The sequence below is a fragment of the Cryptomeria japonica genome, chromosome 6 (genome assembly GCF_030272615.1).
Source record: "Cryptomeria japonica chromosome 6, Sugi_1.0, whole genome shotgun sequence".
NCBI lineage: Eukaryota > Viridiplantae > Streptophyta > Pinopsida > Cupressales > Cupressaceae > Cryptomeria > Cryptomeria japonica.
In genome coordinates this window covers 575,363,504-575,435,592 of record NC_081410.1, presented here as the reverse complement: position 1 = coordinate 575,435,592, position 72,089 = coordinate 575,363,504, and the positions used below count along the sequence as shown (strand labels likewise).

General features: G+C 34.2%; 1 protein-coding gene and 2 pseudogenes across 1 annotated transcript; all 3 read left to right on the top strand.

The window, feature by feature from the left end:
• Window positions 1-5,415: 5,415 nt before the first annotated feature.
• Window positions 5,416-6,681, top strand: LOC131062917 (G-type lectin S-receptor-like serine/threonine-protein kinase At2g19130; annotated as a pseudogene).
• Window positions 6,682-38,974: 32,293 nt separating this feature from the next.
• LOC131062918 (G-type lectin S-receptor-like serine/threonine-protein kinase At2g19130) lies at window positions 38,975-43,340 on the top strand (annotated as a pseudogene).
• Window positions 43,341-58,686: 15,346 nt separating this feature from the next.
• Window positions 58,687-63,843, top strand: LOC131876713 (G-type lectin S-receptor-like serine/threonine-protein kinase At2g19130). Its single transcript, XM_059222175.1, has 4 exons — window positions 58,687-58,781; window positions 59,014-59,140; window positions 63,139-63,513; window positions 63,583-63,843. The coding sequence occupies exons 1-4, from the start codon at window positions 58,687-58,689 to the stop codon at window positions 63,841-63,843; spliced, it is 858 nt and encodes a 285-aa protein (XP_059078158.1).
• Window positions 63,844-72,089: the final 8,246 nt, after the last annotated feature.

The window sequence follows — 72,089 nt, the reverse complement described above, 5'->3', positions numbered from 1 at the left end:
CTTAGCATAAATAGTGAACAAAATAAGCAACACCAAATCTTTTAATTTTAGATTTATATAAATTAATTTACTACATATAGATTGGAAAAAACGTACCTAACACATTTAAAGAAATAATATCTTATTATAAACCAAAATAAAAAGATAGATTAAATATTAACTCAATTTTTATTAATTCAAATTATATTTATCACTAAGAAAAATTAAATAAGACAAGTAATTATTGATGTCAAGAGGCATTCTGCAATTGCAACAAAGGATGGAGTGATGGCATGAGTATGATAATGTGAGTATGTTAACAAAAACACTTACATTTAAAACTTAATTGACAACCATTTACATGTTAAGATAATAATGTTAATTGTAAACATGATATTTTTAAAATAAACATCGTTTAAATAGAACATGTATAAATCAACAAACACTCATCACTCATCACTCATCGTTTAAAACAAAAATAAAGATATATATTAAAATATTTTTGGAATCAACAAACACTCATCACTCATCTTCTCAAAATTGTTTTTAGTTCAAACTATTCTTGGATAGGTAAATTGTGACTAAGATATATATACAAACAACCATAACTTTATTTTGACACCTCTCAAATTGAGTTTTAGTTTAGATGAGTAGACTAAAGAGGTTTTCATTAGAATCCAATTTTAGTATTAGTATAATTATCTTGAAATCAAATATATTTACTTATGTGAAAACATCTTTTAACCAATTTGACTATTCACTACTTTGCAAGATGGAGTAAAATAAATCGACCCTAGATAATAATCTGGTTGTGATTTTAATATTGCTACAATAACTATTCCTGTTCTTGACCAAATCTTGATATTCTTATCTCTCTACAAATCGTTTCCTTTTTTCTGAGTCGTAAAATATCCTTTTTTCTTCTTGTCAAACTGAAGAGCATTTTCATTCTTAGATTTTCTATTTTAGATTGTTCATTTCATTTAAGAAAACATTTTCGACCTAAAAAAATAGAAATGGGAAACAATTCTTCTTTGGTAAGAAAATTAATTCACAAGTCTCCTTGAATTTTACTATGTTGCTTTGGAAATGCACAAATTATTGCTTTTATCTCCCAATGGACCATTATCACCCTAATCTCCATGACATTTTTTTCCCATCAAATGGAGCACCACAAATTTGATGGTATTTTCCTCTATGATGGGGCTTATTGAAAGATAAGTGTCCAATTTTTGTCCAGACCCATGAATAGGCTATGAATTTTATAAAAACTAGTTGAGAGTTTCAATGAAAGATCTTGTATATATAGATATGTAGTTGTATGAGTTAAGTAACATTGGATGTTTGTGAATTGATGTGAAGTGGATGTGAATGATGAACACGCAAATTTGGTGTAGAAAAAGTGTGAAAGTCAGTTTGTGAAGAGCTTTGAGACAATGATTGATGTCAAATGTGTTTTCCTTGATATTGGTTGCCGGATACAGTGGTTCAAGCAAAATTTTATGATCAAGAGATCTTGGTCATTTCAATTTATTGATCCTTTAAACCTATCAGAAGAAGGTGTATTCCTTTTGGCAGTTTGTGTAGTCCTTTGTATCTTGTCCTAGGTTTGTGTGCCTTAGTCTTGCAAGTCCTATCAGGGACAATGAGCTCCTTGTCCTTGAGCCTAAAACATTGTAATGACTGATTGATATTATGAGTGTGATTCTCACCATGGTTTTTCCCTATTTAGGGTTTTCCACATAAATATGGTGTTCATGTGTTTATTGTGTTTTGTGCTTTCATGTTTCATAATTGCAGTAATAAGTTAATTGTGGTTTACAGTTTAAAAGATAAAAAGTAGAATATTTTGAGGTTTGGACTAATTCAACTCCCCCCCCCTCCTCAATCTTGTGGTTCTTGAGGAGGATATGAAGGATCATGACAAGGAGATGAAGGGATAATTTGATCTTGACATGGAGAAGAATTGGATGGATTGGAAAGGGTAATTTGCTTTTGATTTTGACTAGGATCATTAGAAAGGAAGGAGGGGACATTGTGATCTTGCTTAGGAAGTGGATTATGAATGGGACTTGGAAGCATACTCTCTTTCTCAGATACAGGGGGATCATCATGGATGGAATGAAAATGTATGGTGGGATCATCATGAGATTCTAGGGAGATGGGGTCTTGGTCAACAATTGGATGCAATAGGAAAGCTTTAGGATCTTGATCTTGATTCATTTTAGGACTTGTCTCTTCGTACTTTGAATTATCCTCTAGATATGGGGTATGAGTTTGGATATGTATTGGGGATTCTTGGAAGGATTCAATGTTTTCACATAATGGGGATGGATTTTGAATGGGACTCTCTAAAGTGGCTTTGATTGGAAGTGGAGCATATGGTAGAATTGATTCTAGGATTTTTTACTCATGGGAGGAATTGGTATAAAAAAGTGGATTAGCCTGGATTTCTATAGTGGATAGCCCTTGGGGGAAAAACTGAAAGGTATCATCATTAGATTGATTGTTTTATAGAGATGGTGGGGATTCTTGTTCTAAAACTTTAGGGGATGAGATAATGGTGGGATAGATGGAGGATTTGTTTTGGGATGAGCTATTGCTAGATATAGGTAGATGATTTTGATCATGATTGGAAAAATTATCTTGACACATGCCTAATTTCTCATTAGGTGAATTATTAATATGTTCTTCAATAATAATGTCACCTTGATTAATAAGGTCCTAAATGAGGTTTTAAAATCCTGAGCAATTAGAAGTTTTCTCATGTTCTTCGTTCCTATGATATTCACAAAAATCATTATCATTCCACCATGAGGGTTTGACTATAGGTTCAAATGCTCTAACCTCGATAAGTGTAATAAGATTGGAGAAAACAATTTTCTTCAAGACTGATTTTATAAGTTCTCCAAGATTTGTGTATTTTTATCCTTGTCTCTTGTCAATGTTTGCTAGAAAGGTTTTATGAATTTATTATTTGGAGAAATATGTGAGTGGGCTTGAGGAGTTGTCATGGGGATGGATGTGGGGGTAAGGTTAGTTAATGTGTTTTTGTCGAAAAGGTGTTTTTTGTGAGATGGGAGGTCGTATGTTGGGTTGTTGGTAGAAAGAATCTATGAATTGTAAGTTTATTGGTGATGTGGAGGTTTTGGTTGTGTATTTTTTATGTTTTCAAGTTGTTGTTCCAATATTTGTAATTTTAGATCTAATATCTCTATTTGTGTTTGTGGAATAGGGATGGTGTTCTTTTGTGAATAATAGGTTCGATGATATTTTTGGGACAAGTTTAGGCAAAATATTTTTTTGATATATTTAAATTTTTTGGGGTTTTTTTAATTTTTTATTAAATATGAAAACTCACAAGAAATAAATGTAAAAGATGAGATCCTATGGCTCCATTTGTTTTTTTGTTTTTTTTATTAAATATGAAAACTCACAAGAAAGAAATGTAAAAGACGAGATCCTATGACTCCATTTGGAAGATGTGCCCCCTTTTGGTTTCAAGTGGGGAAGGTGATCACATAAAACACACCAACAAGCCTAGTCAAGTGGGAGAATCAATTCTTGAATACATAAGAAATAATGGGCAAAAGTTTCAACTATAGGCATTACAAGTTTAACTAGGGGTATCCTCTATACACCACATGGGTATGTTGAGGCCTAAATCCATGAAATGAAAGAGAATAATGCCAAACAACTAGGAGGAGAGGGTAACCCACTCTCCACCTTCACATCTCTAAGGTATAAAGTTCTTAGAGGATTAGCCCAAAATAATAAGATTCTACTTCTAAGAGGTGTGTCTTTTGATTCACCCTCACTATTTACACTCCAAAACATAGGAGTTGAGGTAATCCCCTAGAGTGATCACTTCTCTAGGAAGCCCCCCTAAAAAGAAAAAGCAAGATCCCTTATTTTTGTTGTACTCAAGTTCACTACTACAATGCAAGAGAGTATACGTAAGGAAATATTGGGGATTAAAAGACACTTTTTCATTTTAAGTCCACATCCAAATGTGAAAGATTCATTTTAAGCCCATTTTCAATATGTGGAAGATACACCAAGTAATTTGATCTAAAGAAAGAAATGATTCTATGATAAATGAAAAATATTATGATCACTTTTAGAATGTAAATGAGATATTTTAAAACAAGTGCAACTTGATTTAACACTTTACAATTATGTTTGAAACCCCTTGATCCAATATGATGAGCTCCAAGCTAGCATCTATTGTAAAAGCAATTGTAAACACGAAAAATTCAACAATGCCCTGTAGAAACATGACAAGATCTAACAAACACGTAGGTATAAGATTCATAATCATAGAAATAGAAATCCCTGAAACCTACAAAATCCAAAAAAAATGTAAAATAAAAACACAACAAGACTACCAAAAACACAGCAATACTCTACAATAACATGACAAAAATCTGCAAAACCTAGAAACCCTACAAATAAACAATGCAATAATACCATACAAAAATGTCACAAGATCTAACAAAAATGTAGGTATAAGATACAAAAAAGCAAAAATAGAAAGCCCTAAAACCTACAAAAGCCAAAAAAATTGGAGAACAAAAAATATGACATGGCTCTATCGAAAATGCAGCAATACTCTACAAAAACATGACAAAAATCTACAAAACCTAAAAAAATATACAAACACTAAAACACAACAATACCCTACTAAAATCTACGAAGATTTAACAAAAGCGTAGTTATAAAATAAGGAAACACAAAAATAAAAAGCTTTGAAGCCTACAAAACTCAAAAAACTTACAAGACGAAAACAAGAAAAGACTTTGCCAAAAACGCAAAAAACTCTGCCAAAATGCAACAGATAAACACAATTGAATATACACAACACAAACAACAAGAACACACAGATTTATCGTGGTTCGGCAATTGCCTACATCCACACTTGAAGCAGAGGAATCACTATATTATTCACCAATCTGGTTTATATCTACACAGCTGCAATCAGCTCTAGCAATCAACTTTAGAAAATGAATTACAATCAGCTCTTAAAGAGCTACCAGGAAGAATATGAATAGCCAAGAGTTTTGGCGACAAACAGGGAGGGAGTCCGTTGGACTTCAACTTCCAACACTTTCACCCGAAGCTACTTTGACGATGATGGTGAGGGAACTTATCACCTCAGATGGTCAGCTATCATTGTACCTATGGGTTAATAATAATAGTTGGACCCTTCATAAAAATTCACCCTAGACAAATTGTGAGGTGTATGGTGTATGTGGAGCTTATGGAGTCTGCTTCACCCAAGAAAGCATTAGGTCATGCAGCTATGTGCAAGGCTTCCACCCAAGAAATGCTACTACTTGGAGTTCTCAGAAATGGTGGTCAAGTAGTTGTGTTCGTCGTACTTCATTAAACTGCAGTGCAAGTGGTAGGACAGATGATTTCCTCCAAATCAGTAATATGGCCTTGTCAGATAACGAAGCGGCTCTTCAAAATACCAGAGAGTTAACTGTACAAGGATGTAAAACTGCTTGTCTCAATAATTGTTCCTGCATGGCCTTTGCTTTCATTAATTCTAATTGTAAATTGTGGTTTGGGGATCTGTTAAGCATGCAGGCTGATTCAAATGACGGTAAGACCTTGTTCATTCGATTGGCTGCTTCTGACGTCTCACAGCTGCCAGCCCATGCAGGTAGAAGCAGCAGCAGAGTGGTTGCACTCTCCATTTCAATTCCTTTGGGGGTTGCTGTTTTGAGCACCCTGTTCATTGTTGCATGGTTTATTCAGCATACGCGTGCGAGACTGCTTCATAAAGTCGACGACTACGACACACCAACATCGCTCACAACATTCACTTACAAAGAACTCAAAATCGCAAGTAAGAATTTCACACATAAGTTGGGAAAGGGAGCGTTCGGCTCTGTCTTCAAAGGAACTCTGCCAGACAATACATTTGTGGCCGTGAAAAGATTAGAGGGTTCCACACAAGCAGAAAAGCAATTCCGTGCGGAAATAAGCACTATTGGAAACATACAACATGTAAATTTGGTGAGGCTTCGAGGATTCTGTGTAGAAGGATCTCATAGAATGCTTGTTTATGAAAGCATGCCAAACGGGTTTCTCAATTCTTTTTTGTCTGGCAAATCTAAAGAAGATGACTAGGTGCTAGACTGGAATACCAGATTTGGAATCGCTATAGGCACTGCAAGAGGGCTACTCTATCTCCATGAAGAATGCAGAGATTTCATCATCCATTGCGATATCAAGCCAGAAAATATTCTTCTAGATGCTAATTTCTCTCCAAAAGTGGCTGATTTTGGGCTGGCAAAGCTTGTTGGTAGATATTTCAGCACAATGTTGACAACAACAAGAGGAACCAGAGGATATTTGGCTCCTGAGTGGCTGACCGGCATGCCAATAACAGCGAAGGTTGATGTATACAACTTCGGAATGACCCTGTTGGAAATAATCTCAGGCCGACGAAATAGTGACTTGAGTGTGCAGGAATCTCGGTACTACTTCCCCACCTGGGCAGCAACTCAAATTCAAAAAGGAAACACAATGGGTATTGTGGATGAAAGGATTGCAGACAAAGCAGATATTGAAGAGGTTAGAGGAGCAGTCATGGTAAACATTCTGTGCATTCAACAGGATGAAAATGGGAGGCCAAGCATGGCCCAAGTTGTGAGGATGTTGGAAGGCATATTAGAGGGTGACGTGGAATGATATGAGAGGTCCTTGCAAGTGCTCGTCGATTATCACTGAGAAGAATAAAATTGAATCAGTAGTTGTTTAATTGCTGAATTTTCTACGGTTCTTTTTATAGTGTGTTGGTTAAGTGGTGTTGTTGATGTTATGATCACTTTTGGTTAAGTAATGTTGTTGATGTTATGACCATCAAGGTTCAAACTTCCATCGTGTCATTGTGATTGCAAGCTTGTGTCTTCGCTGATCCAATGTGCCCACGAGTTTGAGCCTCAACATTGTTGCCTGGAAATGAGGTCCCTCGTTTGTGACTTCACCAAGACATGTCGTGCTGAATTTTCCAACCATATGCATATATGTCTAAGGGATTTAGAGTAATAGTTTAAAAGTGTTTAGAAGAAATTTGTAAGTTGTAATCTAAATCTTATATTAATATTAGCTAGAATTTCTAAATTGATATCTAAATGTCAATGTTATTTAAAGTTTAAGTAATATATTATTTATAAGAAGTTAAATAGTAATATCAATTATAAGTATTTGATGGCTATTTTTTTATATAAATGATTGTATTTTGATTGTCAATAATAAATTTATATTATTTCAAAAATATGGTAAGAAAGTTCAATGTAATCATTTAAGTGAGTGTTTGATCACATTTCTTTATTGTCTATGATTGCTTGTTGAAGATTAATTTGTTCTAATCTATTGTTAGTTCTTGCCAAGGGAGGAATACTTTTGCATTTAATGCATTCAATTTCTTTCAATAATTTAACCAATCATAACATAGAATCAAAAATTTTGAACAAAATTCTTATAGTTATATTTAATTTTCTATATTAATTGACTGTAAAAATGTCATTTAGTTTCTTATGATGAACTTCTCTCTCATTTTCTTACTATTTGTTTTGATGTTCTACTCGATATGGATTTGGTTCGCCTCTTGGTATCCATGTTTGTCTTTCCGACAGTGTGCAATTGGGAGATGGTCTCTCCTGCATTGGCTAGTTATCGTTTTGATATGGGCTCTTTTTATTACGGGGGTTTTCTTCCTCGCCATGAGCTTTTGGCTAATGGTTGGTCTGGTCATTTGCTTAATCAATTACGTATGGGATTGATATGTGATTCCTTGGAAAACACTAGAGCCTCTATGGATTTTTTGTTGTATTTGGCTCCTGATCAATATGTGGATAAAGCATGGGTTGTTTCTCAGGCTTTACATTCATTAATCTCTTTGGGTTTTCTCTCCTGCTTGCGTGGCGTTCCCTCTAAGGGTGATTCCACCTCCGTTCTCATCTCATGAGCCACTGGAAGAGAGTTCTAGTTCTTGGTTCTTGGATAACTAACATATTTTCTCTTTTGTAGCTGGTGGTATGGTTTTGCAGGAATGAAGGCTACATGGCTTCTTTTTTGCTTGAAATGGTTAGCTATGGTTCTGATAGAGAATTTTCTCTCATTCATCTGCCTTGTGGTTCTTCATGTCCATCTCTTCTCTGGTTGGGGTTATTCTGGTTTGAAGTTATCCTATGGGACTTTTGTAAAAATAGTAGAAATAGGAGGGTGGGGGGTTCGTCAACATATATGTTGTAAGGGTACTATATATTTCTATTAAGTTTTAAAATGGCTACAACCGGAGGTTTTCTTGCGGCTTCTTTCCTGCCGGTATGCCATGTATGAACCTGATGTAAACTCTTTTTTTTCATTAATACATATGTTCAGTGGATATTCCACTTTTATTATAAAAAAAAAATGTCATTTAGTTGTCTTTCTATTGGTTTATATTAAAAATAGTAAAAATCATTTTTTTAAATTTTTTTTAAAAATAATGTCTTAAAGCATTTAATCATCAATCAAATCTCAATCATATTTATGACTTGAATGAAATATCACTATTGTATATGTCATATCTTGACTTTATTTTATATTTTTTATTAGTTGCTTTTAGAAATGGTCATTTCAAAATTAATTTGTCATTCAACTTATATAAAAGAAGTTGTAATAATTTAAATTTTATGCTTGGATTCTTAACCCTATTAATTGTTTGAATGACACTGAATTGTGTTATAGATATGAAATGGTGGCAAAATAATTTAATTTAAAATTTATTTCTACCTACAATTTAATAATTTGTAATTAGTTTGTTAATTTCAATTCATGCACTATCTACATACGAATTTTTTGATTATTTTTTTAATATATTAAATTATTTTGGTTATATTTGTACTCTAATTTTTTTCATATTTGTATACTTTTATTGGTGTATCATCTTTTGGGATTTTGATTCTCAAATTTTAAAAACTTTTAAAAATATATATTTCGTAGTCATTACACTATTCGAAAAAAGTAGTGATTTCTAACAAATTACTAAACAACTATATGAGCATCAACATGAGAATAACGATGGAGCGCGCAGGAGGAAGAGCAGGGACGGCTAGGGTTGTGGGAGTAGACACAGGAGAGGAAGATGGTGAAGACCCATATGGAAAGCTGAATGTGGTGGGTGGCGTTTGGCTTTTGCCTGTGGATGCAGTGATTTCTGATGAAGGAGCCTTTGTTGGTGGGTTGTTTGGTCAGAGATTTGGCATTGTTCTTTTAAAATCTACTTTTCCCTCTGTGCATGGAGTTTGCAGGGTGTGGGTTTATGTCGGTGGTATCTTTGTTGTAGACGTGTCGTTCTCCTTTTGTGTGCATCCCTGTGGGTCGTGGCTTTGGCTATCCTCCTTGCTTGCACCTGCGACTGGTGTTTTTGTGTTTGGGGGGAGAGTTTGCAATGACTTTTTTGTGGATGTTGCTTTAGGGTTTGTCGTTTGCCTTGCGATTGTGGAGATCGTCCTTGCCATAGATGGGGCTTGGATTGGGATTTGTCCCCTCCGAGTTGGTGGACCTGTTCGGTGCCCTTCTGGGGAGTGGTGCTTCATTGGCTTCATGGGAGAGCTCTTTTCTTCCATTTCTGTCTCATTGGGTGGAGGGATTGACTATTGTGCTCCTCCCTTGAGCCTACCTTGACTTGGATGGGCTGTTTGGGACCCAGGTGGCTGCAAATTTATTGATATCATGGTTGTCGGGTGGTTTTTGAAGCTGCAGGGGACCTCTATTTTGGAGGTTTGCATGTCTTTGTTTTGTTATTTCTTCGGGTTCCTTCTTGTTGTGTTTGTATATACCTCTATTTCTACCCTTTGCAAGAGGATCCTAGGTGTTTTGCAGGATGTCTTATTTCATCTGTCTTCAGTCCATCCTATTGAGGGGGACCATTCCTCTGTTACGGGGAAGTGTTGGCTGAGCTTGATGGGATGGTTCCTGTTGGGGGTTTTGATAGCCCTTTTTCTTGAGGCTGGTGTGCATTTTTTTCTTTCCTTGTTGTTGGATCACTTCCCTATTTCTCCTATAGAGGTGGAGAGTTTGTGATAACTTTAAGAAACCCCCTCTCATAAAATTATATAAAATCTTGGCGAATATTTTTATTTTTTTAAAATAATAATAATTTTATTGCTAATTATTTCTTTTTTTAAAAGAAAAATATTAATTTTATTGGCAATTTTTTTATATCAACTTTTTTTGGTAGGAAATATTGGTGAATCTTGGAAAATAATAAGAGTATGCATTAGTTACTATTGCAAATGCTTTCATTTAAAAAAATAGTTTTCTATAGTAAAGTAGAGGCCTAAAGGTAGAAATCATTAATGAGTTTAAGGGGTAGACTCTACTTTATTTAGTTTCTACCATTAATTTAAAATAATCTAATATCCCTCTTTTTATTTTGTGAGAAAACATTTACCAACAATTTGGAATACTCATGGGGCCAAAAATTGCTTTTAGACAATTGATTTTCATTGAGGTCAACAATTCAAAAATAATTTCAACCCCCAACAACATTACAACTTGTAGGTACAATTTACCTTATGAAATACAATGAAGGTCATTAGATTATATTTTAAATCAATGGTGGCAACTAAAGCTTTTTGATATAACCTTAAAGTAATTAATAATTATGATATATTAAAGGTGAATTAATTTAGATTTCTATAAAAAATTATAAAATGCTGGTGACTTTGATCCAATCATGTATCGAATATTGTGGCAAATCTTTGAATTAAAAAATTAATAAAATAAATTCTTTGGCAATTTAAATCACATTAAAACAAAAAATTGTAAAAATGTGGCGATTTGGGTCACCTTAAAAGTTGAGCTTATTAGCCAAATTTTGATTCCCAAATTTCAAAAATAGCCAATTTGTGAATATTAGCCACTAAAAAAATCATTGGTGGAGCATGCCTGCAGGGATTCTGATTGGTTCATGCATCTTCTTTTTTGTAAGGTTGTGGGTGTCTTTCCAAAACCCAGTTGTCTAGCAAAGCTTCACTGTGCCTTCTCTTGGTCGCTGGATTTTGGTTTGTGGTCAGCTGATTGGGTATCTTTGCGGCTGATCTCTCTATTTTCAGCCCCTATGGAGGTGGGTCACTATCCTGTTGAAGTGGATGGGTGTTTTGTTGTTAAAGGCATGATCAGATTCTATGGGATTGTTGGTTGTTTCTTGGTGGTTTTGGGAGCCATTTTAAAACCCAAAATCGAAGGTTAGGGGAGCCTTTCAAAAACCCATTGCTTTTGTTTGGTTGGATGTTGATAGTTTTGAAGGGCCCAACTAAGATCATGATAGTTTTTGGTTAAGGGTTGGGCTAGCTTTTTGTTGCCTGATTTTTCTACATATGGGTAGGGGAACCCGAAAATTCCTTGATGTTTGAATGGGGGAGTCTATCGATTTCATCTATAGGCTCAAGCTGTGTTACTAGCAGGTTTTGCAATAATTTTCTCTTAGTTTGGCTAGCTTATTTCTACATGTGGTGGTGCTAGCTTTTGGCTGGCACTAGCTAGATTTGTTGAGGTGGTCTACTAATTTTATTTGCCCCTCTTTTTTGGCAGAAGTTTCATTGTAGGTTTCAGATCCTAGTAAAATATGTGGGTTTCGGGTCCTTTCAAAACCTATTGTATGGGGTTTCGGGTCCCCCTCAAAACCTGTTTTTCCCTTAATCAAAAAAAAATTAGTAAACAAATCCTACTTTGAGCCTTAAATCATTTTTTTAGTAGAACTAATTAAATCTTTAGACTAACACAAACAATCACACTATTGGCAGGAATTTCATGCAATGTGTCTCTTATTATTCTTATTATCATCACCAATTGTGCTTATAAATATTCTATATTTCTACCTTGTAGTTATATCCAATAAGTTTTGTTACAACTTAAGTATTGTTGTTTTTGAGCTCTACAAATAATCCTCCAAAATATAGTAGCAACAACGGTAGTGGGAGGCTTAGACCTACTTTGTTAACATTGTTCTTACTTCATTACATTACCTGAAAAATTTAACAAATCCCCCAATAACTCGTCTAAAAACACATTATATTTTCCTTTGAAAATATGAGTTCATACCACATCATGTCATTTTTAAGCACAACTTATTAGAGAAAGAAAGGTTTTGGTTTGAACTTATCTAGAATATGTTTCTAGATCTATGATATTATCACATTATAGAAGAGAAAATTTTATATTTTTTCTTTTTTCATTTATTTTATAAATTTATTTTGAACCTTTTCTTAAAACATGTTAATTTATGACTTAACTTTATTTTATTTTTCACATAAGTTAACAACATTAGAACATTAATTAGCTCATAATCTTGTTAGAGATAGGAAATTGAATTCATCATAATTCATATTATTTTTTCAATCTTGGATTAAATGGTAGGTATAATTCTTTCCCTAAACATAATCACATCTATGATAATGCCTATCAAATTTAGATTTTTTTTCACCTATCCTAAGGCCTTGTACTAAATTGTATTAATGCTTATTAGTTTGCATGTCAATCAACACCTAGTAAATGTCATATATAAAGACAAGTCCTAAGGCACTAGTTGAACATCGAGGAAAAGATAACATAGAGCTTGGTACTCATTATAAATTATAAGAAATGTTATTAAATCACGTAGCATTGCATTTGAAAATCATCAACAAATACAAAACTTCAATCATTCTAGACATCTAGGTGTCTTCAAATATTGTAAAACTGTTTAGGGGTCTAATGTATAGTTAAAAAAGTTTCATATCTCCACCAAATCAGGTCATTTTTCAATATCTTGCATGCCATAATATTTAACTTTAATATCTTGAAGATGTCATATTATTTTAAGACGAGTTTTATTATATGAATTGATCATCAAACAAAAGATAGAGGGAAATCAAAAATCATTTTGGATAAAAAATAGTAGTAAAATAAATAATAACATCTCAACATTCTATAAACAAGTATTATAGTTTAGGATAAATCTACATCTATACATCTTTTTTGAATTTTCAAATACTATGAAATTGACAAATGAATCTAACTTGGAGTTAAGGAAGTTTCATACTTCAACCCTCTTACAAAAAAACTCTTTGTTGTTTAGGATTATAACACACAACCCTAATTCTTGTCAAATTGGGGACCCTTATTTTTTCCAATATTACAATAAGAAATTAGATATATGAATATGCATTGTAAGTCATTATACCTTAAAAAAAAATTAACAATATACTATTCATATTGTACCATTTCATTTTGTAACTTAAAGTTTTGATGACAATTGAACTCTATATATAGGAAAATAAACTATAAATAAAACTAATTAATATATGTAATTTAAATGTTATATAAATCATATTTATTCTTTGATTTCAAAATTAAATACACTTAATTTTTTTTACTGTCAACATTTATTATATACAAAATACTTACCCTTATATATTTATTATGAATTAATTTGATTTAATTATGTATATTATGTAAATATTAGATTGAACTACTCAATATGTTGTGAAAAAACATAAAACTTTATTTTGTAACTTTTTATGAGTTTCATAAACTTTAAATTTTAATTTGTTAAACACCACAGAGATCTATTCTAACCCTCGCAAAAATCTCACACTTTAAACAAAAGGAGTTGGGCTTTCTATGCCAAATTTATTTTGCCCTATCGCATTCACTGTGGCCTAGTAATCTTCACACTAGTCCTTTTCAATTTAATCATTTCAGAAAAAGCAACGAAAGAAGATGGAAAAAAACCTCTGCATAAGCCACACAATATTAATCATTTCAGAAAGATTTTTCAACCAAATTTTATTTGATTCAATTTGATTAATATATGAATGTCTACCAGAGCTAGAACTCCGCAGCAAATCCATTTTCTGCATATCCTGCAATTAAATCGTTTGTTAACTACACTTCATGAGCAGCAACTAATATCAGGAAAATACATATTCACATTCAACACAAATCCAAATTTTTAATCACTAAGTTTGAACTTATCAGGAAAACACACGAGTACTAATCTCCCCTATCTTTTTGCTTCTAAAGATACAAAGTCATAAAACAAGTCGCGATTATTATGCTTGCCATAAAGAGTTGTGCAATGACAACAACAATCAGACCTACACATATTGTTTGCATCATTGATGTAATTTTAACTCCTCCAATAATGCATTTTTCATATTAGATTATATTCATCTGAAATACATATTTCATCAAATATAATTGCATTCTTTCTTCTCATGGTAAATGCCAATGTACAAAAATAAATAAATGTTTACATTAGGGTATGTCTTTTAGTTCTCACAATTGTAGTAATCTAGCCTATTATTTTTCATTATAGATGACGGACCCTAGCATGAAAATCTCTAACCAAACTCCATCAAATAGAACTTCAAAGACTACAAAATCATAAAAGAAGTCAATATCAATCCACATGTCAAAACTACAATCGACTCTGCTATACAAATCATAGAAGTAAAACAATGCAACATGGCTCACAAAATCCAACATCATGAAACAACAAAATTAATTTCATGACAACATCCAACAAACTTCAACATAGAATAGATGCACTTTCAAATTTACAAACATGCACTATATACAAAGAATGCTACCATAGCATATTTGTCCACTCATCAAATAATAATCCTATTTGTAGAATATGTTTCAATGAGAAAGGCATACGTCAATTTTCATCATGTAATAATATGGATACTAAACCATAAACCCTAATCTCTCTCTCTCTCTCTCTCTCTCTCTCTCTCTCTCTCTCTCTCTCTCTCTCTCTCTCTCTCTCTCTCTCTCTCTCTCTCTCTCTCTCTATATATATATATATATATATATATATATATATACCTCTTTCTCTCACCCCCTCTCTCCCCATCTCTCCCTCGCTATTCTCCTATCTATTTTTATCCTTCCTCTCTCACTCTATCTTCATGTATACCTCTATCTCTCTTCACAAAATTGTATAAATCTAATCTACAAATATATATAAAGCACCTACTAAAAATATTAAGCTTTGTTGTTGGTTTCTTTGCTATCTTGTACAACCCACATGAGCTAGAAATCGTTCATTCCCATTCCCTATAAGTATAGCTCTAAAGGGGACATGTAACTATTGCATCTTGAATATAATTTTATAAGTAATCAACCAAAGATTGTTACATCCCACTTGTGCCCTAGATATTTCCATGTGTTTGTTTATGCAATATTATTGTTCTTAGTACAAATATATGATGAGTCGCGTTATATATGTTGATGATTTAGTATTAATGATGATGGAATGTGAGATGTTTTATTTTTGTTATTAAATAATGCAATGACAGAGATATGACATGATTTCAAACTAATGATTTGAATTTGCCCAAGTGTGTGCAGAAGATCATTGTCCTCCCAGAAGAGAGGGAAAGTATCATCGGGTCAAGAACTAATGAAAGAGAACTCATGCCATCTATAACATAACCAAGAGTTAAGTTGAGTTGTTAACTTAACTTTGGTTTGAAGGAGGGTAGATAGGGTAGAGTAGCTCTACCACACTCATAAATTATGCAAATTGGTTTATTAAATTTAATAAGTACATTTAGATATTGTTGTAACAACAAGTTTATTTAAAAGTATGTATAATATATAAACCTAGAGAGTAAATGAGAGCTAGCAGCTCTATATAGGTTGTCTTACCTTTTTCAAACCAAGGTAGAAATTCAATTTCAATTCCTAAAATAATGGAACTAGAGAGGAACAATTGATGGTTTTGTTTATTCATAATGTGAAAAAAGTCATCATATGCTATGCCTTAATGGTAATATGTATTTAGGACTTCCAAATATGTGAACCTACGTCCTGAAAAACCCAAGTTGCAGCCGAGTAGGGTGGAACATTGACTTCATGTTATAGCATGATTACAACTAATTAAAACCTTTGGCCAAGGTGATGCTCAATTCAAGAGCGTCAATCAATTCAATAATCTAATTATACAACATAATCAGATGTCATACTAGTTAGGGTTAGCCTATAGTGTATGACCGACTAGAGAGATGTGTAGGATTATACACTAGCCTCAGATGCCATGAGTTCAACTTCTTATCACCTCCCCATGAAACATCAAGCCAATCCAGTTGGATACGACACGGGGGACTAGTAAGTCTGTGGTTGGACGAAACAACACCTCAATAATACTTTCCCTCCAAATCATTGGTAAAGTTATGTAAAAGATCAAAATGTGCATCTGAAAAAAAATGTAATATCTGAACCTCTCTACTCTCTAAAATTGAAAAGATAGAATTCTCATTTGTACCAAAATATATGTTCGTAGAATAGATCATTGTTTTTATTTCAAGTTTTTGTTTCAGTTCAATGTTGTAAACAAAAACAGATTTGCAAGTTTTATTTTCCCTATTTTGTTTTTAAAGTTGTAATTGTAAATTGCATAGTTAGAGTATGTAATACATGGTATTAGAGCATTGGGTTCAACACTGAACCTAGGGCTCGCCACTCAAACTTAGGATAGGTAACTAAAATGAAATATTTTGGTATTTGTCAGGATGTGGATTCGTACTACAAAACAAAAATGAGCACGTGATCCGATCTACTCTCAGCTATGGAGAGTAAAGAATCTTAGGCATGAGTATTCAAGCTACTCAATTTCATCTGATGATGAAACACTAGCAGATGCCTTAAGGAGATTAAAAAGAGAAAGAGAACCCTGGACTGCTACTAGAACGGTGCCAGTAGTAAGAACTAAAATCTTTCCTGACAAGGCACCCAAACCTGACAACAAAACACCTAACGTTGTTGTAATCAAACCTGAGCTCGTAAACCCAAAAGAAACTCAGGTACCCACTGACACTCCCAACTTTTGATTTGTACCTTTCTCTGATTTTGAAGGGCAGGAAGATCCCATGATTGCTTTTGATAGTAGTTCTTAGATTGAGATTTGCATTGTACATATTGTAAAAACAAATTTTGATGTGCTCAGTATCAATAAAATATCAATTTTGGATGTGTAAAATTTATGTTTCAATTTCATGCTTTTAAATGATGAGCTTGTATAGAAACTAAAATTAAATATTACTTGACAAAACAAGCTTATCAGGAATCATTAAGATATCTCAAAACCAAGAAGGCGGAGGAGAATCTGAAGCCCCAAAGAATCCATCCGCCAAGTAGGCTTATCCACATCGTGCAAGACACACAAAATATGCTCTGAGTGTTGAAGCAGAGGGGAGGTGGTCACACAAAAACCCACAATAAATAATATGAGTCCACACCTAGAGACAAGCATATCGAATAGGAACACACTCGTCAAAGTGGGTTCCAGGAAACTCAATCCCAAAACCTGAACCAAAAACATAAACAAGTAGTGGGAGCCATATCTAACAACATGAAAAAATTAAAGCCCCCTCAATATGATGGGTTAGAGGGAGGAGATTTCATCGAGGCATGGCTTATTAGTATGGAGAAATACTTTGAAATCCAAGGCTGCATAGAAAACATGAAGGCTATATGGGGGGCTTACCAGTTGACCAGAGAGGCTGTCAAATGGTGGGAAAACAAGAAAGTTGAACTCGGTTTAAGATTGGCCAGCATAACCTAGGATAGGTTTGCATAATTTTTTAGGCAAAGTTGGTTTCCTTAGTTGTTCTTTGAATAGAATTTGATAGATTTCCTGGATTTGAGACAAGAGGAACTCTCACTACATGCTTATTGGGAGAAGCTCACCCACCTACTAAAGTATGTACCTCAATTTCAAGCAAACAAGAAATATAAAATCAGGAAATTTATCATGGGCCTGAATAACCACATAGGGGGTTTGATGGATGTCTTATCTCCTTCAACCATGGATGAAGCCTATGAGAAGGTTTTCAAACAAGAACAAAAACTCCATAAGGATGACTCAATAAGAGACAGGAATAGAAAGAAGGGCAACTAGACTAGTGCAGGAGCACCTAGGCCTCATTTTTCATCCAAGTTTGATAGCAAGTTGGTTTTTATTAGTTTTAAATTGGAAAGTTGTCTAATATGTTTTTGAAGTTTTTCTAGGTTCTTTGGATGAGTTTTGAACTCATTGTGTGGTCATGTTTCCTGTTTTCATCTTTTTGCTCAAAGTTGCAAGTTTGGAGTTGCCTAGCAAAATATTGTCAAAAGTGAGTTTTTAGTGTGTTTTTGTTGTGAAAAGTTCTTAGACAATTTTTGGTGTTTGGATTTTAGGTGTGAATAATGTTTTTAGTTGATTTGTAGTTTTTGAGATCAACCTTGCATCATCTAGGCACCAATAGTTGTCATTTTAGACATGAAAGTGTCAACTTTGTGTGTTCTTGGACATGTACCTGTCCATACAGGAGGATAACTAATATGTGGAGGTATTTATTCTCTTGTTTGTACCATTTTAAGGGTTTATCATTCGAAGTTATGAAGCATTTTGCAAACTTGCACTAGTTTTTACCTTGTTTTCCCTATGATTTGACTCCATTTGAGCAGTAGTCTATACACCTGTTGTACATGGCCATACTATTTTTGCATTTTTCAGTACTCTCATTTTTCCTGAAGCTTTGCCCTTTGGTGGCATTTAATTTCATCAAGTTTTGAGTTTTGTGCAAAAATATTTGGTTTTGACAGTTTCACTGCCTTGTCTAGGAAATTGGCAAGGATGCTTGACCAACTTGGCTTCTTGAGGCCCTAAATTCTCATGGCTTCCCAAGAACCAGTTGGTCAACTTTTAGGATATGTACATACTTTTTTTGATTTCAAAATTGTAGGTGTAAGGAGTTTTATGGCCATGAAGCCATAGGCAAGTGTGCCATTTGGCTAGGGTCTTTGAAGAAGTTTGATGCTTTGCTCTTCTATAGCAAATGCATTCATCAGGTGGACAGACTTGTCTTGTTGTCCAAGATTGTAGACGAAAGCTAAGAGACTTTATAAGCCAAGAGAAGGAAGGTTGTATTTTCAGTTTGTGTAAATTGTAACAAAAATAGTGAGTCACTGTTTTGGAGTTTGTATCCACTCAATTGCTTGCTCTCCACCATATATTGGTGTGTGTAAAGCCTGGTTTCTTCTCAATTTGTTTTTAAACAAGGACAAGGAGTGGTGTTAGATCCTTCCCATGGGTTTTGTGTTTTCCAAGATCAAGCAATGATCTCTTTAGGAAAAGTTGTAACGCCCAGCAAGCTGTCACAGTCATTTATGACTGATTTTAGCATTTTAAATGAAGTTGTTATTGCATTCTTCCTCTTCCAAATAGCAAGTATGAAGGACTACAAACAACCAAGGATAGAGCAGTGATAGAAAGGCACCAATCAGACCTTTGCAAAGGTGTTTTGATAGTGGCAAAGTGCAGGTCAAAGTGTGAAAAAATAGTGAAAGGGCAAAGTGCAATGATATTTAGATTTGACAGTGAATGAAACAATGTTTGTAAATGGCCTAATGCTTTTGTGCAGGGCTAATGATGGTTCTCTTTTGTCTCTAATGACAGACATGTTTACATGATTGAATGTAATTTTTATTTAAGCAAAGATGTGTTTGTAGAAAGCAAGAATGGAAAAGTTGTCAATTGTTGCACTCTCCTTATGTGCATTTTGTGAAATCTTGTTCTTTAGCCTTTGAAGGTGTCAATCTACTTTATTATGGCCTAGTTGGTATGTGACATGGTAGGACTAAGGTTTCCTGACTCACCTTTGAAGGTTTCTTGCCTATAGTTGATTTTGCCATTAAAACCCTTGCAAACCCTCCTTTTGCACCCATTTTTTTGGGATAGTCACGGAGAAGGCCTAAGGGACCCTGAGACTTAGAAAATATTCAAGAAATTCGAAAAGGGTGTCCGAATATCAACTTCTTTTTGTCTGAAAGTCCATCGCTGGAGCAAGGTGAGCACAAAACCCCAAAAGGAGGGCTAATTCCTAGTAGCCCGTTTTAGGTCTAAAACTTGGATTTTGTCAAATCGGGTATGACAAAGAAGGTTGTAAAGAAAAAAAACCCAACAAATAAAGTTGAAATAAGTGAACCTTGCATGAATCCAACACATTTGGTGAGTTTGACTCAATAAGTCAGTTTTGTAGCATTTGTGAAGGAATACTAAAACAATGGAGTTGAAGCCCTTGAGCAACCAGGAAGTGTTTGACTTAGGGAGGTGGAACAAGGAGAGTTGCTAGGTTTCCTACTAGCTTGTTGTACTCTAATTTTGGTGTCTACAACATGAAACAACAAGAACCTTTCATTTAGTAAACATTCTAGCCACTTGGCAACCACCTTGCCTTGCCTCCCTATCATAGACACAACCTTCTCAAACCTTTAAGAGGAAAGGGGACAAATATGGGTCAAGCAATAAAAATAGTAAGGGTTACAAAGAAGGCCGACAAGATAACCTAGGAGATAAAAAGGGGTTTGATAAACCCAAAAGAGATAGTAAGGGAATCAGCAATAAAGCAAAAAAGAAAGGACCGACGGGGGGATGTTATACTTACAATGGTGAGCACTACGCCAACCAGTGCCCAATGAAACAACAAGAAGGGCAACAACAGAGAAATCTCCTACCACCTTAACAGACAACTTTTTAGCAAAGATTTCATGCAGCGATAGAGAACCGACAAGCTAAGTACCAATTTACTCTAGTGGAAACCTCGGGTACACTTTATGGCATTCCCATTACTATACTCATAGACACAGGAGCCACTAAAAACATTTTTCACCCAATTTGCTTAGTAAGTTTCCAAAGAGAGTTGGAAAAGTATGGCTAACTCTTGGTTTGTTGAGTATACAAACCAGTCGAGAGCTTGGGTAGAGAAGTGCCTATTTGGGGCAAGGTTTGATTTTCCTAATTTCACCACTAAAGTTGACCTCTTTATGGCACCCTTAGGCACCTATGACATCTTACTAGGTATAAAATGGTTGGGTCAACACAAGGCTAGGGTCAACTGCTTTGACAAGATAGTTGAATGTCTAGATGATTTTGGTAATAAATTGTTCTTGAGAGGAATCACTAGTACATTTGGTCTAAAATTCCTATGGAGAAGGTATATTGTGACCAAATTTGATTTTTTTTTTAAATGCCCAAATTGAATTCTGATGATAATTTCACATTTGGTTTCAACGGAGAAGGCATTAGTAATGAAATTTATTTTTTTTGAAAAAAAGTGCCCGCATTCGTCAAAATTCCGATGACCATGGGCATTACTTAAAATAAAAAAAGAGTGCAAGTCATTTGCTCAATCAATCCCATGCAAGCTTCGTTGACCTCTGGCAACCCTGCGTGCAAGCTTCATCAACCTTGGCAACCCTGCATGCGATCTCCTAAAAGGTTAGGCTATTTTTGCAATGAATTTTCATTTTAAATTAAATCTTCTTATGCCTTAAGCTTTCTATCTTGAATATACAAACCCTGGTGCCCAATTTGCTCAATCTAGCTACATCCACCTGCCATGGCTTCATCTGATACACCCACCTTAATAGATACCTCCACCAATATAGTAGATTGAAATCAATGAAAGAGGGGAAGAGTGGATAGAGATATTGTTGGAGGAGATTGGGTTGTGCATGATCATTTAATGAAAGAGGGAAGAGGAGAAGAGGCCACACTTTATGGAGGAGCTCAGCAAGTGTCCCAACTAAGTTTTGACCATGGAGGCCAATATCCTTTCTAATATCCTTTCTGCCAGTGTCAAAATGTGAGGTTTGTAACAAGATGCGACATCCATCAAAGCATGATAGAGTGGTCATTCTAACATGATGGCAGATCAAACAATGTAGGAAAGTAGCGATTAAAAATAAATACAAGATTGCAGTTTATAATGGTAAAATTAAAAGGGGAAATGAACAAACATAACACTACTTTGGAAGGTTGCAGAGATGGTGCGTGGCACAATATAGAGATAGGATATGCAAGAAACAAGAATAGAAAAGATGCAAGGTTGAGCCATAGAGTAGGGTATGATATCCATCAAAGTGTAAAGGATTTTGAAACTCTACCATAAATATAATTGCCAAGTGTTTGATCAAATCAATAACTATCTAAAAAATTGAAATGCTAGGAAGAGACATTAAATGTGAAGACAAAAAGAAATTGAAAAGGCATCGAATGTGAAATGAACTACTAGAGGAATTATTTTAATTCAAAACATGAAAGGGTATCAAATTGGAGAAGATACAATATAAGAAGTATTGACCAAGGATGTGGAGGTGTGTGGGCATCGGCCAAGATTGTCCAAGAGAGATAGAGGTATTGTAGAGAGGATTGATGTGCATGGAGATTGTTAATTGCATATTTTAATAGATATTTTATTGTAATCTTTATGTCAATTCAATTTGTGTGAAAAGTATATATATATTTGTGCTAACTATTATTTAGTTTCTAAGTTAGATAGAGGAATATTTATGTGCTTGCATCAAATGGTATAAGAGATTAGAAAGTACTATCTATAATTCAAATGAAAATGTATACTATCTATAATTCATAAGATGGCATACTTTAGTACTTATAAAATAGTCTTATCAGTTAGAAAGTATCATGGTTTTAGAGTAAAAATTTGCAGTAGCTAGAGTATAAAATTCTATCAAGCCAACTAAAAGAGTCATTAAAATAGGCTCATAAAACTGGTCATGTGTTTCTCTATATGATTATCATTGAAATATGGTGTTATATTGTAGATTCAATATGTCAAACAATGGTATGCTTGGGATGGACACACTAACTAAATTTGTTTGGCTAGATGTACTAAGATATATCAGATTTTGTTCCTTGTGGATAAGGAGAGTAAAACTAGAGGTAACTTGTCACCCTTGGTAAGTAGAGACTGAAGATAATAATTAGGATTTGAATCAAGGCCCATTTTAATTACTTGCATCCCTTCAGTAAATTGTAAAAATTCATATGTGTATTCCACTATAGAAACTTGATGAAGATCTTTTATTAGAGCCTTTGAAGATGAAAACAAAATATTTTGAGAGTTCTCTAGAGATAGTAAATGTGAAGGCATTCCAAATTTAAATTCCTCTTAACTGACCTCCAAGTTTGTCTTATGTTTTAATTGTGTGGTAGTCAACTATAAATTTAAAGTTTTCAAGTTTGAAGTTTGTTTCCAAGTGTCGTTTCAAATCTAGTTTGTCCAAAAGTTTCCTATTTTATAGGTGTGAAGTCATGATTGTGTGTCTGATTTGGAAGATTTCTAAAAAAGAATGGTATTGAACAAAAGTACAACTAGATTATACAAAAGTGTAGAAAAATAGTTCAAAAGAATCATTCAAGGTTACAAATGCATAAAATAATTGGACAAAGGAGCAATTCTAGGTTACATATGTGCTCCTTCCCTTGAGACATTGAGCTTAAAATGCAATTAACAACCCTCTTAGATGTGTCATCAAACGTTAAAATTAAATTATCCATTGGAGAAGGAATTCACTTGACCCTATTCTCGCTTTTGGACCACTAATGTCTTATTCACTAAGCTCAAGAGATTCAATCAATTGCTAAGAATATCCATATTCCTATGGAGAGGTTCCCTACTTATCGTAGGATTCACCAAGGCATTTGTCTCAGCTAGAGATCTATTGATCATTTTATAGACATTATCTATTGGTTTCATGCTAATTTGGATTTATTTTTAATTCTTTCTAGCCAAAACGATCCACAATCATTAGTAAAATTATTCTAGAGATAGCTTAAATTGGAAGTGGTGTTGCAATGTAGAAAACATCTCAAGTCATCTTAATGGCATTTATAGACAAGAGTTATGGCCTTGACAAATGGGGGTATCAAATAAATAATTCTCCAACAAACAGTTTCAGTTTTCCATTAGGTTTGTCCTTATTTGAATGCTCATTTCAACTTCCAAGGACACTAGTTAGTACTAGGTGTGATGATTCTTTGGTTACACCAAGATCCCTAATATACTACTTTTAATAGGTTTTCCTTTTTTTGAAAGCTATATAGTGGTTGAATTTGAATCATGTAACAAGAATAGAAGGCATTCATCTCTACTACAAATTTTACCCATTTTGTAAACACATTAGATTAAAATAAAGATCATTTTGTTCAGCTATATTGTAATTATCAATTTTGTGTTTTATTTTGTTTAATTTTTACTTTTGGTACAATAAATTTCTCAACTAGTGTATTGTTCCCCAAGTCACTAGCCTAATTTAGATAAGTTCTATCACAACCTAGCTTCTCTTGCATGTACCATCAAATGCAGACAGATATTGGATATTTGAATTAAAGATGAGATTCAATGATATTGAAGAACTAACTACTAACTCCTTGAATTCCTTCAAGTTGTTGATCTAGGTGGCTTGAGGAAAACAAAGATCAAGGATGATGAACTGATTTGTGTTGATGCTCCGAAGTAACCAAAATAAGTAGTGAGCCTTATTGGAAAGGTCATTTGGCAATTGGACTCCCTTTAGAGCCTAGGTAAGTTGTGACATCCATAAGTTTGACGGGAAAATTGATGTAGATGTTGTTAATGATTATATTTCTAAATTGGAGATGTATTTCTTTGTAATTTCTTAGATTAGAGAAAATTAGTAGAGCCCTACTTAAATTAGAATTCTAGTTCAACAATGTTGGATTGCTAGCTTGCTAGCCAAGGAGGAGTTGAAGGAACTCCACTTGATTTAGTGATGGAGGTGAATTTCAGTTTGGGTGGTTTTGTGGAGGTGAATTTCAGTTTCGGTGAATTATTAGACCTGAAGTAGAATGGAAAGTTGCAATAGATACATGTGCTCAAACACAAACAATAACTACACAATAGAAGAAGATGGAGCATATGCTCTCAAGGCACAAAGGGGTGTTGATTTTGTTGAGGGGTGCACCTTTGCATTGTTAGGTAAATCTTTCAATTGATAATGTCCTTGACACACCACTACTAAATTGGCCACCATATAAATGACCATTTTTGGACAATGATGATTTCTAACATAGTGTATAGGCACCTAAATATGACAAATATTTATGTTATTGTTTAGGTCTGCATACAATGAAATGACTACATATTGGAAGGAGACAATCATCCTTACTTATCACAAGCTTCTATAGCTCATGTAGACTCAAGGTGAGTTACAAAATGACCATCAAAGGTGCTCCATGTACCTACAATGGTGAGCCATTTCTAACATAGTGTCACCTAAGACTTTTTCTATTTACCATAAAAAGATGTTTTATAACATAGTGGGTAAGTACCTAAAATATAACAAACAGATATATGCTATCATTTAGCTTTGCATGCAATGGAAGGATTACATTTTGGGTAAGGAGATAGTCATGCATACTTATTACAAGCCTCTGCAGTTCATGTAGACTTGAGGTGAGTTTTAAAATTACCATCATCAAAGGTGCTCCATGTACCTACAACATTTTTTTTCAATTGAACATTTGACACAAGAATGAGAGTATTGATAAGGTTGTTGACTGCTTGACTTATCTTTCATTTGCAGCTTTGAAAACAACACTTGGTTATTGCAAGCATTAAACATTAGAATGACCTTAACTTAACATTAAAGATCTTGAATTCTTTGATATATACCAAAAATTCACAGTTAGGTGGTAGATTCTTGATTTTCACATAGAAAATGAGCTCCTATGCTACATGAGACACATTTGTATTCCCACTAAGGAACCACCAAAGATGAATTGGTACTTTCACTATAGTTGGGTGATAATATAGTACTACTGCTAATTTTACAAAATTATTCCTATTGTCTGCAATAGGGTCATAGAAGTGTAGTTTCATGTGACATATGCAAAACAAGCAATTGTAGATAAAGAGAAAAACAAATGACTAGGGCTAACCTCCTCCTCTTACTTGTATTGTTATAATTATTTTTTGTTTTAAGCTATTGTCTTGTTTGGACTTTGGGATGTGACTCTTTCCACTTACCTTTCTTTTTGTGAATATGCATAACACTATTTTGGAAATGATAATATAGATCCTCATCCATTAAAAAATAATTATAATGGCAAAATTCATAGACCTTGTGTAGGGTCCTACAAGCCTAGTGTAAGGAGTTTGAAGCCTAGATACATTGATTTGGCCTTGTGGCCATCAATGAGTGTTGACCTAATAGGAGAAGTCTTGAGACTGACAATTTTGGAAGTGTGGCATTGTTGAGAGCCAACACTTAGGTCTGAACCCTATCTTCACAAATTATGATCGGTTGCCATGATACTTGACCCTATCCTCATGGTGTTGGCTCAATTCATATTAGTTTTCCCAAGCCTAGAAGCCAAGTAATGTATCCAAGGGTGTCTATAAGAATGGAGTGTATGATCATTGACTTTGTATGTTCAAACCATTATACATGCCCCTCCATTGAGGGTATTGAGGAAGATTGGGAATAGTGTGTTTTGGTGAAGATACATGATGTGAGAAGTTTGATGTAGAGGAAAGGGTAGAACTCAGTATTTCATATTAGGGCAGCAACCACATTAATTAGGCAAGTCAAATAAGGTCTCTCCAATGTTTAGGATACACAAGGGCAGCATTAGTCATGTAAGTATGCATGAGCATGGGAATGGATAGTTACTTTCCTTTTAGACTATCTTGGGTCTATGAATCTCAATGGTTTTCATCCCAAAAGTGTATGTAATATCATTCACTTGCACCCAAGGTGTGACTGAGAATTTTGTCTTACTTGTCACTGATTTGGACAGTATTGAGAGGATCCTAGAAGGATGACTATCACCATACTCTCGATGACTTCACAACATTGATAATGAATTCACATTAGACACTCATGGATTACCCCAATTAGACCTTAGTCAACTTAAGATATGATAAAAGGATTGCATATCACAAAGCCATTAGCATGTCACCTGCTCTAAATCACCACAAAGTCATTAGATATGTTTTGAGATGAAAAAGAAGAGTTAAATGCTTTTGGTTCAATTTGCATTATTTCTATGTTCAAGTAATTAAATCTGGTATATTATACTGAAACGTGATTTCATAACTAACATTTCAACTTATCTATAACTAGTTCTATAGCCCTTTTTTTTGCATGTGAAGGAAGACTGTGTTAGACAATATCAACGAACAACAAAATAAGGAGACAATTGCTAGATTGTGGTCTAACTTGAAAAGAAAAGGTGATGGAAAATGTTATTGTCCCTGCAAAATTTGTAAGGGGCTAAAGACTAGACTTGACTTCTAATCAAAACAACTAAGAAACATTGTAGGTTGCATGGTCACATTGAAGGGGGACATTATTATCATCCACTGGTAAGTTTTTCATTATATCGTTTTAACAATTTGTATACATAAGAAATCACTTGATGATGAGATCATGATCATGGTTTATTTATGTTTATCATTTTTATATAGGTTCAGCACCCCAAAGCACATGATATGGATCAACACAACTCGGAGACTATGGTTTTCAAAGTGGAGGAACATGGAGGTGTGAATATCGAAGCTGAAGATAATGATCCCATGGAAGATGACGATCATGAGCCACAAAACACAATTGAAGATGATGGTACAAATACATTGATTCATGACACATTTACTAATTGTGGTTGATCATGATGATGAAGATGATCTTGATGTTGATCATGATTTACCTCTACTTGAGAAGGCATATGAGGCCCTTTACAAAGGCTCCCAGATAACTCTTCTGTTCGTTGTATTGTTGTTGGTGAACTTGAAGGTTATGAATGGTTTATCCAACATAACAATCTCACGTATGGTAAGGTATGTCATATATGTCATTATAGTTAATAAATGGTGAATCACGTACCATTAATAGTCTTTATATTAATAAATTATATTTTTTTGTTGTAGATTGATAGGTGAGTTTTTGTTACCACCATCAAATATTCTACCTCACTCATACCGATAATTATCTATCATTATGAAAGATATCGGAATGGAGTATCAAGCAATAGATACTTGTCCCAATGATCATATTATATATCACAAACAACATGAATTTTGAACTGAATGCCCTGAATGTCATATCAGTAGATATCGAACAAATAAAATAACAAAAAAGGTGCCTCACAAGGTACTTCGTTATATTCCCATTATTCCACGTATGCAATGATTATTCAAGTGCACTAGCTTGGCATAATTTATGGATTACCATGCACGCAATAGAAGTCGAGATGATATTATTAGAATCCCTACGGGTGGTTCAGCATTTATGGACATAGAGGAAAAGTGGCCACACTTTAAAGAAGAACCTCATAATCTCAGGCTTTCATTGGCAGCGGACGGTGTCAATCCATTTGGGGAGCTGAGATTTGTTTACTTAGTGTGGCCTATTTTTGTTATCAACAATAACATTCCTCCATGGATGTCAATAAAGAGGGAGCACATAATGTTGGCAATGATTGTTCCAGGTATTTTATCATTTGATAGTCGTCTACATTCAATTATAAATATTGCAGTAAAATGGTCATAATAATTATATAATGTTTTTGTTCATTCAATTAGGTAAGTACCAAGTTAAAGATATGAATGTATATATTGAGCCTCTTATCAATGAGTTGTTGGAGTTATGGAATGGTGTCACTATGTATGATGTCTCTAGACCAATAGGACAAAGACAATTTCAATTCCATGTGATGCTTGTATCGACGATACATGATGCCCTAGGGATAACACATTTTTTCTGGTATGTTATAGTGTTCAAGTTGCGCATGATAATTATAATTAAAAAAATTAACATATTTAATCCAATTATACATTATATTGTAGGTCTTCAAACAAAGGGAAAAATTGCATGTCCAGTTTGTGGTCCAAAGATGAAATCTCGTAATAAGCAAAATAAGATAGACAAGATGAAGGAAACTAATGCAGAGCCCTGGTATAGATATAGGATAGGTTCACCTAATCCAAGAGCACACCAAGGACCCTAGAAATCACACAAAATTACAAGGGGTTAAGGAAAATTAGTTTGACAAGTCCCACATCTCTTTCTTCCAAAAAGACTTCCTCACAAGGTCTCTTTCATTGAGCATCTCATAAGGTCTTCAAGAGGCTCCTAAGGATCCTATGGCCAACAATGGTTTGGCCTCTTCCCCAATGCAAAAATGGCTATTTAAGGTTTGGTTTGAATTCCCTTAGATCAGAGAGACCACCTTCAATCATTAAATTTGTGTTCCCTCTACCAGTTTGGGGTAACTATTGCAACAAGGCCTGTTAATCCTAGTAGCCCTACCAGACCGGTTTTCCACACTTAAGTCCTTATTTCCCCAAAAATAATTAGGAAAAAAATTCTAGATTTGGATACTCTTTTGGGAGATACAAAACATATCCTAAGGGTTCTGATCGGTTGGGAATACAAAAATCCAAACCCTATTTTGGTTAGGAGACCTAATAGCCTCAATTAGGCCTATTTTACAAAGGAGTGTGTAGACACTGACCTTAACTTACCAAACCAACTTTAAGAACACTCTTAGGACATGTAAAATACACCAATTCCTAAGTCTTAGTCCATGATCATACCTCTAACCCCTGATGTTATACTTGTTTGCTTACAGATACACAGTGGCCACATGGAGTTGCCCACCTTAATGCATCAAACCTTCACCTCCAACTGGTCCTAACCTGAAAAAGGCCTTCATAATCCTAAAATAAATTGGCCTTACTTTCAGCCCCTCCAAATTCGTGAACCACCAATGAAGGAACAACAAGATGAGGTCATTTCTTTCCAAAACCCTAGGCAAAACTGTCAAATCTAGACCACTTCCAGAAAATTGCAGGGTTCTTTGTTATCTTGGCCAATTAATACCTTAGAATTGATACATATGAAAGGTTATTGGCCACTCTAACACATCCTAGTGTTTTCCTAACTCCAAAATGTTTGTATGGTGCCTTACACCGTGTAGAATAACAGGATTGCAGGAAATTCTCATAATTGTATTACTTCAATGATGTCAAATGTTTACAAAGTCATCCTCTCCTCCCAAGGAAGATTGGGAATTAAATTTTATACCTTTCTTAATTATTATCAACCATATTTTGAACCTAGGTGACCGTTGGAAAGAAGTTTCTATTTGCAACCAAAAGTTGTCATTAAAAGTTGTCAAGTTTGAGAAACTTTTGACATATGTTAAATCTGCCTACCTAGAGATGTTTCAACATGTCCTAAACCTTTCTAAGACATCTCCACCACATAAACACCTATAATACACAACCAAATACCCCTAGGCCCATATGCACATGGTGTCTTATCAATTTTCCAAATCCATGTCATTGGGTGACAAGGTGGGGTTTATTACAAAAATCAAACAAACAAGACTACCTTATTACATAGATGGAAAGTTCACATTCCCATGTGTGACCTTTACCATTTATTTCTCTTATCATCTTAGTAATGAGGTTCTCCTACGCCAGAAACTTACAACCGGTCCACGATCGAAGCCTCTTACTAAATGGGTTTCTTTCCTTGATCAATAACCTGCACACAAGAAACAAAGAAAAATTTTGGGGGTTGTGTTTAGAGGTTTACCTTGGTAAGACCTCTATTTTTGTGTTTCCACCTCCACAGACAACTCAGACAGTAGCAACGATGAAAAGATAAAATGATAAAGATGGAAGGAAAATAGATAAGTGATTGATAAACTAGATAAAAGAAATAAATATTGGAGTAAAGAAGGAAATCTAGAGAAAATCCCCTTCAACACTCAAAGAACCTTCACTCAAATGAATGGATTTCAATTCCAAGAGTTCTCCAAAAACTATGGTACTGGTATATATTGAATAGAAAACTTGTAAATAGAGATATATAATTATTCCTAGAGCTTGGAAATTTGTCAAATGATCAAGGTCCTTGTAAAATCCCAAAATGCATGAGATATATCCTTCAAAGAGGAATCCCAACTTCGGTGGCAATAGAAAAAGGCATTCCGAACTCTTTCAAGTGCATGCATAATTCTCAAATGGCCACTTGTGGATAGACATATTCACGGGACGCTAGCACAACGCATAGATTTCTCTACGGTGTGCTATAGTCGATTGGTTAAATGGTCAGCATGTTTGATGAGAAGCCAAATTCTAAGTTGACAAGCCAATCCATGTGGCAAAAGGATAAGCAAGTAACAGATGATCCCAATCACCCTAAAGTGAAGGTGCTTATGTGACTTGGAATTGCATGGGAAGCAATTTTTGACATTACAATCCTCAACCAATTAGCCTTTATTTATATTATCCTCGCATATACAAAATCTACCAAGGTCAACTGAGCAACTAACTGAGCTTGATTCAAATTAAGTTGGCACTAAACATTTTTTGTGGAAAAGAAGAATATAAAGTGGACCACAACACATCTAAATCAGGACCAAAATTATTATCAAACGCATTATAAATTAGTCCATAATCATCGAAGCAATAATATGGAGTGTAAACACCCAAGGTTGGCCAAACCAGGAGTAAAACACTATCAAACTTGAAAATCATGCTTTCGAAGACCAAGAACACTTGCCAACTAATTAGGATGCAGCTAAGGATATTAATAACATAATTCCAAAAATGCAATGCTAGAAACCATAACACGGAGAAAAGCATTCATTTTGCACAAAAAACATTGTCAAACACTGTCATTCATACCGGTAAACACAACTTCCTCATCACAACCATCTGGAGCACCAAATCCGGAATATAACATCTTCAAACATAGCTTAACAACATGTTCTAATCACAAGATTAGATATGCAACATAGAAGATATGCAGAGCAACACATTCAGCACAAATGCACACAAAACTCAATAATGACAACAAAAGCATGTTGACATCAATGAAAACACATAAATAGATCATTCTGATCAACCTTGCAACAAGCAGTGCAATTTCATTTCATCGACAAATACAAAACTTTAAGCATTCTAGACATCTAGATGTCTTCAAATATTATAAAACTAATTCAGGGATCTATTGTAGAGTTTTAAAAGTTTCATATTTCCACCAAAATCGGGTCATTTCTCATCATCTTGCATGCCATAATATTTAACTTCCATACCTTTAAGATGTCAAATTATTTCAGGACAAGTTTAAAGACATTAATTGATCATCAAACGAAAGATATAGAGAAATCAAAAATCATTTTGGATAAAAAATAGTAGTAAACTATATGATAACACATTAATGTTCCATCAACAAGTATTATAGTTTAGGATTTCTACCTCTATATGTCTTTTTTTGAATTTTCAAATAAGATGAAATTGACAGATGGGTCTAACTTGGAGTTAAGGAAGTTTCATACTTCAACCCTCTTACAACAAACTCTTTGTTGTTTTGGATTGTAACACATCCCTAATTCTTGTCAAATTGGGGACCCTTATTGTTTCTAATATTATAATAAGGGATTAAATATATTAATATGCATTATAAGCCATCATACCTTGAAGGGCACATGGTTTTCTACCTTGCACACTAAGATTTTAAGCATAACCAAGAAGGTTTTAAATTATTATATTTGCAATATATTGTTCATATTATATCATTTCATGTTATAACCTAGAGTTTTGATGATAATTGAGCTCCATGATACATATATTTCTAGTATACATATGATTTTTAGAAACAAGCTATAAATAAAGCTAAATAATATACATAATTTTAATGTTATATAAATCATATTTATTCTTTGATTGCAAAATTAAAAATACTTATTGATTTACTATCAACATTTATTATGTACAAAATATGCTTACCCTTAAATATTTATTATTAATAAATTTAATTTAATTAAATATTATATAAATATTAGATTGAATTACACAAAATGCAGTGAAAAATCATAAAACTTTTTATGATAGACTACATTTGTAAGTGTTTTAATAAAATGATGCTTTTAAGGAGTTTTTTATTCGAAAGGGTTTTCCACATGTATATCTTGTGTAATGTATTAATTTATGGTTGAATGATTCTTAATGCATTTATTCTATATCTTATTTATAATTATTAGTATCCTAAGATCATAATTTCTAACAATTATATTATCAAGTACAAGGTTATATTAGATGCATTTTCTATTCAAAAGCCTTCTTGAATGGTGTTAATGGCAACTCCTACAGTAACAATAAAGTGTAAGAATACATAGGTCAATTTTTATTAAGAGCTAACAATGTAAGATGAATCATCAAAGGAACTATTAAAAAACTATTTTATTCGAATTCTAAAGGCCTTAAATTAAACCACTACTGTATTTCTCTTTGCAAGATTGAATGATCTAAAAAATTTAATAATACATCATAATAATTTGGAAATAGGTACTTTATCATGGCTTTCACCGCACTTCCTCACCCTACTCTATATTTTCCTTTGGCCCTAGGATTTTAGGACTCCAAATACTCATATACTTCTTAATACATAAGACTAATCCATGAACCTCAACTATTCTCCACTTACTCTTTCCATGCTTCCTCTCCTTTAGTATTGACTATTCACCATCCCAAATATTTTCCTTTAGGGTATTAAATCTTAGGCTTTTAGCATTTCCCTATTGATTTCAATCACCCCAATTCCCACCTCCATCCCTCCTTATGGGCCTGTACTATTAGGATTACTTATAATAGCATACTCAAAAGGTAGAAGGTCTGTGGTAAAATCAATCTCTTAACCTTGAAATTCTTCAACCTTATTTCTCTTGTCTTTTTTCTTTTAGCAATAGATACACTATATTAATGATCCCTAACACATTTCTCATGGGTCATATACTTTTCAAATCCTATATTTTTCTTTACAAAAAAATGAACAAGATTCTCTACATCCTTGATCCCTTTCCTTTACCTTTTTGTCCATAATATTCAGTAGTATTAGATTTGACCTCATCTTGATTACATTTCTTCTTCCATCAGTATTGGGTATCCCTTTCATTGATCCTCACTCATCTTTGTTGAAATGTGGCGACTAATGAGCAAAGTATTATACACTCAGCACGTATCCTTAGCGGGGTCTGGGGCCGAACTGGGCCTCGAGCGGGGGTTTGGGGATGGCAACCCCTAAAGCGAGTGAAGCCCGCTACGGGTGTTCGGGGGCGATAGCCCCCGAGAAAATTTTTTTTGCTATTTTTGTTGATGAAAACTAACATTGTAATAAAACCCTAAAAAGGCCGACTTTGTTTGTTTCCCTAAAAATGCATGTTATAAACGGCTAGGATGCTTAAGGCATCGTAAGGTTGATGTACTATTTTTGCTCGATAATAAGAAAGATTGGACGACTGTGTATGGTGGACGTAACCCATTCTGGGTGAACCACATTAAATCTCTGTGTTATCTGTGTCCTATTTTATTCCTTTATCTTTTGTATTTAAATCTACATATAATTGTTAGTTCATATTTGCTTCGGATCTGCTTGAAACCCTAACAATCTTTACATCTTTTCTTTTCAAACTCCTAAGATTGTTTATAAAACCTTCCTTAATAGTAACTCAACATGTGGTAATCCTAAACCCTAATTTCCAACTACTCATTGCAACTTATACTTGTATAACCAATAATTTAATAAGCAAGCAGATGCCACATTGATAGTGATATTTTCCTATGTCACCTAATAACATTTTTTTACTAATCACAATATGGCATGTCTTACACTTAACTAACTGTAGACACCTAAAATTGTCCTACTTAATTAAATAATATTTTTATTTATTTAATTATTTTATCCCAAGTCTTCTATTAATTAAATAAATCTTTATTTATTTAATTGATTCTTTTAGCTTCTTCTAGCTTTTTTATAATTTAAATGAATACTTTTATTTATTTAAATTGTCCTTTTCATAAACTAAATAAAATATTTATTTAATTGACCCCACCTCCTCTATTACTTAAATAAATCTGTATTTATTTAATTAGTTCATTAGCTTTTTTCCTCTATGACATATGTCACTTATCTCTTAATTCCTTTCTTACCTACCCCCTTCATCATTTTATTATTTCTTCTACCTACCTTTTAATCTTAGCCGACCATTTATCCTCTTCACCTTTTAATCTTATCTCTCCATTTCTTAAAGTGTCTTCTATATAAGAGGATGCTTCCTTCATTATCAACCCTAATCACATAATCAGTAAATAAATCTTATGCAATCAATCTTTCTTGCGATCAAGTGTCTTCAACCACAATCTCTTCTTTGTTGATCTCTTGTGCACACATAAAATCAGAGAGCAAATATATCAAACAAGATCAATGGAGATTAAAACCCTACTTGACATGTGAATGGTAATATTGTTTATTTTGTGAATTTGCATTTAGGTATCTTCATTGGTGTATGGTAAATGTATGGTTGTAGAACTAGGGTTTTATTTGTGGTTGAATATTTATGGTTTTACAATAGGTTTTCATCATCATTTTTCACCGTATACAATAACCACCCAAAGGAACTAGGAAGGTACATTTTGATGTGATTAATTTTGACAACCTCTCCATCCAACTGATAATTAATGTGAAAACCTTCCTAAAAATTAAAAGAGTGACCAATGAAAATGATTCCATATCAAAGTAACATCCATGCATATCCAAGAAATATCTATCTCTTTGCAATACCCCCCACAACACAAATAGACTTAGAGTTAGCCTTACATAGAGAGTATATCCTCAATTCTTAGACATTGTCTTGTAGGAACCACCATCAATAACAATCTAGATTGTTTCTAATAGTATTTATCATGTCCATAGTCCTATGCAAGACACTAACCCTTGAAAAGTGATTTTTTACTAAGCCATGATGTCCTTGTGAATACCTTTCAAAAAATTATAAAGGGTAGTTGGATCCAATTCAATTAAGTTAAAAAATAAAAGGAGAAATCTAATGGACACTAATGCTAAAAACCCATAAGTGCACTAGAACTGTAAGTCTTGAAAAGTTGCCTTACTAGAATACAAAATAAGATACTAATCATTGTAGGTATTAATCAAGTTGTGGTAGTATTAGGTTTCTTATACTACCCCCTAATAAATTAAGGCACTTAGAAGAAAATAATTAAGGATGGGTAAATTAAATCAATTAAATATTTATGGAAAACTTTAATAATAAGAGACTACGTACAAAATTTAGTGGTGAGACCAAGATAGGTTTTGAAGAGAATTCAATGATTATTATAGAAAAAGAGGAATAAGAAAGAATGTTAAAACAATTCTAGGACTAAGAGGAAAGATAAAGGAAAAGGTTAGAAAAATGTCAGAAATGTCAAGAAAGTATATCGAGAGGGGTGAAACTAATAAAAACCCTAGTATTGATATATGTAGATCCTCAATGGACATGGAATTTATGAATATTAAAGAGATAGAGTGGTTATTAACCTAAATTACAACTATAGAGAAAAGTCTAACTAAAATGGTAAGGAAGCTAAAAGAATATAAGTAAACAATGAACTTAGAGAAGTTTGACCTTATTTGTAGGGATATTATATATGTGGTTGTTAGGAGAAAGTAAAGAAACTGTTAGTTAATGAAGAAAATATATTATTTAGTAAAAAAATAAAATAAGTCATCTAAAATTTAGAGTTTTCCATCTAAAAACTTTGTAGATGATAGATGAGAGAAATTACTAAGCGAGGGAAGAAAAAAATCAAAGAAAATTAAAGATGAATCAATTTCTAATGATGTGTCATCGACCAACACATTCCACAAGCTAAAGAGACATTATGAGGAGATAAACCTATGGAATCAGAGTCGCCTCGCATATCAAAATCAAGAAGAGATTGTAAAGAGTCTGTGTAAGTAGTGAATCTTTAATTGGGTTAGAGAAAGTGAGACATTTAGAAGAATTTGTGTTTAAGATTTGTAAATATTACGAAGTGAGTTCTTAGATGTTAGATTGCTAAGTGATAATGGTAGAGAAAGGACTTTGGTCAAGTAGAGAAAGGAGTGAAACTAGACAAAGAATCCATGATAAAGAGAGAAAAAGAGATCAAAGAATAGAGAATAGTTTAGTACAAATGGTAATCCCTAACCATACAAAATAAATAAAGAACACCTTTACCTCCTATTATGGATGCACATACAGATAAGATCCCTATTTTAGGTAAATACATCAAGAAAGCTAGCAAACACCTCTTTACCTTAGATTTTAATTGGAGTGGTGTTGGTGTTAATGATGATTAGATCCAACTAAAATTTTGTGGAGACACTCAATGTTAAGGCACTAAGCCGATGCATTAAAGAATGCCCTACACATGCTAAAACGTGAAAACAATTAGTGGTTTTTTTGACACATTTCAACTCACATAATTTATGAACATAAACATCAAAAAAATATGGAAGATAACAAAAACTAGGGATGAAGTATTAAAAATACAATGAACAATAATTTAAAAGTGTGGTCAGAAAACTATACAAAACCTTAACATAAAATAATGAGTTACCATGATATACGAATTCATGGTATATATTCTCTTGCCTGTTAATATGGAAATGCTATTTCACATATTTGTATTGCTTATAAGATAACTTGTTTTTCAATATTTTAAAATTATTAAATAAAATAGATATGAAATTGTTTTTTATTAAATGTCAATATTGGTTTTGAAGATTTGATATTTGTTTTTCTTGATGTGTGATGATGTGTATTCATTCATTGATATTCAAGTAAAAAAGGAGTAGATCATTATTTTTTTAATTACCATGGAGTTGAAAGTATAGTTGATGGTAACGAGTTAAAATATTAACAAATGTGAATTGCTTCATTGCATTAGCATAGTATATAACTTGAAAAAATTGTGGCAAGATTGTATGGTACTCTTTGTGCAAAAATGGACCTGAGTAGTTTGAAAACAAATGAAACTTTAATGTACAAATTCAAGATGCAAGATACTCCATGAGTTACCATAATAACTATTGAGAAGGAAGTGGTAAGGGAGACTACCACAATAATGATAGAAGTATTAAAGAAAGAGGATGGACCAAAGAGCCAAAATGTTATAACTATAGTAAACGAGAATATTATGCTAATGTGTGCAATAGTAAAAAGGAGAAAAGTATACGTGCAATTTTTTGTGGTAATAAAACACATGATATTTTTAGTTGTCCCAAATCTAATAGTTCTATAAGAATGTGTTGGCACCATGTTTAGAAAGTAAATATTTGTCTTCTCTAAATGTAGCCTATGATGCTAAAGTATAATGAATAACTAAAGTAGAGGAGCAAATGTTAGACAATATAAGAAATCAAATATGTAAAACAAATGTTAAAAAGAAGAATCATCATCGACAAAAGAGAAAATGGAAAATTTATACAAATGAAAAAAGAGAAAACTCAAGAAAAAAGCCATGAAGAAATATAAGAAAAAAAGAAAAGAACTTAGTAATTACTTAAGGTATGTTTAAAAAATTATTTATTTAAATGTCTATGTTATCATAAAATAAGCGTTTCACAAATTCCCCATAACAATGTGTATACACTCTACGAAGCGAACATCATTGTCTAGATTGCCAAATATTCAAAACCATTGTTTTTCATTCTAGAAAGTAGAAAATTAAACCTTTTCTTTGTAAACTTCATACAATTCAGTCTCATTTACTGTGAACACGTAACCGTTTAATATTTTATATGGGGAGTCACTATTGTGCACACGTAGTCTAAACTAAAATCTTAAAATACAATCAAACCTGAAAATAAACTATAGTGAAGCAATAGATTCTGTATAAGTCAAACCTAGAATGAGCATCTTAAGCCTGCGTATACAGACACCTTCCCGGGCATATTAAATTGGGAGACGACAAAATTAGCATTATTGATCTCCAACTCTACAAAACAGTCTTCGAAGTCATCTATTATCTAGTGTCATGTCTGAAATGCGAAGCTCCAGATCCTCAAACCTTTTCCTATATAAGGACCTCCAACCTTTTCTTTGTAAAATTCATACAATTCAGACTCATATAAGGATCGTGCACACGTAGTCAAACCTGGAATGAGCATCTTAAGCCTGCGTATACAACATTAATTAATCAGACACATTCCAGCATGTGCGACAGATTCCCGGTGGTCTTAAATAGATCTATGTGGTGTTTAATAAATTATAATTGAAATTCATAATTGAAGTAGATCTATGGGTCTGAAAAAGATTCCAGGTCGCAGTACGTTCTTGTGCACTCGACTCTTTTCTGGTTTCAAAGTCGCGGCACGTTTACAAGCGTATTCGGTGATCTATCTAATATCACCCTCATTTAAAACAAGCAAGGATCACAGCTTTGGATACCAGATATATTTCTTCCATTTCAGGGCATACTTAATTAAGAGAAAGAAAGAAAATGGATCATTTTTTCATTTTAGCTCTTGCTGTGCTTGTTCTCCAGCGCAGTTGCAATTTGTTAGTTGCTGGTGTAGACACCCTCTCTTTGGGGGCTTCTCTGAGGGAAAATCAGACCATCATTTCAAAGAACGGCACTTTTGAATTGGGATTTTTCTGTCCCAATGGAACCACCAACTGGTATGTTGGCATCTGGTATGCCCACATCCCTGACAAGACCATCATTTGGGTGGCTAACAGAGAAACTCCCATCAGAAGCTTGCCCGGTGTTTTCTCTCTCTCTACATCTGGTTACCTTACTGTATCTGATTTGCAAGGAGTTGTCATTTGGTCGAGTAATGATACTCAGCAAGCGATGGCATCAAGGGCTTCTATACTGGACACTGGTAATTTTGTTCTTTTAGACGCCCAAAACAGTTCTCAGACTGTGTTGGAGAGCTTCGAAAATCCCACCGATCATTTCATGCCTACAATAAAGCTTTCGAAATGCTTGAAATTGTACTCTTGGAAGAGTTCGGTGGATCCAGCGCCTGGGCCTTTCTTTTTCACGTTGAGTCCATCTCCAGGAAGGACAGACATTGTGATACAGTATAAAAATGGTGTTTCATATCACAGCTCGGGAGACTGGACTGGTAGATATTTTACCAGCACGCCGGGGGCAACATCTGATACCATATTTAAGCAGAAATTCGTAGCGGTTTCTCCGACAAAAATGTACTACACATATTGGCTTTCACCCGAAGCTAGTTTGACGATGATGGTGAGGGAAGTTCTCAGCTCGAACGGTCAGCTATCATTCTACCTATGGATTAATAATAAAAGCTGGAACCTGGTTCATAATTCACCCCATACAGATTGCGAGGTGTATGGTGTGTGTGGGGCTTATGGATTGTGCTTCACCCAAGAAAACATTCAGTCATGCAGCTGTGTGCAAGGCTTCCAGCCAAGTAACGCCACTGCTTGGAGTTCTCAGGAATGGTGGTCAAGCGGTTGTGTTCGTCGTACTCCATTAAACTGCAGTGTAAGTGGCAGCACAGATGGTTTCCTTCAAGTCAGTAATATGTCCTTGTCAGATAACGAAGCGGCTCTTCAAAACACCCGAGAGTCAACTCTACCAGGATGTAAAACTGCTTGTCTCAACAATTGTTCCTGCTCGGCCTTTGCTTTCATTAATTCTAATTGTAAATTGTGGTTTGGTGATCTGTTAAGCATGCAGACTAATTCAAATGGCAGACAGACCTTGTTCATTCGATTGGCTGCTTCTGACGTGCCACAGTTGCCATCCCATGCAAGAAGAAGCAGCAGCAGGGTAGTTGCACTCTCCATTTCAATTCCTTTGGGGGTTGCTGTTTTGGGTACTCTGTTCATTGTCGTATGGTTTATTCAACGTAGGCGCGGGAGACTGCTCCATATAGTCGACGACTACGACATACCAACATCGCTCACAACAATCACCTACAGAGAGCTTAAAATTGCAAGTAATAATTTTGCCCATAAGTTAGGAAAGGGAGCTTTTGGCTCTGTCTTCAAAGGAACTCTGCCAGACAATACACTTGTGGCCGTGAAAACATTAGAGGGTTCCGCACAAACAGAAAAGCAATTCCGTGCAGAAATAAGCACCATTGGAAGCATTCAACTGTTGCTCATTGATACTTTTGTCCTCGATGACAAGAAAATAAAAAAGGGGAAGTTGTGTTGTTTAAGTTTCATATTTTGAGGCAAGTGTATTAAGCATGTGGTTATATACTTAAAAAGCCTTTCTCACGGGGCCAAACTAGTGACACGGATACATTGAAATTTGCTGACATGTTATATGTTTAAAACACCTTTCTCTCGAGCCAGGCTGGTGACATGGATACAGTGAATAACACTGACTTGGCATTTATTGAACGGCATCTTTGGTTTATATTATGTTTAATTTGTCTACGGACTAATAGCATATTCTTCGGAATACACTTTGTGACCGACAGATTAAAAGTTTTTTTTGGAAGCATCGTTTTTGTGTTTCATTTTGTTTTTGAACAAGTTTGAAGTCCGTCTCAAACCCTAGACGCCATGAGAGATGCAGCCGCCGCTGTAGCTAAGGAGCTCGAGTTAGTTTGTTCGGTTGAAAAGAATGATGCAAAAGTGGACTTAACAGTGAGCTTAATGGATTTCTGGTTAGTTTCTTTTCAGTTATCAATGAGGTTGTGTTTCACAGGTATTATTCTTGTTCATATGTTTAAAAAGATTCAGGTATTTCGAATCTGTTTTTTCAGTCATGAAAAATGGAAATAAGGAAATAGACTTTGCTTTATTTTTGGTTTTCATTCGGGAAATTTAAGCATCTTTAGTTTATCTCTCAGTTTCTCTTTCCGTTGCACAGTTAATCAGTTATTTGGTTTCAGTTTGCAAATTCCCGTAAGATTTTGGTAACCCTATACGAGGGTTATTCTAGAAGACGTTTTGTTTTTGGGGAATAAAACAGTTTATATTCAAAACAGTAGATACTGAAAAGGTGTGAGGAGTGTGAATAAGGGGAAAGACAACGAGTTTGTTGAAAAAGAAAAGAAAAGTGTTGTGTATAACAAAAGACTATCAGAGATTTTAGATAGTCGAGGGTTTGAGAGTATTACTCTGTTTTGTTGCAGAGTACATGAGGCTATAATGGTTGAAATTATTTTGTTCAGAGATTGAGTTTTTGTTTTTCTCTCTCTGATAGTGTTTAATTCCTTTAAAAGAATGTTATTATTTTTCAAAGCCTTGAAGAATATTGTTGCAAAAATCTTTTAGAGAGAAACATTTGTACAGATTGGTAAAATATACTCCCTCCAATCACTGATGGTTTTGTGACTGCAGAATTAAGTGCATTCATAAAATTACCAGTGGCTGTAGCTTGAGTTGGAATGGTTTTATTGGATAAGAAAGAGGGGTTGGTGCTCCTTGAGGCCTTGTGGTTTCTAAATCTTGTATACTGAGTTGGTGCTCGTTGGAATAATAAAAGGGATCTTACCGAGTGGTTTTTCTACCCTAGGAGGGTTTTCCACTCATGAAAACTATGGTGTTATGTTCATTGTCTTGTCTCAGTTTGTCTTACTGGTTTATGCTCTGATACTTCATGTCCTTAGCTCTTTTCATTTCATACTCTGTTTTGTTGAATTTATGTGATGCAACCTTTGAAATACTCGTTTAGATGTTTCATGTTTTTGTAAAAGACTCAATAACATTTTATTTTCTGAAAAGCATGAATCAAGTTTTTCAGTTGGTTCTATTGTATAATTCATGCTTCGTTAAAAGTATTATATCAAGATGTTAAGTCTCATTTGTTCAGTCTTTTCAACTTTCATTCATCTGTGCTTATTGTGAATCAAAATTGTCAAGTTTATAAGGAGTGCTTGTTAAAATTATTACACTCTGATTCACCCCCCCTCTCAGAGTGTCTCCACTTCCAACATCAACATGTAAATTTGGTGAGGCTTCGGGGGTTCTGCGTAGAAGGATCACATAGAATGCTTGTTTATGAATACATGCAAAATGGGTCTCTCAACTCTTTCTTGTCCAGCAAATCCAAAGAAGATGACAAGGTGCTAGACTGGAATACCAGATTTGGAATCGCTTTAGGCGTTGCAAGAGGGCTACTTTATCTCCACGAAGAATGTAGAGATTGCATCATCCATTGTGATATCAAGCCAGAAAATATTCTTCTGGATGTAGATTTCTCTCCAAAGTGGCTGATTTTGGGCTGGCAAAACTTGTTGGTAGAGATTTCAGCACAGTGCTCACGACAACAAGAGGAACGAGAGGATATTTGGCTCCTGAGTGGCTAACCAGCATGCCAATAACAGCGAAGGTAGATGTATACAGCTTCGGCATGACCCTGTTGGAAATAATCTCAGGCCGACGAAATAATGACTTGAGTGTGCAAGAATCTCAGCACTACTTTCCCACCTGGGCAGCAACTCAAATTCAAAAGGGAAACACAATGGGTATTGTGGATGAAAGGATTGTAGATAAGGCAGATATTGAAGAGGTGAGAAGGGCAGCCGTGGTAAGCATTCTGTGCATTCAAAAGGATGAGAATGGGAGGCCGAACATGGCCCAAGTTGTGAGGATGTTGGAAGGCATATTAGAGGGTGACGTGGAACGATATGAGGGGTCCCTACAAGCACTTGTCGATGATCACTGAGAAGAATAATCCCAAGTGCCCTCTACTGTCTTGGCAGATCATTATATCCTCCGTATCTCCATTTTCTAGTCATATTTCAGCTAGCATTAAAGACAATAATCTTTCTTGTATTTGTTTCGATCTCCTCCAACCGGCCTGGCCAACATACCATCTGCAGGATTCACACATTTTGTAGGTAGTGTGGAAATTATTATTCTATGTTATCTTCTCCTCGGTAGTAGTTGTTGTGTTTTTTTCTATATAGTGTTTGAGTATTTATTTTATAGTCTCTCCTGGCTCTGGTCCAGCTCTGTAAAGCTGTAAAAGACTATAAAAAATAGCAAATGAAAATGTAATTGTGTTACAAAGTTATACAGCGTTAGTTCAATCTGAAGATGTAATGTTTCTGGTGTTTGATGTTAATAACTATGTTTGCTTTGTTTTTTCATCTCCCCCTGTTTCTTTTAGAGAGTATTAGTTAAAACTGTTTAGTAGAAATTTGTATGTTGTAATCTAACTATTAATATCTTTTAGAAATTAGATATTATATTAATTTTAATAAGATTTTTTTGCAGTGTTGTATAAATGTTAATGTATTATATTGTTTATAAGAAGTTAAATAGCAATATCAATTAGTTTAAATATTTGATGATTATTTTCTTGTCTAAATGATTGTATTTAATGTTTTTTTTTTTTTTTTTAATTCTTAATAATAAATTTATATTGCATTTGAAAGATGGTAAGAAAGAAGTGAATTTATGTAATATCTATGTCTAAGGAAATGTGCTTTCAAAAGGAATGATTTAATAATTAAGAAATAAATCAAAGCAATAATTCATATTAGGCTAAAAAGAGGTCAAACAAGCATATAATTTAACAAAATGAAACTATATCAAAGCTCTTGTTGAGTAGACTTGTTCATGATGTTCGATTTTAGATGTCTGCCGACTCAAGACTTTGGTAGCACAACAATGCTCCAATTAAAAATGGGCGAGAGATAAAAATGGCTAAAAATTGGATTATATAGGACATTGGATGAGATTGAATGGATGGTTGAGAATACTTGATGAAGATCATGGGTTGAGGATGAAGGAGAAGAGCAAAGGAATTGAAAATTTATTTTGAAGTACTTGAGGGGACAAGCCCATATTCTTGATGTGATGGAAGGAGTTAAATTCAGTTAGTCAAAGATTAAATATGTGCACATACTTAGTGGAGTGGGTTAGACCTGTGGAGATTAGGATTAGGATTAGGATGCAAGTGGGAGAGTTGGAGGATGCAAGTGGATGAGGGAAAATAGGAATCTTATATTAATTTTAATTAAAAATTGGAGGAAAGGTGAGATAGGTACTTAATTAAATAAATAATGGTATTTATTTAAATTAATAGATGGAAGTCCTAGAAGCAGTTCTGAATAGGAAAAACAATTACCTTAGAAAATAGGGTAGAAAATGGAGGAATAAAGATAATTAATTAGATAATAATGAATTATTTAATTAATAGAAATAACTATAATAGGTGCATAGTGGGAATAAATTGATCAAACACAAGTGATCAATGTTAGGTGTCTACAATATCATTGTTTGTCCATATTTGTTTATTGTGGAAGATTAATGTGTTCAAATCCATTGTTATTCTTGTTATCATTGTCAATTGTGCTTCTAAATATTTTATATTTCTACCTTTTAGTTATATCCAATTATTTTCGTTACAACATAACTATTGATGTTTCTAATTTACAAATAATCCTCCAAAATGTAGTAGCAATAATGGTAGAGGGAGGCTTAGACCTACTTTGTCAACATTGTTCTTGCTTCATTCCATTACTTATGAAAAAAAAAAAAAAAATCCCCCAATAACTCATCTAAGAAAACATGGCCTTTTCCTTTCAAACTATATGAGTTCATACCACATCATGTTATTTTATACGTAAAGGTAGTTTTTAAGCATAATAGCACAACTTATTAGAGAAAGAAAGATTTTGGTTTGAACTTATCTGGAATATTTTTCAATATCTATGATATTATCACATTGTAGAAGATAGATTTGTATGTTTTCTCTTTCTCTCATTTATTTTATGTTTATTTTAGACCTTTTCCTAAAATATGTTATTTTACGACTTAACTTGATTCATTTTTCACATAAGTTAATAAAATTAGAAGATTAATTAGCACGTAATCTTATTAGACATAGCAGATTGAATTCATCATAATTAAAATTATTTTTTCAATCTTAGATTAGATGGTAGGTATAATTCTTTCCCTAATCACATCTATGATAATGACTATCCAATTTAGATTTTTTTCACTTTCCTAAGGCCTTGTACTAAATTGTATCAATGTTTATTAGTTTGCATGTAAATTAACAACTAATTTGTCATATATAAAGGCAAGTCCTAAGGCACTATTTGGACATCAAGGAAAACATAACATAGAGCTTGGTACTCATTTTAGATTATAAGACATTATATTAAAGCACATAGCATTAAATTTGCATTCCATCAACAATTACAACACTTCAAGCATTCTAGACACTTAGTTGTCTTCAAATATTGTAAAACTAATATAGATTTAAAAAGGTTTCATACTTCCACCAAATTAGGTCATTTATCATTATTTTGCATGTCATAATATTTAAATTTAACACCTTGAAGATGTCATATTATTTCAAGGAAAGTTTTAAGTCATTAATTGATCATCAAATAAAATATAATAGAGAATTTAAAAATCATTTTGGATCAAGAATAGTAAACTATATAATAACACATCAACATTCGATCAACAAATATTATAGTTTAGGATTTCTGCATCTATATGTTTTTTTTAACTTTCAAATACTATGAAATTGACAAATGAGTCTAACTTGGAGTTAAGTTTCATATTTCAACCCTCTTGGAGAAACTCTTTGTTGTTTAAAATTATAATGCACCCCTAATTCTTATCAAATTGGGGACACTTACATTTCCTAATATTACAATAAAGAAGTAAATATGTGAATATCCATCATAAGCCATCATACCTTAGAGGAACCATGGTTGTATGCCTTACAGACTAAGATTTTCAATGTCATGAAGAGGGTTTTAAATTTATTTTTTAACAATATTTTGTTCATATTATATGATTTCATGTTGTAACTTGAATTTTCGATGACAATTGAACTCCATGATCCATGGACTTCTACTATACATATATTTTTAGCAACATGAGCTATAAATAGAACTAAATAATATTTATATAAATAATTTATTTTTATTCTTTGATTGCAAAATTAAATACACTTGTTTTTTTACTATCAACATTTATTATATACAAAATATACTTACTCTTAAATACTTATTATTAAATAATTTAATTTAATTATATATTTTTTATAAATATTAGATTGAACTACTCAAAATGTTGTGAAAAAATATTTAAAAATATATATATTTTTAATTTTTTATGAATTTCATAAGCTTTCAATTTTAATTTATTAAACACATAGAGATATATTTCTAACCCTCACAAAAATCACGCACTATACAAAGACATTTGTGGTGGATAAATTAGAGATTTTTTTATTTTGTAAAGGGTAATTAATGTTTAGCTACCACATTTTGTGTGCTCATTCCAATATAGTGCTTACCTAGAATGTTTTCTTAGTCACCACAAAATATATGTGGAAGAAAATATAGTTAAGAAGTTTCATAGCAAATAAATAGTGTATTTTGGTTGTATAATTACTAATTAGAATTTATTTCGCACTTGAACTAGTTCCTCTAATAATGAGCATAATTCTATAAAAGAATCATAGACAAAAACACTAAATCTAAGAAAAATTGTTCTCATATAAATCTGATATGTAATTATCATTAATACTCCACTAAATATTTCCCCAAAATAAATCTTTTCCAATCTTAAAGTAAACTCATTATTGAATTGGTTGTTGTTCTATGTGTGAAATTATAGAAAAACGGTCCCTATGATGCCAAATCTAGTAATGCATTTGTGGTTGGAAATGTAAGTATCAAACAATAACTAAGAGCACACAAAAATAAAGAACAACAATATGACATAGAGAAACCCAATTTGGTTGAAACTCCAAAAGGGTGAGTGTTAAACTCTTGAAATTTCTATCTCAAAAGTTGTTAACATTTATGGTTAAGGCATAGATGGACACTCTTCCCAATAACAACAATGCCCAAAAGCCATATAAATTGACAATTTGCACTCACACTTCCCCAATCACATTAAGGAATTTTTTTCAAGAAAACTAAGGAAAACTACTTTAATTGCCCCAAAATGAGCTCTCTTCGAAAGGGCCCAAAGTACATTTATACCTAAAACAAAAAATTCTAAATTGTTTAGATTCCCAAAGAGAGACAAAGTTTGTTTTTGTCTCGTATGAGATGATTTATACTCAAATTTAACCAATCCCTATTGACGGTCTCTACAAAAAAAGAGTTCAATAGGGGTTGCAACTATTGAACATGTTCAACTGTAGTCAAATATGTCATCCATGCTCTATTTCTATCCAACTTCAATGCCTTGAATGTCCTGATCACTTGGCTTACATTTACCTTGTTGTACTATCCTGACACTCTAATTTCCACAACTTTGCTTCAGTTTGTTTCTTTCTTAAATGAATCATTTTAAGGGTAATAAGTGCAATGATAAGTTTTGATATGTGACTAGGCTAGTTGGTTACCTTAGCTCTATTGATCCATTTTTGCATCACATATATAAATTACATGATCAACATCTTGTTCAACTTACGATCACATATAACATTTAGACTTGCCCAAAGTTATTGGTTTTATCAAGCTCAGCAGTTGATGTAATCACCAATGAACTTAGTATGTATGGCATATCTACCTTAGTTCCCAACAAAATTGACCTTAATATTCTTAACATTATCAAGATTAATAAGTTCCATAAACTTGTATAATCATGAATTATTAATCAATTGTCTACACACTATCCTCTCCTTATCAAGAAAAAAGTGAAGTTTTTTCTATAAAAAAAAAATACAAAACAATTGTCTACTCGTCATCAAAGCTCAAAAGTAAAAAAATAGAATGAATAAATAAATATAACTATAACGACACATCAAAATTGTAAACCAAGTCACTAAAATTGGAATGTAAAATAATCTACCCCTATAAAAACATTATAAATTTAAACAATATACTCAATCTTTAAAAAAAAAAACTAGTTGGGAAAGGAATTATCCTCTACCTTCCTTAGGGGTCCTTTAATATTCATTTGGAACCTATTAAACTCTATTCATATATGGAGCATGTAAATCTCCAAAATACTTGCCAACAAAAATAAGATTTTTAAACATCTTTGTAAGATCCATAGAAACATAGGAAAAAGTCATCTTTATTTGGTGCAGGAGCACCCGAGTGGATTGGCAATCAGCTCCAATTTGACTTGTTTTCTTTCAATTTTGACTTGTTTTGGTTTTTAAATGGCATCTCTCTTTCTACTTTGCAAAACAACTCTACGACTTTAAAGCCTAATCCGCTTAAATTTCTACAATCTCATGATGGCGACTTAATGGCATATAATGAGATGATGTTAGAGTTGCAACTGCTTGGTAGATATGCGTGAAAAATGTGGAAACGTCGACAAGGCTTATGAACTATTTGATGCCTCCACTTTAACTTCAACTTTTTTGCAATATTAAAATGCTTTGAAAACTTTAAGAAAATACAAGTGACTGGTGTAAAGCCAATTTCCGCAACCTTTGCTAGCATCCTTTTATTGGATAAAGATACCCAACAACAACAATACATGATGATGTAGTAATAATTTGATTACTCTTTATCTACCAACATAGTGAACAAGTTCGAAAATCTACACCATCCAATCATATGTATCCAAAATATCAAAAAATCCACTAAAGAACAATCATCAAAAAAGTCTAAATGCTAGATGTGATTGTAAGTTGAACAAGATGTTGATCTTTTAATTTGTATATGTGATGTAAAAAATGATTAGTAAAGTTAAAGTAACCAACTAGCTTAGTGGGGGAAGGCATTGGTGTGAGTAGGAGTTTTTCCTATCCATGTTTGGCCTTTGTAATATGAACAAGGTACATTATCCAACTAGTTTCTAGTTAAGGTCTTTCCACACACGTTCGCATGTTAAGTTTACTTATTGAGCTAGGAATATTTCTAGAAGTCTCTTGTACACATGTGATCGTATCCTCATAGTTGGCATATGACATAGGATAAAGGCACTTGTCATTATCCTAGTTAGTCTTAATCTCTCAACCTTGTCTATATAAGAAAGGTATAATATGTACATTTCATTCATTGCATAAATTGCATATGCACATCAATGATCATATTTGATTCAATATATTTTGCATTCATTTTTGCAAATTTATACTCTTGTTTTTCTCGCTTGTAGAAGGTTATTTCGGTTTTTGTAGGTGATCCTCAAAGTTTGAGTTCGTGAGTGACTCTAGAACAAGAGAAAGATAGAGAGATCTTGAAGAAAAACAAAAATAAAATAGAAATAAAAATACAAACATGACATTCCCTACATATGCATTATTTAGTGAGTGGATGAGCTCGATGAAAACCAATCTCCTTCCGATATGTTGTTGCAATCCCAACATGAGAAAATGTAATCTTTTTAGGGAAAATGTACAAATATGTTCAGTTAAACTCACTAAATGCCCCACCATCAATTGAAACATTTTTTTTAATTGGATAAAAGCAAAAATTACAATAAAAAGTTACATCAAAATAGACAATGTCCACAAAGCATAAATGGATAGCAATCCACAACCAAGAATTGTATGAATTACATCATAATAGCAGCAAGAACTATTGGACCAAGCTAAATCACAACTAAGAGAGACTCATAAGAGTATGAGGCTCAGAAATCTATAGGAGCTAGTATTGCAAAAACAATTACAAAGGCTTATTAGAGCATGAGCAAGTAGATAACTAGCAAATCCAATAAGCACATATCACAAAGGCTAGAAAGCAAAATACATCGGCTGAATTCCACTTGTTGATGCCTCCACTCTTGTTTTTTATGAGAAAATAATGGAAACAACCCATCAATAGATTGACAATGACTTCCATCTTCCTCAAAAATGCATGTCTTTCAGAATAGATTAGAGCCTTCCCTTCAATGGTGTTATCTGCCTAGTATGTTAGATTGTCCAACATCCCTACAACCAATGGTTTGTTCTTCACAAACATTGTACTGAATTCGTAGCTCACTAAAGAAGGTTTGGAGGTCAAGGTATTTATGACCATAAGATTGAAGGAGAGTGAGGTGGCGAGAGAGATTTGCACAAATCACCAAGCTCTCCATTGGACAGTATAGAACATAAGAGAGAAAGCAGATGAACAATGAAAATTCCAAAGCTGTTTTAAGATAATATGCTTGAAGGTCTGAGAAACAACATTATGGTGTGGAGAAAGGCTAAGGAGAGAATCTTTCAAAGTCCAAACCTATTGGCAAAGAGTTGGAAGATTAGAGAAAAGATGTTTCCATAGGCATTGGGCATGACAGCAAAACCAAAATGCATGTTTAATAGTCTCTTTTTTGGCACAAAAAGGACAAGACAAGGAGGGAGAAATGAAGGCAAGGTGTTCACCAATAGGAAGCTTGACATGTAGGATTTTCCAGGCTATCAATTGAGCTTGGGCATCAGCTTTAGACTTCCAAATGAGAGCACTTAGTTTATTCCACTTAGAACGATTAACCTTGCAATGCCACTTGAGGTTAAGGTGGGTAGATAGGGAGACTGTGGGCAGGAGTTGATTATAAGTGGATATAAGTGGAAACAAATGAAAATTGTGATTACTAGTCCATTTCCAGTTAGTGAGGAAGTTATCATGGTAGGTGTTAGACATAAGCCAAGTAAGATCTGGTGGAACAAGTTGTTGGATCTGTAGAATTAGAGCTTTGTCTGCTGGGGAGAGACTAAATTGAGATTTAAGAAAATTTCATGATTTTTAAATAAATCCAACTAGATCCCACAAATCATAGAAGGTTTGAATGCCTTTTTTAAAAAGATGTTTTCCCCTAAGGAGTTTGATAGTAGCAAGAGGGGAATTGTCAAGCTGGACCAATTGATTCCGCCATATGGAGGAGGAGTAAAAACTTAAACCATGTCGCAAGGATTGATCATACCAAACCAACATTTTAGAAGTAATATGCCAAGCCTTCCAAATGGAGTTTAATGGAGCAGATCCATGAGTCTTGAAAAAGGGAGCACGCAAAATTTTGTCCATCCAATTGATTGTATATGATGAACACCCAGTTGTAGTAGTTTAGATGCGAAGATGAAATAAATGCTTCCAATGAGCATCAACATCCAAGGCTCTAATGATCCATTTAATTGTAAGGTCAATTATTGTGAGATTTTGCCAAGATCAAGAGCTCAATGAAAAGTACAAGAGAGACAAAATAGATGATAGGAATAAACTGTATTCTATCAAGATGAAAATACTGATCAACTAGATCATCAAGTGTTACATACAATGAATATGAGCCTGCATATATAGGCAAGGCTATATGGATATGTGAGAACATAAACATGACATGTGGCTCAATAAGAAACAAGGGTAGGTAGGAAATAGGTGTGGGTAGGTAGGAGAAACAATATAATATTTCACATGAGGTGGATCACCCACTAAATGTGGAATGTAACAACAAGATAAGTCCACAAAAGGTGTAAATTCTCCTACACACACTATCCCATTGTGGCACAAACACCTAAGTGTCTCATACCCAAACTACAATGAAATGCATTTCCTAAGTAAACTTAAGTAAGGTGTAATAATATCCATAATGAATAATTATTTACACCAACACCCCCTTTAAGTGCAACATAGGGGAATGCACTTAAGTCTACAATGCAACTAAGCAATGCAAGATGGGTCCCAGCTACTAGGCCATTTTAGGTACCCATGTACAAATGCAAATGCATGCAAACCAATGCAATGAAATCTCTCACAAAGCGGGGAAAGAGAGAAAAACCCAATGGTAAAAAACCCTCCCCCAAAAAGAGAGATGAAAACTAGATACAAAGAACTCTCATAGAAGTATGTGAAGGACAAAACCCCATGTGAGGAAAAAGTCCCCCCCATATGAGAGAAGAATAAGAGAGACTAAGAAGCCCCCCCTTAATGTGGAATCTGCACCAATGATAGAAGCTCGATGATGAATCAAGAAACTGCTCCACGAACGTCGAACCACGTTCCTCCCCTTAGGAAGAAACAAAACCAAAGGTGTATCCATGAAGTCTCCCCAATCATGAAGGGAAGATGTAGGAAAAATACTCATGATGAAAGAAATCTCTGAAAACTATTCAAGTGTCCCCATGTTGATGCTAAAAGTTCTCCCCTCCAAAGGTGGTAAATTGTGCCACATTGCTGAAAAAGGCACTCCAAGATCTAGTGGAGAAGAATGTAGAACAATATCCAAAGACTCATGTGTCTCCTCATAAAATAAAGAGACCTCCTCCAACTGTTGGACAAAAGTATCCACAATCATGTCAACCTCTAAAGATTGATCATGTAGAGAATGCACAAGAGGGTCAGAGTGATCCCTCACAACAATTGAAGAAGGATCATCTTCATCAAAGAGAAGATGAATGTCATCAATGATGTCTCCCAAATCTACAATGTAGGACTCCACAAACAAACCTGCAATGTCTGTCAAGTAGGCATCCCATGAAACTGAAGCTGAAAGACATGAAATATCCTATTGCACTGAATCACAAGAAGGAAAAACTATCGCTCTAGCTACATCATCAGGTGCAATAGGTGGTGTGATATCAAGAGGAGGAGATGATATGCAAGGCTCAAGAATGGGGTCACATGTGGGAATCCCCAAGTTCAAGTGCCCAAATTTCTCCTCGAAATTTGAATCATCAACATAGGAAGAATCAACCTCGTCAAGAGGACCAAAATGTGAAAAAGAGTACAACCGAGATGCATGATCAACCACCCCAATCGCAATGATAGCTCCACTCTCCAAGTCTCTAATGATAATTGAATCGGGTGTGAACTCCACAATTTTCCTAGTTGCCCTATGTGTGATTTGGTAGATGGAAAGAATATTGTTTGTCAAGTGGGGTACACACAACACATCATTGAAGGAGTTATCCCCAATGGCAATAGATCCTTTCTCAATCACATCCATGTATGTATGATTGCCCATCAAAATCTGCAGGATGTGGCAAGGATCAAATGTAGAAAACATAGACTACGAAGATGCCATATGATGAGAAGCCCCTAAATCTAGAAGCCATCTCCCTGAATCATGACTTGTAGTAGCACAAAGAGCTTGTCCCTTTCCTTTGTCTGTCCTAGAAGAGTGATCCTTTCCTTTATCCTTGGAAGAAGAAGCCAATGTAGACATTCTAGAAGGTAGGTTGATTTTGTTCTTCTCAAGAAGATTCTTCAACTCATCAATATCCTTCTTGTAACAATGATGTTCATCATGTCCTGACTTCTTGCAATATCCATAAAAAAATATTGTCCTTATATGATTTCCTCTTAGGTGAGAATGGTGAATCACCTTGTTGTGGAGAGGAAGATTGTGCTCCATCTTGTTGTGGTTTTGACTTAGGTTGCCTTTTATTCTTTCCTTTTCCTTGATTTCTTTGATTCCCTTTATTAGCCACCAAAGTTTGTGACTTTGAAGATTTGAGAATCCCCATCTTGGTCAACTTAGATTTCTCAAGTGTCAACATCTCCGTGACTGAATCAAACGAGGGAGAAGTTTATAAGGAACCTTGAGCTAACCTATGGGTGTGAAAGCTAGATACAAAGGCTACATACTCTGAAGGAAGCTTGTCCAACAAGCTGTAAACCAATTGAGCATCCTTTTTGTCAATTCCACAATCCTTTAGCTTTGTTCTTAGCTCATTTGCTTTTGTGATATAAGCTTGGATTGTATCAAAATCCTTGGGATCCAAAGTTGTGATTTCACTATCAAGCTTGTAGCCCTTAATCTCATCAACTTGACCATACAATTTTTTAAAAATATCCCAAGCCTCTTTAATTATGGTACAATGTGAAAAATGAGGTCATCTGATACATACTTTCTAAGAGTTCCAAGTGCCATAGCATTCTTAGTAAGCCATTCAATTTGAGCATTAGGATAAACTTTAGGAACAGGTGGTGTTCTAATAGTTCCATTTACATAATGAATGAGTCCTTTTTTCATTAGTTTACTCCATGCCTTAATCTTCCATGATGCATAATTATGAGGAGTTAAAAGTGGAAATTTAGGAGAACCCATAGCACCAAAATTAAAAAACATAAGATAGAGAGAGTCACAATCACACAAGACACCTCCTCCAAAATACTCAATCAAGAAACCCCCCGCACCCCCCCCACAAAAAAAAAATGGTGATTTGGCACTTTATACTTAGTGCATATACAATAGGCCACTTGCAAAACAAGGCAAAGTGGACTTATGATTTCAATTTACAACTTCTCAAAATTATATATAAGAGACTTCAACAAATACTACTAGTGATCTAAACTAAGATCCAAGTGAAATACAAGTACCAAATAGGCCCAAAATGACCAAATACTTAAAGTACAATTTCTGCTCAAAATCACTACAAACAAATGGCATATTATGAAAGTAGACAAAAAAATTATGCACTTCAAAAAAAAATGACACCTGAAAAGGAGGTCGTATGACCCCAAACAAAGCCTCTGAAGTTGCAAAATCGAGGATTAGACAGGTATAGTCATGAAGATCTGCAATTTTTGAAAAATCCATCCATAAAAATCAGAAAATTCTTCTACTACTATGAAGAGAACAAAATTCTAGCCCATTTCAAAAAAAATTGCACCAAAAAATGAGCAAAAATGAGCAAGATATGGCCTTCCAAAGTTGAACTACAAAATTGAAAAACTCAATAAGAGGGGGTTAAAAAAAATTCAAAATATTGTTGACGTGGCGCTTACATCAGCAAAAGACATGCTTAAATTTGATGCCCATCTAGCTGTCAAAAAAATTTTGCCTCCCCTTGCATGGTTGTCTGTACGGTACGGAAAAACTGATGTGGACTGGTGACTCGGCAGGTGATGTGGCGCCACGTGGCGGAGGCTGATGTGGCAGGTGATGGGCCTGGTGGTCGAAGGTCCGACGGAAGGCACCGAGGCCTGGAGGGCGATGTCGAAAGGCAATGGGACCGGGCCGGCGGGAGGCGTCGGTGCCGGAGGGCCGATAGGTGATGCCGGAGGGCCGATAGGCGGTGCCAGAAGGCCGACGGGAGGCACCAAGGTCGGGCCGGAGGCTGTCTACTAGAAGGCGGTGCTGGAGGGGTTTTCGTGGGGGCCAGGTTGGGAGGTAGGTGTCGGGAGGTGTCGTAGGGAGCCATCGGACGTTGGTGCAGGTGGCGAGAGGGAGTTGCACTGACGACGCGGAAGGCACGGTGGTGGACACCTGCAAGAAACACACAGTACGGCGGGGGCAAAGACCAGAGCGGGCACGGGTGGTGTGTACAGGTGGCAGGACCCGAAAAAACTCTGCAAGCCCTACGAAAAATGAAAGCAGCAGAGTACAGAGAGGGGGGTGGTCATAGGACCCCCCCCCCCAAAATAATAATTTTTTATTTTCTTTTTTCTTTTTCACTATCGCTTTTTGTTTGAAAAAAAAAATCAACAAAATATTTCCAAAAATTTTGCGGAAAAATAAAAAAAAATTCAGAAAAGATTTTTTTTTTAAATTTCAAAATTCGTACAACTATAGCCAAATAGGCAAAAAAAAAAATCTCACCAAATATAGTCGACTTTATAGTCAAAATTAATGGAAACGGCCTCCCAGACTCATTCGTGATGTCCAAATCGCTGTATGATGCTCCCAAAAATTGAAGATCCCCAAATCCAAAAATTGAAGCCTCCAAAATGTCTCCAAAAGGCTAATCAATGAAGCCCTATAGGCTCTGATACCATGTGAGATTTTGCCAAGATCAAGAGCTCAATGAAAAGTACAAGAGAGAGACAAAATAGATGATAGGAATAAACTATATTCTATCAAGATGAAAATATTGATCAACTAGATCATCAAGTGTTACATACAATGAATATGAACCTGCATATATAGGCAAGGCTATATGGATATGTGAGCACACAAACATGACATGTGGCTCAATAAGAAACAAGTGTATGTAGGAAATAGGTGTGGGTAGGTAGGAGAAACAATATAATATTCCACATGAGGTGGATCACCCACTGAATGTGGAATGTAACAACAAGATAAGTCCACAAAAGGTGGAAATTCTCCTGCACACACTATCCCAATGTGGCACAAACATCCAAGTGTCTCATGCCTAAAATACTATGAAATGCATTTGCTAAGTAAACTTAAGTAAGGTGTAATAATATCCATGATGAATAATTATTTACACCAACAATTATTCCCAACCCTCCTCTATATTTTGGTTGCATTTAATGGGTCCATGAAGTAACAAGAGAGCCTTTTTTATTCTCCCACTTTGCCCATAGGAAGCTCCTAATTAGTTGGGTTAACTAATTGTAGCATGATTTTGATGGTAACCAGCAAGAAGAAATATAAACATGGCTAGAAAGGAGGATTTTGTTGGCAACTTGAATTCTTCCAACCATGGAAAGGAATTTGTTAGTCCAATTAAGGAGTTTATTCTTGATTTTGGACAAGAACCATTTCCACATATCCTTAAGAGAAATTCCTACTCCAAAGGGTATCCCAAGGTATCTTGTGATGACCCCATGTTTCACCTCTCTCCAGTCACTTGGGATCGAAGGAGGATGAGGATTAGGTCTTGTCATTATAAACTCAATTTTATGCATAGCTAGTTTAGAACCTGAAATTGAACAGTAAAGCTCCAAAACTTCAAGAAAGTCGTTCACTTCCTCTATTGAGTTATGAACGAAAATCTTGTTGTCATCAGCGAAATGAGAGTTAAGAGCGATAGCATTTCTTGAAAGTGTGATCCCTCTAATCAACTTGCTGGCAAGACCATCCTAGAGAAGGTGTCCCTCTAATCAATTGAAACATACCATCAAACTTTATCCCTCTAATCAATTGAAACATACCATCAAACTTTATCAACATTTATTGAATCAAACATGTGGATTTGAACATAAGTAAATTAGCTTTAGGAGCTAGAGACACTAACCAAATTAAATTGGGAGACGACCAAATTAAATTGAGAAACAACCAAATTAGCAAATCTTCCATGTCATTCAATATCTAGTGTCATGTGTGAGACTCCCCGTCAAAGGATCATTTATAGCCCATCCACGAGAAAGAAGATTTGAAGAAAAAAATAGAGAAAGCTATGATGTGACAATTTTCCTTCGAAATTATTGGTGAACGACTATTTCAATTTCAATGATCATCTAAAACTCTTGTTTTCAGTAAGTATACGACCACAATACAGTGCTAGCTTGCTACCGAAATTTTTCTCTTCCACAAATATTTCGCGGTGACTAAGATAATGTTTTGGGCAAGCAGGAGATTGGAATGAGCCCACAAAATGTAGTCGCCAAACATTAATTACCCTTTACAAAATTAAATATTTCTGCTTTTTCCATCACAAATGTCTCTGAGCACAGGGGATTCGAAGACAAATAAGTCAAGTTTCACCAACAAAGTTGAAGGCAACGTAGCATTCAGAGTTGAACAAAAAAATGGGTCAACAACGTGTATTCGGTGGTCTATCTAATATCTCATTTAAAACTAGCAAGGATCACAGCTAGATATGTATCTTCCATTTCAGGTCATCCGTAATTAAGAGAAAGAAAGAGAATGGATCATTTTTTTCATTTTAGCTCTTGCTGTGCTTGTTCTCCAGCGCAGTTGCAATTTGTTAGTTTCTAGTGTAGACACCCTCTCTTTGGGGGCTTCTCTGAGGGAAAATCAGACCATCATTTCAAAGAATGGCTCTTTTGAATTGGGATTTTTCTGTCCCAACGGAACCACCAACTGGTATGTTGGCATCTGGTATGCCCACATCCCTGACAAGACCATCATTTGGGTGGCTAACAGAGAAACTCCCATCAGAAGCTTGCCCGGTGTTTTCTCTCTCTCTACATCTGGTTATCTCACTGTATCTGATTTGCAAGGAAATGTCATTTGGTCGAGTAATGATACTCAACAGGCGAAGGCATCAAGGGCTTCTATACTGGACACTGGTAATTTTGCTCTTTTACACGCCCAAAACAGTTCTCAGACTGTGTGGGAGAGCTTCGAAAATCCTACCGATCATTTTATGCCTACCATGAAGCTTTTGAAAGGCTTGAAATTGTACTCTTGGAAGAGTTCGGTGGATCCAGCGCCTGGGCCTTTCTTTTTCACGTTGAATCCATCTCCATGAAAGACAGACATTGTGGTGCAGTATAAAAATGGTGTTTCATATTACAGCTCGGGAAACTGGACTGGTAGATATTTTGCCAGCACGCCAGGGGCAATATCTGATACCACATTTAAGCAGGAATTTGTAGTGGTTTCTCCGACAAAATGTACTACGCATATGAGCTTTCACCCGAAGCTAGTTTGACGATGATGGGGAGGGAACTTCTCACCTCGGATGGTCAGCTATCATTCTACCTATGGGTTGATAATAAAAGTTAGATCCTACTTAAAAATTCACCCCAGACAAATTACGAGGTGTATGGTGTATGTGGGGCTTACGGAGTCTGCTTCACCCAAGAAAACATTAGGTCATGCAGCTGTGTGGAAGGCTTCCACCCAAGAAACGCTACTACCTGGAGTTCTCAGCAATGGTGGTCAAGCGGTTGTGTTCGCCGTACTCCATTAAACGCCAGTGCAAGTGGCAGCACAGATGGTTTCCTCCAAGTCAGTAATATGTCCTTGTCAGATTACGAAGCAGCGCTTCAAAATACCGGAGTCATGATCAGAAGAAAATTTGAATTATATATTTTTTTAGTTTAGTTTGTCTATATGTTAGTAATTTACATTTTTGAAGGTCTTAAGGGCATTTTCAGCTCTTGAAAGTGCTCTTTCAAATTTTCGTCTACAACTCTTGGAGACCTTTCCAACGAGATCAACGGCTCGTAATTTCGAGTCCCGAGCAGAAAATTATGTCTAGTTGAAGTTAGGATAAAATTTCATATAGTTTTTTTGAAAATTTCGTAGTTTTTAGATTTTATTATGTAATGAACAAATGTGATTGTTGGACTTCGATTACCAAGAGGTTTTTGTGACCCTTGGAATCTCATGAACTTCTATATGTTGGGTTTTCGAATGAAATAGATGACTTTTTGGCTTGCTTCAATTCTATGATTTTTGGTTCTTGTAAACAGATCTCACTCAGGTGTTGTCATCCGAATCCATAATTCAGATCAATGGTATCAAAGCAAGTTCGCTCCTGTATGTCATATCACACGCGATCAACATATCAAAGATTGGGCTTGGAAACAAGGAATCCTTCAGACTACCTTCCTTTGAGATGCACACGATCGCAAATGGCTAAGTTGTAGACAGACAATGGCATTAAAACATTAGTTGAAGATGCACTAGAAAAACAACGTGAAGAAACAATGGAGCGGTTCAAGAAAATGTTGGAAAGTCGTGGGTCACAAGCAAACCCACCATTCACAGGGCATACGCCATTCAAGGTGCAAGTGAATTTTGATATACCCACATTCCAAGGAAAGATCGGTGTAGATGTTGTTGATGATTGGGTTTCAAAACTGGAAAGATATTTCTCTGTCAATCAGTTTTCAGATGAAGAGAAGATAACTTTCGCTCTCCTCAAAGCTGAAAACCATGTGAAAGATTCATGGGAAGCAAACTTAGCATCCAAGGCAGCAGAAAATGGCAGCACTTTTATTTTTGATCAAAAACCCATATGGGGAGAATTCATGGAGCACATAAAGGAAGAATATTTTCCTATTGATACATATGAAAATAAATATATGCAGTGGCAATTGCTTCGGCAGAAGAAGGACCAAATTGTTCAGGAATATACTAATATGTTTCATGCCTTAACAGCAAAGCTTGGCATCAAAGATTCTGAGAAGCACCGAGTTTGAAATATCAGAGTGGACTCCACAGGTACATCCAAACCGAAATGGAATTCCTGAACATAGAGACTTTACCTAGTGCATATAAATTTGCTACCAAAATTGAGGAGAAATTCAGACAGAAAGGAAGGAGTGATAATTTCACAAACAACAGATGGAAGGGTGAAGGTGGCAAAACTACATGGAAACAAATCTCTAAGGAACCCTCTCCCAATTCACCCACAAAAAAGACATGGAGTATGAAGAAGACACAAGAAAACGGTATGTGGTGTGAATTCCATAAGAGTCTCTCGCATAATACAAAAGATTGCAGAACCATCAAAAGCTTAATGATGGAGACGCATGAAGACAAGGCAGAATCTAAGGTGGCAGAAACATGCACAGAAGGAAATCATGAACGGGTCATTGAGGCTGATCCATATGCCACGGTAGCTACTACAAGGATATTGCCCCAGGAGGATGAGGAGAGATTGTTTCATTCACAAATGTGGGTCGGAGGAAAAGCCCTGCACTTTATTGTTGATAGCGGAAGTCAAAAGAACCTACTATTAGCAAAGACTATGAAGAGACTGAATCTAAAAATAACAACCCACCCGCAACCCTATTCAATGGGATGGGTTAGTCAAGGAAGAGATATCCAAGTGCACCAACAGTGTCGCCTTTCATACTCCATAAAGCCTTTCAAAGATGAGGTAATTTGTGATGCAGCTCCCTTAGATGTTTGTGATGTTCTGTTGGGACAACCATTTATGTACCAGCGACATGGTGTGTATGAGTCCAGGCCTCATAGTGTGACCATCAGATTACGTGAGTAGAAATACCGAATACCAGAGGTAAGCCCTGCATACACTACCTCTTTGATTAGTGCCAAGCAATGTAAGAGGTTAGTTGCCAGAACGGGAACATTCATTTTATTGATGATTCATTCTGAAGAAGAAAGGAAATCTGTTTATAATTCCCACACCATCACAAACACCACAACACTGCAGAAAAAATCAATGGATCAAATTTTGATGAAATGTGACAATCTGTTTAAGTTACCAACTAGGGTACCTACACACTGCCAAGTGAGACATACTATTGATTTGATACCAAGAACTCCATTACCTAATGAACCAGTCTACCGTAGGTCAGTATTAGAAAATAATGAGATTAAGAGGCAAATACAAGAATTGATTGAGAAGGGACATATTCGTCCAAGTGCATCACCCTATGGCAGCCCCATTGTTCTAACAAAGAAAAAGGATGGAACCTGGAGACTTTGTATTGACTATAGGGCCTTGAATAAAATTTCAGTCAAAAATAGGTATCCACTTCCCCAGATAGATGACCTCTTGGACCAGCTTAGAGGGGCCCGATTCTTTACCAAAATTGATTTGAAATTAGGGTACCATCAAGTACCAATTGAATCAGTAGATGTGTGGAAGACAGCGTTCAAATCTAAAGAGGGATTGTTTGAATGGCTAGTGATGCCTTTCGGTCTAACAAATGCTCCAGCGACATTCATGAGAATGATGAATGATATACTTAGACCGTTCACTGATTCCTTCATGGTGGTATATCTGGATGACATACTCATCTTCAACGAAACTTGGGAGGAACATTTGTAACATGTGGAAAAAATTCTCTCAACCTTACAAGAACATGGGCTTTATGAAAACAAAGAAAAGTGCTCCTTTGGTATGCAGAGTATCAGATACTTAGGATATGCTATTGATAGTGAGGGTGTCCATTGTTGATCCAAAGAAGATAAAGGTGATTAAGGACTGGCTGTCTCCTAGAAATCTCACAAAGTTATGAAGTTTCCTCGGGTTGGCAAACTTTTATCACAGATTTGTGTTGGGATTTTCCCATCTGTCTTGGCCTCTAAATCAGTCATTGAGGGGGGAGGACACAAGCAAAGTTTAAATGGACAAGTGCTCAACAAGAAACATTCGAGGGGCTAAAATGAAGGTTATGTTTTGCACCAGTTTTATCTCTTCCTAACCTACAACAGTCATTTGAAATACAAACAGATGCATCAGAATATGCTCAGGGGCAGTCCTCATGCAGCATGGTCATCCAGTTGCATATCACAGTCAGACCTTTTCTGATACAGTGTGTCAATATGCTACTTACGACAAGGAACTGTATGCTATTGTTCAAGCCTGTAAGCAGTGGAAACATTACATTCTGGGTAAGGAGACTGTCATCCACATAGATCACAAACCCCTTCAATTTTTGCAAACACAAGGGAAGTTGCAGAATGATTGACATCAATGATGGTCAGCATATCTTCAACAATTTCACCTCAATATTCACCACAAGAATGGAAGTACTAACAAAGTAGCAGACTGTTTGAGCAGGCCTCCAATTGCAGCCATAAGTATGGTTTTGAACTCATGTGGTCATCAAACTGAAGCCTGGGCTTGCTTGTATGAGAATGATGTTGAATTTGCAGATGTTTATAATCAATTAGTGAAGGGATAGCAAGTGAATGATTTCTATTTGCAGGATGGAATGCTTTGTCACCTTGGCCAAATCTATGTGCCCAATGCAGAATGCAAAAAGTTGATATGGCAAGCTCACTATAGTAAGGTTGTTGGTCACTTTGGTATAGGTAAGACTACTGCTATACTTCAGAATTATTTCTATTGGCCAAAATTACGGAATGATGTTATTTCATATATTCAACCCTGTACCACATGTGCTATTGCTACTTTATGTTTGGTCTTCCTACCACCAAAAGAGGCCATGATTGTGTGTATGTTGTGGTAGATAGGTTCTCGAAAAGGGCAGTAAGAGCATGTAAATTTGGTGAGGCTTCAGGGATTCTGTGTAAAGGGATCTCATAGAATGCTTGTTTATGAGTACATGTCAAATGGGTCTGTCAACTCTTTTTTCTCTGGCAAATCTAAAGAAGATGACAAGGTGCTAGACTGGAATACCATATTTGGAATCGCTTTAGGCACTGCAATAGGGCTACTCTATCTCCATGAAGAATGTATGGATTGCATCATCCATTGTGATATCAAGCCAGAAAATATTCTTCGAGATGTTGATTTCTCTCCAAAAGTGGTTGATTTTGGCCTGGCAAAGCTTGTTGGTAGAGATTTCAGCATAGTGTTGACAACAACAAGAGGAACCAGAGGATATTTGGCTCCTGAGTGGCTAACCAGCATGTCAATAACAACGAAGGTGGATGTATACAGCTTCGGCATGACCCTGTTGGAAATAATCTCAAGCAGATGAAATAGTGACTTGAGTGTGCAGGAATCTCAGTACTACTTCCCCACCTGGGTAGCAACTCAAATTCAAAAAGGAAACACAATGGGTATTGTGGATGAAAGGATTGCAGACAAGGCGGATATTGAAGAGGTGAGAAGGGCAGTCATGGTAAGCATTCTCTGCATTCAACAGGATGAGGATGGGAGGCCGAGTATGGCCCAAGTTGTGAAGATTTTGGAAGGCATATTAGAGGGCGACATGGAACGATATGAGAGGTCATTGCAAGTGCTCATCGATTATCACTGAGAAGAATAAAATTGAATCAGTTGTAGTTGTTTAATTGCTAAAATTTCTAGGGTTCTTTTCATAGTGTGTTGGTTAAGTGGTGTTGTTATGATCACTATTGGTTAAGTAATGTTGTTGATGTTATGATCATCAAGGTTCAAACTTCCATCAGGTCATTGTGATTGCAAGATTGTGTCTTCACTGATCCAATGTGCTCACGAGTGTGGACCTCAACATTGTTACCTGGAGATGAGGTCTCTCGATTGTGACTTCACAAAGACGTGTCATGCTTAATTTTCCAACCATATGCATATATGTCTAAGAGATTTAGAATAATAGTTTAAAAGTGTTTAGAAGAAATTTATAAATTGTAATCTAAATCTTATATTAATATTAGCTAAAATTCTAAAATTATTATCTAAATGTTAATGTTATTTAAAGTTTAAGTATTATATTATTTATAAGAAGTTAAATAGTAATATCAATTATAAGTATTTGATGGCTATTTTTTTGTATAAATGATTGTATTTTGATTGTCAATAATAAATTTATATTATTTCAAAAAGATGGTAAGAAAGAAATGTAATCATGTAAGTCAGTGTTTGATCACATTTCTTTATTGTGTATGATTTCTTGTTGAAGATTAATTTGTTCTAATCTATTGTTAGTTCTTGCCAAGGGAGGAATACTTATGCATTTATTGCATTCAATTTCTTTCAATAATTTAACCAATCATAACATAGAATCAAAAAATTTGAACAAAATTCTTATAGTTATATTTAATTTTCTATTTTAATTGATTGTAAAAATGTCATTTATTTGTCTTTCTATTGATTTATATTAGAAATAGTAAAAATCTTTTTTTTCTTTTTTAAAAAATAATGTCTTAAAGAATTTAATTCATCAATCAAATCCCAATCATATTTATGACTTGAATGATATATCACTATTGCATATGTCATATCTTTATATATTTTATTGGTTGCTTTTAGAAATGGTCATTTCAAAATTAATTTGTTCAACTTATATAAAAGAAGTTGTAATGATTCAAATTTTGTGCTTGGATTCTTAACCCTATTAATTGTTTGAATGACACTGAATTGTGCTATAGATATGACATGGTGACAAAATAATTTAAGTTAAAATTTATTTCTACCTACAATTTAATAATTTGTAATTAGTTTGTTAATTTCAATTCATGCACTATCTACATATGAATTTTTTGATTATTTTTTTAATATATTAAATTATTTTGGTTATTTATATTCTATTTTTTTTCATATTTGTATACTTTTATTGTTGTATCATCTTTTGGGATTTTGATTCTCAAATTTTAAAAACTTTAAAATATATATATTTCTTAGTCATTAGACTATTTGAAAAAAGTAGTGATTTCTAACAAATTAGTAAACAAATCCTTCTTTGAGCCTTAAATCAATTCTTTAGTAGAACTAATTAAATATTTAGACTAACACAAATAATCACACTATTGGTGTGGCGGAGCTTATCATAAAATTTTCTTAGGTCTGTTGCTCGTGGTTGTCCCTTAGTTGTTTTTGTGTTGTCCCATTGCTTCTTTTGGCTTCTTGCTGGCTTTTTGTCTTAGCCATTTGTCTTTTTTTTGTGTTTTTCTCTATCTAGCTAGTCTTTAATGTTTTATCTTTTGGTTATCTCTTTGTAAAAGGGTTTCGGGGCTCCTTCAAAACCTATTTTTCACTTAATCGAAAACAATCAGACTATTGGCAGGAATTTGATGCAATGCGTCTCTTATTATTCTTATTATCATCATCAATTGTGCTTATAAATATTCTATATTTCTACCTTGTAGTTATATCCAATAATTTTTGTTTCCACTTAAGTATTGTTTTTATTTGAGCTCTACAAATAATCCTCCAAAATGTAGTAGCAACAATGATAGTGGGAGACTTAGATCTACTTTGTTAACATTGTTCTTACTTCATTACATTAACTGAAAAATTTAATAGATCTCCCAATAACTCATCTAAAAACACATTATATTTTCCTTTGAAAATATATGAGTTCATACCACATCGTGTCATTTTTAAGCACAACTTATTAGAGAAAGAAAGGTTTTGGTTTAGAATATGTTTCAAGATCTATGATATTATCACATTGTAGAAGAGAAAATTTTATATTTTTTCTTTTTTCATTTATTTAATAAATTTATTTTGAACCTTTTCTTAAAGCATGTTATTTTATGACTTAACTTGATTTTATTTTTCACATAAGTTAACAACATTAGAACATTAATTAGCTCATAATCTTGTTAGAGATAGGAAATTGAATTCATCATAATTCATATTATTTTTGCAATCTTGGATTAAATGGTAGGTATGATTCTTTCGCTAAACATTGTCACATCTATGATAATGCCTATCAAATTTAGATTTTTTTCACTTATCCTAAGACCTTGTACTAAATTGTATTAATGCTTATTAGTTTGCATGTCAATCAGCACCTAATATATGTCATATATAAAGACAAGTCCTAAGGCACTAGCTGAACATCAAGGAAAAGAGAACATAGAGCTTGGTACTCATTATAAATTATAAGAAATGTTATTAAAGCACATAGCATTGCATTTGTATTTCATCAACAAATACAAAACTTCAATCATTCTAGACATCTAGGTGTCTTCAAATATTGTAAAACTGATTTAGAGGTCTAATGTAGAGTTTAAAAAGTTTCATATCTCCCCCAAATCGGGTCATTTTTCATTATCTTGCATGCCATAATATTTAACTTTAATACCTTGAAGATGTCATATTATTTCAAGACAAGTTTTACAATATTAATTGATCATCAAACAAAAGATAGAGAGAAATCAAAAATCATTTTGGATAAAAAATAGTAGTAAACTATATAATAACATATCAACATTCTATCAACAAGTATTATAGTTTAGGATAAATATACATCTATATGTCTTTTTTGAATTTTCAAATACTATGAAATTGACAAATGGATCTAACTTGGAGTTAAGGAAGTTTCATACTTCAACCCTCTTACAAGAAAACTCTTTGTTGTTTAGGATTATAACACACGCCCCTAATTCTTGTCAAATTGGGGACCCTTATTTTTTCCAATATTACAATAAGAAATTAGAAATATGAATATGCATTGTAAGTCATTATACCTAAAAAAAAATTAACAATATACTATTCATATTATACCATTTCATTTTGTAACTTAAAGTTTTGATGACAATTGAACTCTATATATAGGAACATAAACTATAAATAAAACTAATTAATATATGTAATTTAAATGTTATATAAATCATATTTATTCTTTGATTACAAAATTATATACGCTTATTTTTTTATTGTCAACATTTATTATATACAAAATACTTACCCTTATATATTTATTATTAATTAATTAAATTTAATTATGTATATTATGTAAATATTAGATTGAACTACTCAAAATGTTGTGAAAAAACATAAAACTTTATTTTTTTACTTTTTATGAGTTTCATAAACTTTAAATTTTAATTTGTTAAACACCACAGAGATCTATTCTAACCCTCGCGAAAATCTCACACTTTAAACAAAAGGAGTTGGGCTTTCTTCATTTAGGATTTGATGGCTGATGAACAGTTTTGCCTGTTGAAATAACAAAATATGGTTTGTTCTTGTAAACTCATCACTGAAGAAAAGCTTAAAGAAAAATAGGAACTAGAAACTATTCTTCTTTGGTAAGAAAAATAATTCAATAGGTTTCCTTGAATTTTACTATGCTGCTTTGGAAATGCTCAAATTATTGCTTTCATCCCCCACTGGATCATTACCACCCTAATCTCCATGACATTTTGTTCTCTTCTATGTTAAGTTGGTACTTTCGCTGGATCATTTACCAGTTTGGTATATGATTTACATCAAAGCAGGATGTCAAAAGGATTAATGAGAGCTCATTAATGATGTGGAAAGGTTTGTCAAGCAAATCCATTTTCCGTATATCCTGCAATTAAGTCGTTTGTCAACTACACTTCATGAGCAGCAACTAATATGTTAGTCTGACTCATGTCCTCCGACTGAATTCACATTCAACATAAATCCAACTTTTTAATCACTAAATTTGAACCTATTAAGATTAACAGTTTTGACATAAACGCACAATTATGCTTGCCACAATGATAATAACAATTAGACCTACACATATTGTTTGCATCATTGGAGTAATTTTAACTCCTCCAATAATGTATTTTTCATATTAGATTATATTCATCTGAAATACATATTTCATCAAATCTAATTGCATTCTTTCTTCTCATGGTAAATGCCAATGTACAAAAATAAATCAATGTTTACATTAGTGTATGTCTTTTAGTTCTCACAATTGTAGAAATCTATCCTATCATTTTTCATTACAGATGATGGACCCTAGCATGAAAATCTCGAATCAAACTTCATCAAATAAAACTTCAAAGACTACAAAATCATAAAAGAAGTCAATATCAATCAACATGTCAAAACTACAATCGACTCTGCTATGCAAATCATAGAAGTAAAACAATGCAACATGTCTCACAAAATTCAACATCATGAAACAACAAAATTAATTTCATGACAACTTCCAACAAACTTCAACATAGAATAGATGCACTTTCAAATTTACAAGCATGCACTATTTACAAAGAATGCTACCATAGCATATTTGTCCACTCATCAAATAATAATCCTATTTGTAGAATATGTTTCAATGAGAAACGAATAGATCAATTTTCATCATATAATAATATGGACACTAAACCATAAACCATAAACTATCTCTCTTTCTCTTCATATATATATCACCCCCTCTCTCCCCATCTCTCCCTCCCTATTCCCCTATCTATTTTTCTTCTTCCTCTCTCACTCTATCTTCATGTATACCTCTATCTCTCTCCACAAAATTGTATAAATCTAATCTACAAATCTATATAAAGCACCTACTAAAAATATTAAGCTTTGTTGTTGGTTTCTTTGCTATCTCGTACAATCCACATGAGCTAGAAACCGTTCCTCCCCATTCCCTATAAGTATAGCTCTAAAGGGGGCATGTAACTATTGCATCTTGAATATAATTTTATAAGTAATCAACCAAAGATTGTTACATCCCACTTGTGCCCTAGATATTTCCAAGTTTTTGTTTATGCAATATTATTGTTCGTAGTACAAAGAAATGATGAGTCGCATCATATGTGTTGATGATTTAGTATTAATGATGATGAACTCTGAGATGTTTTATTTTTGTTATTAAATAATGCAATGACAGAGATATAACAGGATTTCAGACTAACTATTTGAATTTGGCCAAGTGTGTGTAGGAAATCGTCGTCCTCCGAGAAGGGAGGGAAAGTATCACCAGGTCAAGAGCTAATGAAAGAGAATTCATGCCATCTATAACACTAACCGAGAGTTAAGTTGAGTTGTTGCATTAACCTTGTTACCAATAACTAGTAAGACTCAAGTAATCATTTTTGTTTTGTATAGATGTTTAGAGTTTTGATATTCCAGTCTCGAAATTAGTATTCCTAACTTATTTTTTATTATTATTATTATATTATTAATAAAATAATTTAACCGTAATTTTCGCTCTCATATATATATATAAGAGAGAGAGAGAGAGAATTCTTTTTTGGGTGTAATGATTCTTGTACAAGTTTAGTATATTTTTCATTGCACCGCTTATATAAAATCATAGGCTTCCATTGAAACTTTTTTTAAAATTATCAAAGGTTAAATAGATTAGTATCAGTACAAAGCCAAATGTTCAGGTATTTGGTTTATATGCAAGACAAGACATTATTTAAATCACCGCTTGGCTTATAATATCAGCAGGTTTAAGTTCACTTGAAGGACTTGATATTCAAGAGAAAAAAATCGTCGTAGTGGTTGGGCATGAATCTTGGCATGCTCCCAAATTGAAATGAGAAATATTGAAATACAATGAAATTGTTTCCTTACGAGGGTTATAGAGTTCATTTTGGTTAAAAGAGGAGATTATTACGTTTGGGAAGAAAGAAGAGGTCTGAAAATACTTTCGAATTCTGTTTAGAAAGCTTTATTAGCTTAGCTCTGTTAAAAAATATAGTACGATAGCTAGAATTTTTATTTGCAACCAGCTGGAGATTCTTGCAGAGTAGAGCCATTTTGTGGAGACTGTGGAGGAATTGTGGGTGTTGTTGATTTAAAAGAAAAGTAATATTATACACAATGCATTATACCGCATGGCTATGATATATGCTTATTGATGGTAGGGAAAGGAAATACATACACAATGCATGATACAGTTTGGCTCTAATTTAATGTTTGTTTGAAAATGCAGAAGTAAATACACACTCTGTATTCTCAGAATGGTTGTGATTAATTTTGCAATGGAAAATGGAAAAGTATTTTCTTATAATGTTTATCTAGTCACGTAGTCTTAAATATATGAACTAAATTTTTTACTACATTAAAACCCTTATTATTTTTGGAGTGCATTCATCATTTTAGTACAGTCAAGAAGAACATAAATAGATTGTTTCAAATCACTGGAATGACCTCTTGATGTTTTAATCTATTCAAGAATATAAGAAATGTGGTAATTGCCCAAGGTGATGCTGTCAGTTCAATAATCTAGTTATACAACCTAGTTAGACGTCATACTAGTTAGGGGTAGTTTATAGTGTATGACCGACTAGAGAGTTGTGTAGGATTATACACTAGTCTCAGATGTCATGAGTTCAACTTCTCATCACCTCCCCATGAAGCATCAAGCCAATCCAGTTGGATACGACACACGGGACTAGTAAGTATGTGGTTAGACGGAAAAACACCCTGATGATACTTTCCCTCCTCCAAATCATTGGTAAAGTTATGTAAAAGATCAAAATGTGCATCTGAAAAAAAATGTAATCTAGAGAACCTCTCTACTCTCTAAAATTGAAAAGATAGAATAGAATAAATCATTGTTTTTATTTCAAGTTTCTGTTTCAATTCAATGTTGTAAAGAAAAAAAAAAGTTGCCAGTTTTATTTTCTCTATTTTGTTTTTAAAGTTGTAATTGTAAATTGAATAGTTAGAGTATGTAATACATGGTATCATAGCGTCGGGTTCAACACTAAACCTAGGGCTCACCACCCAAACTTATGATAGATAACTAAAACGAAATATTTTGGTATTTGTCAGGATGTAGATTTGTACTATGAATCAAAAACTAGCACATGATCCGATCTACTCTCAGCTATGGAGAGTAACGAATCTTAGGCATGACTATTCATGCTACTCAATGCCATTTGATGATGAAACACTAGCAGATGCCTTAAGGAGATTAAAAAGGGAAAGAGAACCCTAGACTGCTACTAGAAGGGTGCCAGTAGTGAGAACTAAAATCTTGCCTGACAAGGCACCCAAACCTAACAACAAAACACCTAACACTGTTGTAATCAAACCTGAGCCCGTAAACCCAAAAGAAACTCAGGTACCCACTCCCAATTTTCAATTTGTACCTTTCTCTAATTTTGAAGGGCAGGAAGATCCCATGACTGCTTTTGATAGTAGTTCTTAGATAGAGATTTGCATTGTACATATTGTAAAAACAAATTTTTATGTGCTTGATATCAATAAAATATCAATTTTGGATGTGTAAAATTTATGTTTCAATTTCATGTTTTTAAATGATGAACTTAGATAGAAACTAAAATTAAATATTACTGGAAACAACAAGCTTATCAGGAATTATTAAGATATCTCAAAACCAAGAAGGCAGACGAGATTCTGGAGCCCCGAAGAATCCAATCGCCAACTTAGATAGGCTTACCCACATTGTGGAAGACACACAGAATATGCTCTGAAAGTTGGAGCATAGGGGAGGTGGTCACACAAAAACCCACAATGAAGAATATGAGTCCACATCTAGAGACAAGCACACCGAATAGAAACACACTCGTCAAAGTGGGTTCTAGGAAACTCAATCTCAAAACCTAAACCGAAAAGATAAACAAGTAGTGGGAGCCATATCTAACGACATGAAAAAAGTAAAGCCCCCTCAATATGATGGGTTAGAGGGAGGAGATATCACTGAGGCATGGCTTATTAGTATGGAGGAATACTTTGAAATCCAAGAATACATAGAAAACATTAAGGCTATATGGGGGGCTTACCAGTTGATCGGAGAGGCTGTCAAATGGTGGGAAAACAAGAAAGTTGAACTTGGTTTAAGATTGGCCAGCAAGGTTTGTAGAAATTTTTAGGCAAAGGTGGTTGCCTTAGTTGTTC

What these genes read in the sequence shown, in the direction of transcription:
- LOC131876713 (XM_059222175.1), top strand. Translation starts at nt 58,687, where the DNA reads ATGGTGTTTCATATTACAGCTCGGGAAACTGGACTGGTAGATATTTTG. An exon ending in CCACATTTAAGCAGGAATTT is followed by an intron (nt 58,782 to 59,013) that starts GTAGTGGTTTCT and finishes TAGGTCATGCAG; the next exon opens with CTGTGTGGAAGGCTTCCACC. An exon ending in GCACAGATGGTTTCCTCCAA is followed by an intron (nt 59,141 to 63,138) that starts GTCAGTAATATG and finishes GTGAGGCTTCAG; the next exon opens with GGATTCTGTGTAAAGGGATC.